Below are 72,089 nucleotides of genomic sequence, written 5' to 3'. Positions count from 1 at the left end.
TGGATCTCATGCTTCAACCTCTCACAGTTTTCAATGGTGTGTCCATAGTTACTATGGAACTCACAATACCCCTTAGTCATCATCCGTGGTGTGGGTCCTATCTTGTTCTTGGGAGTAAGAGCTTTCAGCAACTCCTTTTTCTGCAATCGTTCGAAAAGTTTTGCATAAGTCTGATCCAACTGGGTGAACTGCCTTTTCTTGATAGTATTGAGTTCAAGCACCTTTACTGCGGTAGGTTCTATATTAGTACTTGGCCCTCCGGTACTATACTCCGACTTCGTCCATTTAGTATAAGCTCTTTTCGGCTCTCCATTCCCCTCAACTGTCAAAGTGTAGCTATACATCTGATTAAAATCGGTGAAAGGCATACACCACAGCTCATTCCTAACATATGGCAAAGTATTGCCGATTACCACCCGGATCTTCTCATGTTCCGACGACGTTTGTTTCATAACTGCCGCCTTAGCTCTCCACCTACTCACGAAGTCGGACAAGGATTCCCCCGCCTGCTGCTTAGTACTCTCTAGCTCCTTCAGAGTAACTTCGAGCATAGTGTTGAAGCCGTACTGGGCGATGAATGACTTCGCTAACTCTTTCCAATCCCTCTTTGTCACCAGCGGCAATGCATGAAACCACACGAGGGCACCCCCCTCCAGATAAGCACTGAACAGCCCTAAGATCTGTTCCTCAGTCAGAATTATGTGCTTCATTGCTGCCATATATTGGTTCACATAGGCAGTAGGATACCCAGTTCCATCAAACTTCTTCATGTCAGGAAGCCAGAACTTCAAAGGCAAAGCATTTGCCGACAAATAGTTCTTCAAATTATAAAAGTCCTGACTCCCGGAACTTCCCCCACGCAGATCCTGCACCTCCTGAGCAATGTGTTGCTTCCATTCCTCTTCCTTAGCTTTCTCCTTCTCAAGCTATTTCTGGATGTAATCTTGATAGTCATCCTCGTTCCCGAAGCGGGGACCAGTGTTCACCTCATTCTCAGCGCGCTTACTACCACTCTTGTTATCCTTTAACGCTAGCTCAGCTAGCTGGGCCAAAATTGCGGCCAACTAATCATTAATGTTGTTCACAGAGTTTTCCAATTCGGCCACCTTTTCATCGGTCGCAGATATACTGGCAGAAGACTGAGTATACTCGGACGAAGATGATTCAGAAGCCACAACTGCCGATTCAGAACTGTCAATCTGTAGTTGATCAAACTGCCTGACTAGCCGGTTACTCTCGCGAAACCACAACCGCTTAATGATGAAGTCTACGTGGACGACATCCATTAGTATGTATGCATGATTTTATATGCATGATTCGTGGTGTGTGCGTTTATTTATTTACGGATATATAAGATAAGAAGAACAAACGTCAGTCTAATAACACGTATCACAACATCTCTCTTCCACCCTTATTCCTCCACACACTCGACGGTCCAAGTCTCTTTCCTAGGATTTTGGTTTGGGGCTCACATTGCGGTCCTGGGGACACGTGATGCCGACGATTATTGCGGAAAAAAGTAAATCATCCATCAGACAATACAGTTTGTTTTGACGTATCAACGTTCAGTGACTAAGACATCGACCAAAGGGATTGTCCTTTCGAATAACTCGTCTTTTGTTATTTCGCGAGACGCATTCGTTCGGGTTTTGATTCCCTTTTAAGCGTATCTCGGATTTAGACGCGGTACGAGTTATTCTTCTGGTTCAATCGTTCGTTATTGACAATGACTCATTCCCTTTTATTCGCATGGGTTCGTGTCTCGATTTTTGGATTACAGCGGGATCTTTTTGGATCTATCGAGAGACGTAACCACATGTTTATTTAGTGATGAAATCACTTTTTTTATTTTAAGGAACGGACTCATCGTGTAACGTGTTTGTTTTTAGCGTTAAGAATTCGTTTGCTCATTTTGGCTACGTAAAAAGACGGCGAGTCTTATTTGAGTGCACGATAATCTTTTGGCTATCAACAAGTTTTATTTCCTTCCAATTTATGGGATATATCACCCTAGCGTGGTTATAGAAAATCAATGTTTCGTTGAATCGCATGCTTATTCGAAGCGAGGATATTACCATTCTTTTCACTTTGGCACGAGTTAAGAAAACATGCAGATCGAGCCATATTTCTTGTAGTTTTGGTAATGGTCGAAATGATCAAGCCATTAGTCAAACCCACAGTCTTGTCCATATGGCACAATTATGCGGTTTAGCTTAATTCGGCTTCGTGATTTTAAGCGGCGTATATACTCGTTTGAGGCACGTATTCAACGGCATTAGTTCATTTTCTTTAACTACTCTCGGGATTGACATATATCGTAGATACGGAATGATTTTGGTCGTTTGTTTATTTTTGCTTTTCTTTTATTTTCTTAGTCACTTTTGCGGATACGTCCATTTCTCCTTAGAACAACGCAAGGCATAACGTAAGAGCTCGTCTTTTATTCAGAAGGGACGGGCCACGTTTGCAAAACTCTTTACGTTACAACGGGGTCGTTCAAAACAGAAATGTTCTTCGTTTTCGTTTCGTCATAATCTCGCTTTATCCCAACGTATTTAAAGAATGTGAATAACGGCTATCGCTAATATAGTCTTTTGAATCGAGATATAACCATCCTTAATACCAAACCGATTTGTACTAATACGTTGATAACTAGTGGAGAATTTCCGATTGTCTTCCGTCCCTGTGGGGGCGTCGTTGGGTTCGACGGGGGGAAGCTCCGATGCCAAAGTCAGTAAGGAAGAACAAGAGAGCAAACTGAATTGACAAAGGGTAAGTAAAAGTGTACCTTGATAGCCTAGGGATGTAGGCTATATATAGCTAGGAAGTCGTAACCTTCAGCAACTAGAAGGTCTCCATTAATGCTCCATTAATGGCGGTTACTGGTTACCTTTAAGCTGGCGGTTACTGGTTACCTTTAACCTGGCGGTTAGCTAATTGATAGCTCATTAATGGTCTTTATGGCCGAGTCGGCGGTTAGCCGTTACTATGATGAATCAGGTGAAAGAGGAGATTCGCCTCATAGGTTCGCCAGTGGATCTCACTGAGCTGAACCGTGGAGATCCGCCATCCGGTTCTTCTTGCGGCGTTCTCAAGGTGAATATCCCTTTTGGTCCTTGGGATAATATTCTGTCAGTAAGATGAATATCCCTTTTCGTATTCTTTTATCTGTCAAGGTGTATGTACGCTCTCCTTGAGAGCTATGGCGGGTCTCCGCTACTCGCTCTCATTGGGCGTATCTCGTTATGGCGTATCTCGCCATGGTCCACGTGACGTGGCATAATGCTAGAGACTCCTTCCTTTTCCTTATTATTTGCATATTCTCCCCTACATTAATTATCATTAATTCCACATTAATCATGTATAAATATCTCTTTTAGAAGGAATAATGGTTTGCCATTATTTCTATTAATTTTCCCTTATTCTTTATTCAAGAATAATTTGGGTTGTTATCATACGTGCTTATGTCATAACGCATTTCCTGAACATGTGCCTTCTTCGGGACACGGAAAGGGACCAGGCGGGTCGCACAAGTTCATTCACACGAGATGACTAAGTCGTCTTTAGTTCGAATCGTTTCGATGTTTTGGGGTAGTTTATATATCGGTTCAAGAGTATATATTAACGTATCGTTTCATTTTCTTTACATAGTTTAGGATTAGACACGTATCATGGCAATTTGAAAACACGAACTGATTCATTCATCACGTCAAAAATAGTAACGGGTAATCCTATGGAAACTTCTAAGGCTACTATATGCTGACACGGCTGATCGCGGGACCTCACAGGACCGCACAAATTCGCCCCTAATGAATGGATGGGGACCCTTTGGCGCCTTACTGCAAGGGGGAACTTACACTAGCCTCTCGCTAGAGGTTTCGCGGAAATTACCCAAAAGGTTTGCAATAATGCTTATGAATGCATACGAAAAGAAATAATACGATCCGTCCCCGTTAAGGGCTTAATACACGCCTTCCGAAATCAAATTTCTCGCTTCCCCAACAGAGTCGCCACTTGTTAGACAAGGTGCCGAATGGCCTCGTCCGGGCGGACCAGGGGGTGGACACCTCATGGCGATGTAAGCGGTGATTGGCGCCGAAAGCAACCAATCGTGGAATCAAGCTGCTCGGCAGGACCGGAGCTCGGAGTATGGAAGAGTCGCCACCCACGAATGGGAAAATGAACATCGATCCCTTGCGGGAGACCGGTGAGGGTTCGGGAAACTTAGGTACGAGCCGAGAAGGCTAGTTCCTTTCCAGAGAAAGGCTACTAGGCACCCCGACATCGCCCGGTTATGAACCACCGGCCTCCTACTCAGCGTGTTAGGTGATAACGGACTAATCGCATATTTCTTTAAGTTTAAAATTCATTTGAAACCTTTTCTTTCTCGCTTTGAAAACCGTTTTGAGCATGTTATTGAAAGACATTTTAGTAAAGAATCACCCATTTTGCATAAATTTAAAGTATACAGGAGAGAGAGGGGGAGAAGAGAGAATTGATTTTTTACAGTGTGATTTATACTTCATATTATACACTAACTCTAAGCTAAGCTCATTCCACAAAACGAGTTTATTTACATGGTTCGTACCTTAATCACCGTTGGAACGATTTAGGTACGTTTCAAAACCCCGTTAATTTACATGATATCGACTCGAATCGCCGTTGGAACGATTCGAGTGTTTGAAAGTGTGAGATAAAAAGCTTTAACAAGAAAATGTGATTAAGCATACAAGTCCATTTATTTTTGTACAAAATCATTTGGATAAGAAAACGATTCAAAACTCCATTATGTACAATTTAAGAAACGGTTTTAATTACAAGGTTCACTTAATCCGTCGTTGGAACGAATTAAGGTTTTAAAATGTGATGTTTTAGGAAATCGTTTGAAATGATGAAAAGCCTTTTATTTACACTTTAAGAATATCTAGAAAAACTTTAGTTTGAATAACCAAATTGAAATCTCTTTTTGTGGTTTATTTTCCCCTTTTTTCACTCAATTGAATCTTTACTTATCATAATCACAACAAATTAAATCACAATTACCAAACAAAACCCATTTAAAATATACATATAAATGTCTAAAGAATAAAAAAGGAATATATACATATATATACCTTTTTAGTAAAAGATGGTGATTACACCTATAGATTAAAAATAAGGTAAAAACATAATATGTACTATAGTTATTGATATATGCTAATAAAAAGGAAAATAACACTAAGTATAGTATACTTTTTATCCTAATTCAAAATATGTAAAAATAATGAATAAAGTTCATGAATGAGAAAATAACATTTAACCCCAAATTAGTTTTTACACAATAGCTATACGGAAATTAACCCACCTAAAAGTACATCCCAATATCAATACCCAAAATAATATCTAATAACCCAAAAGCATTTATAAATCATCTCAAATGGACCAAGCAAATGATCCACAAAAATAATAATTAGATATAGCTTGAATGGGTTTAAAGAAAACCTATATATACATATATATTTTTTTACAAAATTAGATTAATATAAATAATACCCAAACACAAAATGAGTAAATATATAATAGATAATTATTAGTTATATACCCCAAAATGATTTTAATAAAATAATTACATAATTATATATACATATATTAGGGACCAAATATCAAAAAGTTAAGAAAAAAGGTTAAAAAGGCATTTTTTCCGAATTCCAGCAGCTTTACCGACGGAAAATCCGTCGGTAAACCCCTTTACCGACAGAAAAAGTGAAATTACAGAAATAGCTCTTAACAGTTTCCAGATTTATTCAAAAGCTTTAGATCTAATCTATTCTATCATTTTTGGCCTCCGAACTACCCGAATCGGGTCATAGTCTATAACGAAAACTCCCAAAACGATGTTTTATTTTAAAACGTTAATTAAAACATTTTCTAAATCTAGATCTACAACGTTTTAGTCCCGAACTACCCCTAAATGGGGCCACGGTTCGTATTGGGACATAAAACGAGGTTTTATTTTAGATCCAAACTCAAGTGTTTGTAGAATGAAAGAAGAAAATTAATTTGACAAGTTTAAGCAATAAAAGTGCAAATAAAAGAGTAAAGGAGTAGATCTAAACAATAAAAACATAATAAAGAATGAAATGAAAGAGTAAACGGGTCTAGTTCCTCGGATTATTACCTCTCAATCGGTAATGGAGATGCCAAATCAAGTCGATTGATAGTGTTTTGAGTCGGTTTTTTGGGTTTTTGGGCGAATTCGGATCTCGTCGAATTTCTCCAGGGGTTCGGATTTTTTTCTTCCTCCCTAATACCTTGGGACTCCATCCTATTTATAGGCATATGGAGCCCCAAACATAATTTATTTTTGGCTCCAAGCCAACTTGGAGCCAAAGGTAAGCTAGATGGCTTTATTGTTATGATTATTATTATTATTATCCTTATCATTATTATTTGTTATTTTATTTTTTTTATTTTTTATTTTTGATTATTTTTTTTTTAAATAAAAGCTAACAAATGCACTTGGCATTCGGCCAAGTGCATTTGCTGCACTTGGCCGAATGCCAAGTGCAGGGAGGGCTGGGCCTGGGCGGCCCAGCCCTCGTCACGGGCCGTCCAACGGCCCGTGACGTAAATACCGGCCCCGACGGGGCCGCGTTTATATATACTAAAAATAATAAATAAGTTTAACTAAATAAAATACATCTAAAAACAACCAAAATCAATAACGATTGATTTTCGTCAAAACCGAATTTATTAGCTTTTATAAAATTGATCTTTTTACAAAACCATATATATATATATATATATTCTTTGGATTGCTCGAATACCAAAATAAAACCCTCTATCATCCCGAGATTTTATTAATAATAAAATTAGTAAGAAAAGGGTGTGAAATACCCCGAACTCGGCGAGATGATTTAAGATTTCACTCGCGAAACCGATTCGCCCGTCATCTAGATTCGATTTCTGAATTCGATCAAACCGGTCTCCACGGTTCATTCGAACAACGTTTTTTTTCATTATTATTTTTATTGACTCATCATTTATTTCAATCGACTGATTTGGATCCCTTTTTATAATTTTTCTTCATTGATCCTCCGACCCTGGTGTCTACACCCGTGTTCTCGTTTATGAGAGTATGGGGTTGTTCAGCGTATGTCAAACGCATTGCGTCCGACAAACTAGATTCTAAATCTGATAAATGTTTCTTCATTGGATATCCCAAGGAAACTGTAGGGTATTACTTCTATCATCCAGATGATCAGAAAGTAATAGTATCCAAGCACGCAACCTTCTTAGAGAAAGAGTTTCTCGAAGAAACACAAAAGGGAAGCATGATTGAACTCGACGAAGTTCAAGAAGAAGAAACACCGACTGAAACAACAGAAGCGGTTGAGGTACCCGAAGTAGTCCCATTAGATGAGACTCCAGTGACACCTATTCGTAGATCACGAAGAGTTCGTGAACTCCCAGTTAGATATGGTTTTCTAGTGGGAGATGATAACGAGGTTCCCGTGTTAGACGACGAACCCGAAAACTACGAAGAGGCTCTTGCTAGTCGAGATTCTAAAGCATGGCTTGAGGCCATGGATTCTGAAATGGATTCCATGTATACTAACCAAGTGTGGACTTTGGTTGATCCACCCGAAGGGATAATTCCCATTGGGTGCAGGTGGATCTTCAAAAAGAAGACAGACATGGATGGAAAGGTTAGCACCTACAAAGCTAGGTTAGTAGCGAAAGGATATCGTCAGAAGCAAGGAATTGATTATGACGAAACTTTCTCTCATGTGGCTATGTCCAAATCAATCAGAATCATGCTTGCAATTGCCGCTCATTTTGATTATGAGATTTGGCAAATGGATGTGAAAACAGCTTTCTTGAACGGAAACCTACTTGAGGATGTATATATGATGCAGCCTGAATGTTTCATATCGAAGGATGCAAATAATGTTTACAAACTTCAGAGATCCATTTATGGACTCAAGCAAGCATCTAGAAGCTGGAATAAGCGTTTTGACGAAACCATAAAACAATTTGGTTTCGAACAAAATTACGAAGAAGCTTGCATTTACAAGAAAGCAAGTGGGAGCTCTATAGCATTTCTCATACTATATGTGGACGATATACTGTTAATGGGAAATGACATTGCTCTATTACAGTCGGTAAAAGTATGGTTATCCGGTAACTTCTCAATGAAAGACCTTGGTGAAGCAGCTTATATACTTGGTATAAAGATCTATAGAGATAGATCGAGAAGACTGCTTGGTCTTTCACAGGCTACATACATTGAAAAGCTGCTAAATCGGTTTAGCATGCTTGAATCGAAACGATGTAACTTACCCATACTACATGGAGTAAAGTTAAACAATCATCAATGTCCTAAAACTGATGATGACAAACGACGCATGGCTGTAGTCCCGTACGCCAGCGCGATCAGTTCGATTATGTATGCTATGCTATGCACTAGACCTGACGTAGCGTTCGCGTTATCTGTAACGAGTCGTTACCAAGGGAATCCGGGAGACGAGCATTGGATTGCCGTCAAGAACATTCTTAAGTACTTGAGAAGGACTAAAGATATGTTCCTAGTGTACGGAGAATGAGATCTGAAAATTGAAGGATTTTCAGACGCTAGTTATCTCACAGATGAGAATGATTTTAAATCTCAATCAGGATACCTGTTTATCTTGAATGGGGGCGCGGTAAGTTGGAAGAGTTCCAAGCAGGGAAGCGTAGCTTTCTCTACGACCGAGTCAGAGTACATCGCTGCTGCGGAAGCAGCAAAGGAAGCAGTTTGGATTAGAAAGTTCATTACAGAACTAGGTGTGGTGCCTGACATTGTCAATCCCATTACTCTGCACTGTGATAACAATGGAGCCATTGCGCAAGCAAAGGAACCACGGTCTCATAATGCATCCAAGCACTACCTAAAGCGATATCATATCATAAGAGAGATTGTGGCTAGAGGAGATGTGAGAATAGAAAGAGTACCTACAGAGGACAACGTTGCAGATCCGTTGACAAAGCCTTTAACCCAGAAAGTACATGATCGTCATTTAACTTCTACTGGGATAAGTTTTAGAAACAATTGGCTTTAGTCCAAGTGGGAGTATGTTGGGGTTTTGGTGTCCTATAGACAATTGTTCTAGGATACAAACTTAATGTAAATGAATTGTTCTTTATATCATTTGTTTTAATGAGATATATGTTTTATAACTATATAAAGGCAATCCCTTTTTTAGGCACTAAATAAAGTCTAATAAAAGGAAATCCGTAAGTTTGTTTAAAGTGATTATAAAGTGTTCATACAAGCATGAAGTGAGACAAAACTTTATAATAAACTAATAAACTTAAAACCACCCCAAGTCAAGTGATATGTTTAGGATTGATATATCACTGTTGAGACTTGTATGTAACAATGTCTTCTGTCCGACAGAAAGCTGATCTCACAAGCTTCATATATACAAATATCTGGACAGTTACATAGATCCGATGAAACGTTGTTCATTAGGATTGGGGATCAGATTTGAGATAACAGGATGGGTAGATTCATCATTGTCACCTGTTCATCTAATTGGTATTAATAGGTATAACTAATCCTCAGACTCAAAGGAATGTTAATTGGTCATCCTGAATTACTGAATGTGAGACTTTGATCCTGCTGTCCCACGATCCTTAACAGAGATGACTCTGGGGTGTGAACGGCAAAGGTTGGGTGTCACAGGAGGTAATGTCAGGGTAGTTATACATTGGATTGAGCATTTATCACTCCCGATTAATGGGAGATACATCCAAGGATCGCTTGTGGAAGACTCGACTCTAAATCCTTGCAAGGTGATAGCTTAAGAGTAAGAAATACAGATTTCACTTAACCTATCTATTTGAGTTGACTCGGCCTGTACAAGTAAAACGAACGTCTCGCTATATGTGACTTGACATCACCCATAGTCATAAGATTCAGTTCAAGGATGTAGTTGATAAAGGATCGAATTATACTGTAACTAATACGGAAAGGTTAACGACAGAATCAACCTGTCTTCTTAACGGACTCTCACTACTAGAAAAAGTCTAATTGCTGACGGAATTTTCTGACGGAACGGATTCCGTCAGTAAAATTTGACGGAATTCCATCAATATGCCTACCGTCAATAGGGCTGACGGATTTTTTGACGGAATAAAATTTCTATCAAATTATTTTGGCGGGAACATTCCCGCCACTGATCCTGACGTTATATTTTGACGGAAAATATTCCGTCAAAATTATTGACGAAAATGTTGACGAAATACTATTCCGTCAACACTTTCTGACGGAATGACTGACAAAGTTCCGTCAGAATTAATATATTTCACATTTTTAAACCAAAAATTCTATTATTCTAACTTTAATGTTTAATTTTATTTTGGATATAGATAGATTCATGAAAATAATATTTTTCTTTAAATTTATTTTTTAGTTTTAAGTTATTTAATAAGTTTTTATTTATCAAAATTATCTTCAATATATATAAAATATCTTGTTAAGTTTAAATTTTTTTATATGAATTTTTTAAATTCATATGCATATTAATATTTTACTTCATCCTAATAATATAATTTCTATCTAAATATATAGTGAAGTATATAAAAAAACATATACAATGAATAAAATATGGATTTTTAATAAAGACTATTTTCTATATTATCAAATTTTTAAATGATATTTTCATGTCAAATTAAATTAATTTGAGTTTTATGGACTAGAAGTTACATCTCAATTTGATTTAATTACTTTTTATTTGAGTTAATTAGGTTAATTGATTCGTGATAATGTCTCGAATTGATTTACTTTTGAGTTTGGAACTGCTTGTATAATACACATGTAATTCATACTTTATCGAATTTAAAATTCAAGAGCCATTGCCGATTTATTTTGGTTTTCAGAATTGTGTATATCACAAATAAAATTCAAGAGCCATTGCCGATTTATTTTAGTTTTGGTTTTACAAATTAACGGATTATATATGTATGTGAATTTATAAAATAAAAACTAATCCTAGTCTCATAAAAAAATATATATATACACATATATGTTACATGAAACTAGATGAGTTAAATTATCAAGATAGATAGAGCTAAATTACAATGCAAGGGACCTAATTAAAATAAATAAAAATGATTTGGGTTCAATTTAGAATTTAAATGAAATAAAGGAGGTAGTTGTGATGTGGAGGGGTTTAATCGAAGTAATTAATATAATGGGGGGCCGAATTAACAAGTTAATAAGATGAGAGGGAGTGATATGTGATTCATGGGGGTAGTTTCGGAACAATGACCAAAATGGAGCATAAATCTGGGTATTAGGGCTTGAGACTCATTATACACAGCCGCCCCTTTCATCTCTCTCCCTTTCTCTCAAGATCGCAAATCGGAGCTTCCATGCCACCATTCATGGCTTCCGGTGGTTCCCTGCATCTCTCCGGACACCTCTCTCTCTCCCGTCTCTCTCTCTCTCTCTCTCTCAGGAACGGAGACCAATCTTCTCCTTCCATTGTCGGTGTTTTTGCTCCGGTCCTCTTTACGACTCCAGTACGGTCCTCTTTCCTCTTCTTCGTCGATTTTCTTGACCCCAAGTTTTCGATTCATGCGATAGCTATTTCCTGCTCGATGGCGGTGATTCCCTCTGAATAGTGGTATGTTGTTTCAAACATAAGAAAGCAGACAGATCTTGGCAAAGGTTTGATTTTCTTCCTTCCTTCTGTTCTTCCATTTTTTTTAATGTTTTGTGTTTTTCTTTTACTAATTTGAGATTTTTTTGCTTAAGATTCCAATGATTGGAAATGCGAGGAGATGAAGGGAAAGGTTGAGTGGTGACGGATTTGGAAGGGTGAAACATGAAAAGTAAGTTTATTGTGTATATGCATATGTTTAGATTTTTTCTGAGTTAAATATGAATAGAAGTAGAGATTGTATGTAAAATGATACATGAAATAAATGTCTGGAATTGGATTTGCAGGATATAAATGGGTCAAAATAAAAGGATTGTAATAAGAAAATGAGGAGCTCAACTGTGTAGATGATAAAGAAGGAACATTTGTATTGATGTGCTTGATTAATACATTGCAGATCCTTGTTGATATGGTGTTGGAGTGGCCTAACCTTAGAAATAGGAACATTGATGGAAATATTTTTTTGGCTTTGGCATATGATATAAAGCCTTTTTCCTCAATGGAGTGAGAGGCTTGGATATGAAAAAAGGGGTTTGTAGTCCAATGGCTTTAGATATGCTCTAGTACTAAGCAGTTTATTTATACCTTGAGGAGAATGAGTGAAAGATAAGACCTAACTATTCATTTATTTGAGTGCATTTGTCAACTTTTAAGAATTGTCATTGTCCACTTAATTTTCAGTTCACTTGTTACTTGCAATTCATTTTCTAGCACTAGTTTGTAAATTGCCATGTGTGTAATTGTTTGTTGAAATATTAATGTGAATATTGTCAAATTGGATTTTGTTTTAAAATTGTGCAGGCATTGATTTCAAAATCAAGCGGGTCAATATTTGTGGAAAAAGACTAGAACTTACACTTTAGGACACAGGTAACTCAAAACAAACTATATTCTCACTTATCCAACACTTGTTAGGAAGTGATCTACATTGGGCTCTTTTCATCAATTTCACTTTTTGATGCCTAGTTCAGTATGCGAGCTATTATCAGCATGATTTATTGGAAATTTCAAAATAGCCTAAGCTATTTGTATCAGCATCATTTGATTGCACTTTGGTTGATTGGTTCTGTCAAGTTTGCTTTCTCAACATGCATTGTTTTAGTTCATTTCGATGGCATGTGGTAATATTTGTGTATAGGAAAAACTTCATGAGATACATATATGTCATTTAATTGACATTTTCCCTAATTTTGAAAACTACATATATTTTAGAATCTTCTTACATGTTCCTTAATTATGATTTCTTAACATGGTGTAGAGACTCAATTATCTAGGACTATTCAACTGTAGTTTCCTCTCTAATTAATCAAACTTGGCCTTATTTTGCTTTTTCACAATTAATACCTTTATTTCTATCAAAATTTCAAACTTGGCCGATTCTGCTGCACTCACTTGTAGAGAGCTCTCCATATATTCAACCCTCTTCTGAATTTTCCAGTAACCAATTTACTGTTGTGTTATTTTACAGGTAGCTTTTTACCGTTACGAAACCGTTATGAAGACGCGCCATCAAATTATATCAATATATCAATGTATTTTGGTAGTTGATATAGATCCTCAACCCTTTTAGGTTATTATGGCGCAATGTGCATTTTTTTGGACATTTTGTATAGAATCTAACACTTTTTAGATTAATATAAATCTTGTTAACTTGGTTACTTTGTAACTATACAAGTATTTTTTGAATTATAATTATTGATATATTCTGATTAATTCTGTGTGTATATATTTTGTATTTATCAATATTAATTATAATAAACCTAAATATGGTTTTAATATTTATAAAATCAACTTGTATTTATCAATGTTAATTATAATAATCTAAAAAAAATTATAATAATCTGAATAATTATGAAACATGTAGAAATAGACGTATTTGACAGAAATACAATGCTGGTGGAAAAATGTAAATTAAAGCTTGTTAGCATATTTCGTCAGAAAAAACGTTGGTATAAACGTTGGAAGGTTTCAACGGTTTAAACGTCAAAATAAAACGTCAGAATATTTTGATGGATTAAATCTGTCAAAATTTTTGACGGAATTATTCCGTCAACAAAGTGTCAACAACATATTCCATCAATATTCTGTCAAAATATATTACCCACGCATGTATTGCTGACGGAATTCGTTCTGTCAATGTTCCGTCAGGAAAGCACTTTACTGACGGAAATTAGATGTTTACTGACGGAAAATTCCGTCAGTAAATCACTATTTTCTTGTAGTGTCTGGGGGAATGATTACAGACTTGCCAATAACATACTCAGTACATCATTCCATTATGCAAAGATTAAATATAATTCTTGAAGAAATTAATTTAATAGTTGCATACGGCCAGAAGTAGTAAGAACCTAATGGATCACACATAAGACTTGGAACCAAAAGAGAGATGGATGTTATTAATTGATGGAAGCCCAATTGAGCCCAGTAAGGCCCATTTAATTAGAGGGGGCCGTAATTTATATATAATAAATAAGGAATTATTTTAATTCTATTAATCCTAATTTGATTAGGAATATGAATTAAATTAATTAAGAGATAATTAAGTTAGGAGTTTTAATTAGATTAATATACTCCTATTATTATCCAATTAGGTTATTTATTATTATCCTAGATATATTAGATATATAGTGAGATAATAATTGGGAATTCTATTCCGAATTGAATTCCTATTAAGTAACCTATTCCTATCTAACTAGGGTTTAGATACAAGTGATTATATATACCCCCTACTACATGAATTTCGACTAAGCTCCCTAATCCCCCTTTTGTGATTTTCGAAATTTGCAAGTTAGAGAGAGAAAGAGAATTCGACTCCCCTAGTTCGTGGACAAGAATTCATACGGCTTCCATCGATCGATTAATTTCATCTATCTCCTTTTTCTTTGATCTTGTGTTGGTTAATTAGAGGTAATATATTTTGGTTGCATCTCATACGGTTGATTCTAACTTAACCTCACCGTGTTTTACTTCGTGCTTGGGAACTCGGAGAAGAGTTGTGGACGCTTCATTAACAACGGTAGATTGTTCTTCAAAAGGTATTTCTTCTTATCCCTCTTTATATGAAATAACGATTAACGGATCCTATGGTTAAAAGGAAGTAGGCTAAAATTTTTATATTTCCGCTGCTATACCTTAGCCTAATATCCTTCAGAATGAAGGAACAAAACTCAGGAGGACTGGTGATCATGAAGGAACTGGGTACTCTGCCACCTTCTGCAAGCCCGATGGCCATTCTGGAGAAATCTCCAGTTCCTCAATGGGCCAGCACCAAAAGATGGCACACTACCTGCTGACCACTTATATCTTCCTAAAGATAAATTGCACCAGCTCAGCAACAAACTTTGAGCAATGCTTCATATGGCATATGCTGACCTACAAGCCTATCAACATGCCAATATTCTTAATTGTCGGCTTCCAAAGGAGCACTAGAACTCTAAGGTTGGGCTCACTCATTACCAGAATCCTCATAGACCATCAGATTGACCTATCCGAGGAAACTGAGGCCCAAGGCTCTGAGATCACAGCTGCTGCGCTGCGTGCCTTGAAGTTTGACCAACCGATTAAGAAAGCCAAAGGTGCTGATCAGTCTGCTGAGGAGACTGCCCCAAAGAAGGGCAAACGAACAAAGGCTCCAGCTGCCCGCAAAAGGAAAGCTGTTGGGACTCCTTCAAAAGATGCTGAGTCTCCGGCCAAGAAACTGAAGTCAGTTGCTCAAAAAGGTCAGGAGAGACCTAAGTCAGCTGAGAAGAGAAGCAGGCAAGATAAGCATGATACAGAAGAAACAATGGATGCTGATGAGCAACCTCTGAAGAAGAAGAAGTCTTCAGAGCTGACCCCTATTGATGCTATCCCCACTGACTTCATTGTTCCTGGTGATTCTCACTTCACACAATGTCAGGGAACTGAAGCTGAGCATCAAGAAGACAATGTGCAACTGGATGATCAGTTCATCACACAGCTTGAAGAAGAGCTAGAAGAAGACGAAGGGAATGATCAACAGGAGGAAGAAGAAAGTGGTCAAGATGACACTAAGGAGACAGCCAGTGAAGAGGAAACTGCTGACCCAACTAATATTGAGTTGGCTGCAGATGAAGAACAAGAACAAACTGACCAGCTCAATGCTGATCAAGAAGAGACTTCTCCTCCTCACTCAGTAGATTCTATCCCAACTGACACTACACCTCCTCGAAGAAGAAGACTAGTAAAGGCAAGTCAGACAACTGTCATTGACCTTCCTGTCTAGAAGCCGACCAAAGACCCTTCTACACTTAAGCTAAAAATTTTCAGCAAACAAACTTCTTCTCTGCCAGCTTCTCTTGAAAAGCAAGCCTCTGTTTCTTCACTACAGGAACAAGCTGACTTGAATGCTTCTGCCAACCCTACAAGCCAAACCGAGCAAGTTCTCAATAATGTTGCTGCTCCAAGCACTGTGCTGACTCAGGAAATTCCTGCCACTGTCAGCACTGAACCCAGTCAGCTTACTTCTGTTGGGGTTTGGTGTCCTATAGACAATTGTTCTAGGATACAAACTTAATGTAAATAAATTGTTCTTTATATCATTTGTTTTAATAAGATATATGTTTTATAACTATATAAAGGCAATCCCTTTTAAGCACTAAATAAAGTCTAATAAAAGGAAATCCGTAAGTTTGTTTAAAGTGATTATAAAGTGTTCATACAAGCATGAAGTGAGACAAAACTTTATAATAAACTAATAAACTTAAAACCACCCCAAGTCAAGTGATATGTTTAGGATTGATATATCACTGTTGAGACTTATATGTAACAATGTCTTCTGTCCGACAGAAAGCTGATCTCACAAGCTTCATATATATAGATATCTAGACAGTTACATAGATCCGATGAAACGTCGTTCATTAGGATTGGGGATCCGATTTGAGATAACAGGATGGGTAGATTCATCATTGTCACCTGTTCATCTAATTGGTATTAATAGGTATAACTAATCCTCAGACTCAAAGGAATGTTAATTGGTCATCCTGACATACTGAATGTGAGACTTTGATCATGCGGTCCCACGATCCTTAACAGAGATGACTCTGGGGTGTGAACTGCAAAGGTTGGGTGTCACAGGAGGTAATGTCAGGGTAGTTATACATTGGATTGAACATTTATCACTCCCGATTAATGGGAGATACATCCAAGGATCGCTTGTGGAAGACTCGACTCTAAATCCTTGCAAGGTGATAGCTTAAGAGTAAGAAATACAGATTTCACTTAACCTATCTATTTGAGTTGACTCGGCCTATACAAGTAAAACGAACGTCTCGCTATATGTGACTTGACATCACCCATAGTCATAAGATTCAGTTCAAGGATGTAGTTGATAAAGGATCGAATTATACTGTAACTAATACGGAAGGGTTAACGACAGAATCAACCTGTCTTCTTAACGGACTCTGGGGGAATGATTACAGACTTGCCAATAACATACTCAGTACATCATTCCGTTATGCAAGGATTAAATATAAGTAGTAAGAACCTAATGGATCACACATAAGACTTGGAACCAAAAGAGAGATGGATGTCATTAATAGATGGAAGCCCAAATGAGCCCAATAAGGCCCATTTAATTAGGGGAGGCCGAAATTTATATATAATAAGTTAGGAAATATTTTAATTCCATTAATCCTAATTTGATTAGGTTTGTGAATTAAATTAATTAAGAGATAATTAAGTTAGAAGTTTTAATTAGATTAATATACTCCTATTATTATCCAATTAGGTTATTTATTATTATCCTAGATATATTAGATATATTATAAGATAATAATTGGGAATCCTATTCCGAATTGAATTCCTATTAAGTAACCTATTCCTATCTAACTAGGGTTTAGATACAAGTTATTATATATACCCCCTACTAAGTGAATTTCGACTAAGCCTAACCCCTCCCCTTATTGTGATTTTCGAAATAGACAATTAGAGTGAGAAAGAGAATTCGACTCCCCAGTTCGTGGACAAGAATTCATACGGCTTCCATCGATCGATTAATTTCATCTATCTTTCTTTCTCTTTGATCTTGTATTGGTTAATTAGAGGCAATCTATTTTGGTTGCATCTCATACGATTGATTCTAACTTAATCTCACTGTGTTCATGAAAGAAGGAAAAACAAACAAAAGGGAGAAATTCGTTTTTCTTCACCTACATCAGGTCAGTTCACTATGTCGCGGATTTCTGGAGATTGAACCGTCGGATCGTCGCGTGTTTTGGACAGTAGCTTCTAGACATATTCTTCCACGTTTCCACTGAAGGGATTGTCGTTCGGAGGTCTGGAAGGGCTGTTTCGGATAGGGGCAGATTGGTAAACAGTTTCCATCTCTTTTGAAGTTGTGGGCACTTCGTTTGCAACGGTAGATTGATCATCGAAAGGTAGTTCTTCTTATCCCTCTTTATATGAAATAACGATTAACGGATCCTATGGTTAAAAGGAAGTAGGCTAAAAAATTTATATTTCCGCTGCTATACCTTAGCCTAATATCCTTCAGTGGTATCAGAGCCATCGTTAAATCCGTTATTTCATATATGAAAATTTAGAATTTTTTCAATAGGATTGAATAAATATTTATGGTTAGGATTAATTAACAAATAGTTTTGATTAATTAATCCTAAGGATAAATAATTTTTAATTAATTGTTAATTAAAATTGATTATGCGTATGTTCCTAATTATTTCGGTTGATAATCATTATAACAAAATCTATTAGTTTTATAGTTAGGTTAATAAAATCAGTTTTATTAATACTAAAGATAAAACGGAAACCTATTGTAGTTTTTCCTATTTCTAAAAATCGTTTTTAAAACCGTTTTAAAAACCTGATATATATATATATATATTTATATATATAAAAAAATAACGCGACAGCAGCCCAAGTCGCGCCTCGCGGCGCGACTGGCCGCTGTCGCGCGCGGCTGCTGCCTCGCAGCAGCAGCTGCGTGCAGCGCTGCTGCCGCAAGGCAGCGGCGTCCCGCGCGCCCTAAGGGCCGCTGCCAATCGGCAGCGGCCCACTCTCGGGCCCGGCCCGATACCCACTTGATTTTAAATGGTTTAAAATCGTTTTATATTTGAATATATATATATTTCAGAAATTGATAGTTTTCTGTTCTTGATTATCGAATGAAAATTTGTTTAAAAGTTTGTTTTACCAATTTGTAAATCAAAATGTTAAATGAATTAAAATCTAAATAATTGGAACATGCATAATTAAAGTTTTGTATAGTTATATTAACCTAAAAGTTTAATATAAAAGGATACGAAACTATTAGAAGTAAAATTGGATGAAAGTTAATTTGTTAAGTTAATGTGATTAACATAAATATTACATAAGATAGTTATGTAATCAACCAATTAAATTTATTTAATTGAGTCTATGCATGTTAGGAGTTATGGACATATTTCGACCCTCTTTTAGTCTTTTGGTATATTTGAAATAGGGCCTGCGAGTCCTGCCTATCTACTATCTATTGTAATTTCTCCTCTCATCTAATTCCCTTCAATTCAATTGAAGTTTTCTTTAGTAGTAAAGAAATTAATATGTAATTTCAAGGCGCCATGGAGAAGACGGAGGACCTAAAGAGAAATATGTAATAGTTAGTATTTCCTTAGGTTTGCCCTTTTATTCCGTCTCTGGCTCGACGGAATAATTTAGATGATATGTCCATAACGCTAATGTATGTGAATGTATGTATCTGATGTATGCTAAAGCAAATCAAGACTAAGTTAGATTATGAGACCTAAAATAAAATCCCTCATTAAAAAGTTAAGTAAATAAGCAAGTTATTAAAATCGGTTGCCCCTCCCTAATATTATAATTTAGCCGACAGTACTGGGGGCCTTTGGGTTGTTGAGTAAACTCAAGCTCGGGGTCTTATGGTAACACCTGAATTATCGAAAATCGTTCTTTCATGAATATGAGGTAATATTTAAATTAGATTATGATAATTGGATGAGTAAACTCATGTTGTCAAAAACTAATGGGCAAGATGGTTGGGATTAATATGAATAGCATATTAGTTACTAATGTGGTTAGTAACCCAATAACCTAGGAATCACATTAGAGATGTGATTGATCATATGAATCTACCTAATGAATGAGACTAGCTTGTTGAGTAAACTCAAGGCGAAATCCCAGGAGTTAGGATCCTAGCTCACTAAAGGATTTGTGAAATTCTTCGAATTAATATGGAGGGCTATTAATTTGGCAAAATAGTGGGAGCAATCTGAAATAAATTAAAAGGCCTATAATTTTAGATTGTTATACTTTAAAGAAAATGAATGACATACGTTTACTCTTTCTCACTCTCAGGTTTAATTAAACACATACTCTTAAAATCATGACTAACACCAATCTGCGAAACATTCTTACCGATAACAAATTGAATGGTTCAAACTTCACCGACTGGTTTCGCAACCTCAAAATTGTTTTGAAGTTCGAGAGGAAAGGGTATGTACTTGATACACTGATACCCCCTTACCCTGAGGATGATGCTCCCATCGAGGAAATCGATGCTTACCAGAAGCACAAGGCTGATGACGATCATGCCGGATGCATCATACTTGCATCGATGACATCGGAATTAAAAAAAAAGGCAACTATGCCTGTTCCATCATCGTGCACCTAAAGGAACTGTTTGGGAAACAGACCAGGTGCGAACGCTACGAGATATCCAAGTTGCTATATCGTTGCAAGATGCAAGAGGGCACATCTATAATGACACATTGTGTCAAGATGATTGGCTACATTACCAAACTTTCTAGTATTGGATTCGCGATGGATAACGAACTAAGTGTAGACTTAATTCTTCAATCCCTCCCAAAGAGTTATTCATAGTTCATCATGAACTATCAGATGAATGACTTGCAAACCTCTCTTGAAGAGCTTGCAAATATGCTCAAGTCAGTTGAGCCCAATATTCAGAAAGACAAGGCTATACCGGCTCTTGTCATAGAGGGATCAAAGAAGAGGAAAGGGAATTCTCCCAATCCTAAACATCCCAAGAAAGGTAAGAAAGCCATGCCCACTAAAGTTAAGGGAAAGGAAGTGAAGAAGCCCAAAAGAAAGTGCCACTATTATGGTTACGTGGGGCGTTGGAAGAGAAATTGTTCTTTGTACCGAGCTACCCTCCAGAAGGGAAAAGCCGGTACTCCAACATATGGTATGTTCTATAAAGAACAAACATTGCAATTTTTATAGAGATTCGATTTTCTATTTCTCTGGAATATCACAAAATGGGATTTATGTGTTGATTTCTGTTTTCGCAATTGATACCAAAAGACATAAGCTAGATAATTCAACTTACTTGTGGCATTGTCATATAAACAAGAGACGCATGCTAAAGCTACATTCAGATGGGCTTATAGATCCAATTGATCCTGAATCATTGGAAACATGCGAATCATGTTTCAAAATTAAAATGACAAAGACACCCTTTAGCAATAAAGGTGAGCGTGTATCAGACACTCTAGGACTCATTCATTCAGATGTATGTGGTCCTATGTCAGTCCAAGCAAGAGGAGGATTCAGATACTTCATTAGCTTCATAGATGACCATACTCGATATGGTTACATCTACTTGATGAGGCACAAATCAGAAGCTTTTGACAAGTTCAAATGCTTCAAGAATGAAGTAGAAAATCAATTAGGAAAGAAAATAAAGACGCTTCGATCCGATCGAGGTGGCGAATATCTTTCTGATGTTTTTCTGAATTATCTAACTGAATGTGGGATATGCTCACAATGGACACCTCCCTATACACCACAACACAATGGTGTATCCGAGAGGAGAAACCGTACCCTATTAGATATGGTACGATCCATGATGAGCATGGCCTTACTTCCAAAGACGTTCTGGGGCTGTGCCTTAGAAACTGCCCTCTTCACCATGAACCGAGTACCAACTAAATCCGCTAGTTCCACACTATATGAATTGTTCGTTGGTAGGAAACCCGTGTTCTCATTTATGAGAGTATGGGGTTGTTCAGCGTATGTCAAACGCATAGCGTCCGACAAACTAGATTCTAAATCTGATAAATGTTTCTTCATTGGATATCCCAGGGAAACCATAGGGTATTACTTCTATCATCCAGATGATCAGAAAGTAATAGTATCCAAGCACGCAACCTTCTTAGAGAAAGAGTTTCTCGAAGAAACACAAAAGGGAAGCGTGATTGAACTCGATGAAGTTCAAGAGGAAGAAACACCGACTGAAACAACAGAAGCGGTTGAGGTACCCGAAGAAGTCCCATTAGATGAGACTCCAGTGGCACCTATTCGTAGATCACGAAGAGTTCGTGAACTCCCAGTTAGATATGGTTTTCTAGTGGGAGATGATAACGAGGTTTCCGTGTTAGACGACGAACCCGAAAACTACGAAGAGGCTCTTACTAGTCCAGATTCTAAAGCATGGCTTGAGGCCATGGATTCTGAAATGGATTCCATGTATACTAACCAAGTGTGGACTTTGGTTGATCCACCCGAAGGGATAATACCCATTGGGTGCAGGTGGATCTTCAAAAAGAAGACAGACATGGATGGAAAGGTTAGCACCTACAAAGCTAGGTTAGTAGCGAAAGGATATCGTCAGAAGCAAGGAATTGATTATGACGAAACTTTCTCTCCTGTGGCTATATCCAAATCAATCAGAATCATGCTTGCAATTGCCGCTCATTTTGATTATGAGATTTGGCAAATGGATGTGAAAACAGCTTTCCTGAACGGAAACCTACTTGAGGATGTATATATGATGCAGCCTCAAGGTTTCATATCGAAGGATGCAAATAAAGTTTGCAAACTTCAGAGATCCATTTATGGACTCAAGCAAGCATCTAGAAGCTGGAATAAGCGTTTTGACGAAACCATAAAACAATTTGGTTTCGAATAAAATTGCGAAGAAGCTTGCATTTACAAGAAAGCAAGTGGGAGCTCTATAGCATTTCTCATACTATATGTGGACGATATACTATTAATGGGAAATGACATTGCTCTATTACAGTCGGTAAAAGTATGGTTATCCGGTAACTTCTCAATGAAAGACCTTGGTGAAGCAGCTTATATACTTGGTATAAAGATCTATAGAGATAGATCGAGAAGACTACTTGGTCTTTCACACGCTACATACATTGAAAAGGTGCTAAATTGGTTTAGCATGCTTGAATCGAAACGAGGTAACTTACCCATGCTACATGGAGTAAAGTTAAACAATCATCAATGTCCTAAAACTGATGATGACAAACGACGCATGGCTGTAGTCCCGTACGCCAGCGTGATCGGTTTGATTATGTATGCTATGCTATGCACTAGACCTGACGTAGCGTTGGCGTTATCTGTAACGAGTCGTTACCAAGGTAATCCGGGAGACGAGCATTGGATTACTGTCAAGAACATTCTTAAGTACTTGAGAAGAACTAAATATATGTTCCTAGTGTACGGAGAAAGAGATCTGAAAATACAAGGATTACGCTAGTCATCTCACAGATGAGAATGATTTTAAATCCCAATCAGGATACCTGTTTATCTTGAATGGGGGCGCGGTCAGTTGGAAGAGTTCCAAACAGGGAAGCGTAGCTTTCTCTACGACCGAGTCAGAGTACATCGCTGCTGCGGAAGCAGCAAAGGAAGCAGTTTGGATTAGAAAGTTCATTACAGAACTAGGTGTGGTGCCTGACATTGTCAATCCCATTACTCTGTACTGTGATAACAATGGAGCCATTGCGCAAGCAAAGGAACCACGGTCTCATAATGCATCCAATCACTACCTAAAGCGATACCACATCATAAGAGAGATTGTGGCTAGAGGAGATGTGAGAATAGAAAGAGTACCTACAGAGGACAACGTTGCAGATCCGTTGACAAAGCCTTTAACCCAGAAAGTACATGATCGTCATTTAACTTCTACTGGGATAAGTTTTAGAAACAATTGGCTTTAGTCCAAGTGGGAGTATGTTGGGGTTTGGTGTCCTATAGACAATTGTTCTAGGATACAAACTTAATGTAAATGAATTGTTCTTTATATCATTTGTTTTAATAAGATATATGTTTTATAACTATATAAAGGCAATCCCTTTTAAGCACTAAATAAAGTCTAATAAAAGGAAATCCGTAAGTTTGTTTAAAGTGATTATAAAGTGTTCATACAAGCATGAAGTGAGACAAAACTTTATAATAAACTAATAAACTTAAAACCACCCCAAGTCAAGTGATATGTTTAGGATTGATATATCACTGTTGAGACTTGTATGTAACAATGTCTTCTGTCCGACAGAAAGCTGATCTCACAAGCTTCATATATATAGATATCTAGACAGTTACATAGATCCGATGAAACGTCGTTCATTAGGATTGGGGATCCGATTTGAGATAACAGGATGGGTAGATTCATCCTTGTCACCTGTTCATCTCATTGGTATTAATAGGTATAACTAATCCTCAGACTCAAAGGGATGTTAATTGGTCATCCTGAATTACTGAATGTGAGACTTTGATCCTGCGGTCCCACGATCCTTAACAGAGATGACTCTGGGGTGTGAACTGCAAAGGTTGGGTGTCACATGAGGTAATGTCAGGGTAGTTATACCTTGGATTGAACATTTATCACTCCCGATTAATGGGAGATACATCCAAGGATCGCTTGTGGAAGACTCGACTCTAAATCCTTGCAAGGTGATAGCTTAAGAGTAAGAAATATAGATTTCACTTAACCTATCTATTTGAGTTGACTCGGCCTATACAAGTAAAACGAACGTCTCGCTATATGTGAATTGACATCACCCATAGTCATAAGATTCAGTTCAAGGATGTAGTTGATAAAGGATCGAATTATACTGTAACTAATACGGAAGGGTTAACGACAGAATCAACATGTCTTCTTAACGGACTCTAGGGGAATGATTACAGACTTGCCAATAACATACTCAGTACATCATTCCGTTATGCAAGGATTAAATATAATTCTTGAAGAAATTAATTTAATAGTTGCATACGGCCAGAAGTAGTAAGAACCTAATGGATCACACATAAGACTTGGAACCAAAAGAGAGATGGATGTCATTAATAGATGGAAGCCCAAATGAGCCCAGTAAGACCCATTTAATTAGGGGAGGCCGAAATTTATATATAATAAGTTAGGAAATATTTTAATTCCATTAATCCTAATTTGATTAGGTTTGTGAATTAAATTAATTAAGAGATAATTAAGTTAGGAGTTTTAATTAGATTAATATACTCCTATTATTATCCAATTAGATTATTTATTATTATCCTAGATATATTAGATATATTATAAGATAATAATTGGGAATCCTATTCCGAATTGAATTCCTATTAAGTAACCTATTCCTATCTAACTAGGGTTTAGATACAAGTTATTATATATACCCCCCTACTAAGTGAATTTCGACTAAGCCTAACCCCTCCCCTTATTGTGATTTTCGAAATAGACAATTAGAGAGAGAAAGAGAATTCGACTCCCCAGTTCGTGGACAAGAATTCATACGGCTTCCATCGATCGATTAATTTCATCTATCTTTCTTTCTCTTTGATCTTGTGTTGGTTAATTAGAGGCAATCTATTTTGATTGCATCTCATACGATTGATTCTAACTTAATCTCACTGTGTTCATGAAAGAAGGAAAAACAAACAAAAGGGAGAAATTCGTGTTTCTTCACCTACATCAGGTCAGTTCACTATTTCGCGGATTCCCGGAGATTGAACCGTCGGATCGTCGCGTGTTTTGGACAGTAGCTTCTAGACATATGCTTCCACGTTTCCACCGAAGGGATTGTCGTTTAGAGGTCTGGAAGGTCTGTTTCGGATAGGGGCAGATTGGTAAACAGTTTCCATCTCTTTTGAAGTTGTGGGCACTTCGTTTGCAACGGTAGATTGATCATCGAAAGGTATTTCTTCTTATCCCTCTTTATATGAAATAACGATTAACGGATCCTATGGTTAAAAGGAAGTAGGCTAAAAATTTTATATTTCCGCTGCTATATCTTAGCCTAATATCCTTCAACTTCTGCACCAACAATCATTCCTGCCAATCAATCATCTCTACAAGAGAACCAAGTGCAGATTGTAAATCCCCTTCCAGTCACTGACCATGTCGTCACTGAGAAAAATTCAACTCCTCCATCAACTGATCACACTGAGGAAACTAGGCAACCTGATGAAGGATCACTCAACTATCTGCATGCCACCGAGTCTGGTAGACAAATAATCAACTCGGTGCAGTCATTAATCAAAAATCTTCATCAAAATGCTGAACCTACTGCTGGGTCTACCAATAATGAGTCAACTTAGCTGTCCCAAGCCACTCAGTTTTTAAATGAAGTTAAAGGACTAAAGGATCTGCTAAGTGTTATGATCTCAATTCAATCACAACAGCCCAAGCAGGACTCAATAACGAAGTTGGCTGAGCTCCAACTGACAACGGTTCAACATCTCAACACTCTTCAGGGACAATTCCAGACCTTGTCAACTGCGAACACTCAATATGCAACTTCTGCTGAAGTTAAGATGCTCTTTGCTCAGCTTCACACTGAGCAAAACAAGACCAACCATCAGCTGGCTTCCTACTCTCAATGCTCGGTGGAGCAAATTAGCGAAGCCGTTCGTTTGCTGAACTTGAATAAGCAAGGGATGGACACTGACCAAATGAAGCAGAATGAGATACTGGTCACTACCCAAAAGACTTTCACCCATGTACGTCACTACAATATCCAGCGTCAATATTATGACTCAGCCTTGCTGAAGACATTTCATCAAGTTTTTGCTGCACTGTCAGATACAATTACTTGGGTGGGTAAGTCTCAAGCCTACATACTGAGCATGCTCAGCGCAGCTGAACTCAGTATACCTAAAGAGGTCTTGGATGATGGCGTTGCTGTCTTCGACGGCATCAATGAAAGTGCCGACAAGCTTAAGGAGTTGTCTGCCTTACTGACCAACGCAGCCTTAACTGACTCCTTTAGAATTCCTCCTCCTCCCGATGCTGACAAAACGGGGGAGAAAGAACAAGCTAGAACTCAGCAGGAGGCTGCTAGAAGTAGTCAGTCTAAGTATAAGAAGAAGAAATAGAATTAGGCTAACTCAGTTTGTTTATTACTTTGTAGTTTCTATGTTTCTTTTTGCTTATCTTTTTGCTGTATATGCTGACTACTTTATTTCAATACAATACTTGCATCTTTTATCCAAACTTGAGTTATTTTATATGATGTTGAGTATTATGTTACTATGTATCTTCAAATGCATCAACTGTGTTTACTGTTTATAATATACTTGTTGATTGTATGCTATACTGATAAAATGTTTGACATTATCTTGTATGTTTATTAAACACTGTCTCATAAGACCCATTGAACAATATGATTACTCAGCGCTCTCTGAATGTTAAATCTTCCGCTTAATACTGAGTAAAATAGAATATGTTCCATGAGCTGACCTATATCTGAAAACTGACCTTAGACTTACTCGATTAAACCTTAAAATGTTTAGAGTAAAACTAAGTCAGTAGCTCAACCCTGACGGGGGAGTTTGCTAAGTAATATTAGGACAACTATCATGGGGGAGCTCAACACTGAGTTCTTGGCTGAATAGTTTTGCCAACATCAAAATGGGGGAGTTTGTTGAAACACCTTTCCACATGATTTTGATTTGACAAAATTATTTAAGTAAAATTAAATATATTCTAAACACACTAAGTTTAAATGCTTTGATTTATTACACTAATGTGTTTGTTCAATGTTGAGTTAAATTGTTTATAAGACATAAAGACTAAAAGGCTTAAAGCCCAATACGGAAGTCAAAGCCCAAGTCAAACAGATCAAGACCACTCGACCCGCGTGTGCAAAACGATGTCGTTGTGTACAAAACGCAGCTCAGCGAAAGAAGGATCGAGGAGACCTTCGTTGAACAACTTCGGAACGAAGCTGCTGAGTTGTATCAACAAAGAGTACAAGACAGCAGTTGAGCAAGAACAACTTCCAGACAAACTATTTCTACTTTGGGTAAAGTTCAGAAGACACAGAAAGCTATCTAGTTGACCTTACCATAAATGGAGAGACATTCTACCGGACTGACTAAAAGCTACTCAGTACTGACCGAAGACAGAAGATACTTGAATCTGATTGGCCAAGAGCACTGAGCAGGACTGAGTGACAACGACATGAAGCTGTTTCCCTCCAATGGTTATTTCAAAATTCGAAATGACTGATGCCTCAGACGTCTCTATAAATAGGGCCTTTTCAGTTGCTTCATGACACATAGATCTTCATCAAGCCATTACGCTGACCAAAATTCTACTCGAAGTTCTGTGAGAAAAAGCAAAGCAAATACTTACACCAAATTCTATATCTTTCGTGTAAAAGTCTAGAGTGATTATTCAATCATCTAAGGTGTCTTAGCAATTGTTGTTTAAGACAAATCTTTATCATTTCTAGAGATTAAAAGGAGAGGCTGAGTACTCGGTTATAGTACTCAGCGAGAGATTAGGAGTGAGTAGAGGTATAGAGGAAGGTACTCTTGTTATACTCAGCTTCTAAGTTGTAAAAGGTTTGATGCTCTACCGTTAAAGAGCTCAGTAGAGAATTCGAAAGCTCGGAACGTGTTCCGGGGACAGGACGTAGGCTTAGAGGCCGAACCTGGATAAATCTGCTGAGTAACATCTTTCTAACCTTAAACTCCTTAATATATATATTGCTTGCTTAAACAAAACTGACCAAGTAAAGAGGTCACGCTGAGTTGTGTGTATTGAGTATCTGAGTTCAGGAATAGACTCAAGTGCTATCTCCTGACTCAAAGAAAGAAGCTGACTTAGTCACCAGTTGACTAAGCTAGTGTCTTAATTTACTCAGCGCGCTGTGTAATCCTTTTTCAAAGAAAAAGAAGTCAGCCTTAACGTACTAAAATTTTAAATAGTTCCTATCCCCCCCCTTGGAACTAACTTGTTACGTTATAAGGGACCAACAAAAACAACTTAAGACTTTAATTCTTACTGAAAATGTGTTTATATACATATGGTCCATATTAATTGCTTGAGCTAAAACTGAAAAAAAAGTAGTCCAAGTCGAACCAATTTTTTCAAATTTTTGATAACGTATAGGTAAAACTAATCTTGACTGAAAATGTTAAAGATAAATTTATCCCATTCCATAATCTCAATTGTTTTTTCATTTTCTTTCATGTTTAAGTTGCGATTTAGAATTTTTGAGAAAATAAAGAAAAAATTGGTGAAGATGGAGCTCAGCCCCATCATCTTCTTCGTTTAGCCATAGCTGGAGGGGCTCCTAGCGATGGCCAACACAGGGGCGAAGCTCACTGGCCAACTCCTCCTAAGGGTTTTCAGGTGGGCTGGAGGGTTAGCTGACCCTCCCTGATCCCTCTAGCTCTTCCCCTAGATATAATGAAATGTTTTATGAATTCATTCACCATTTGGTTGAATGACCGAATGGAACCTGGAAGAAGATGATCATACCAATATGCAACAGACTTTTTTAAGGTAGTAGAAAAGAGTTTGTACATCGGAGCATCAATTGCTATAGTTGTTTCTAAAGCCTTGTGAACTTTTTTTAACATGAGTAGTATGATCGCCATACCATTATAATATTTTAATAAGAGATATTTAAATCCTCGGCATCATCTTATCAATGATTCCCACACACAAAGGAGTATCAACATCTGTAATCTCTTGTATTCATGAATCCTTTCTAGCATCAACCATTGCATGTCGAAGCTCCTTTCAAATAAGGTTGTATACATCATCCTTAAGAGAAGATTATTCGTCCGCCTTGAGTTTTGTATCAGATCTAGGGTTCCATCGATCCATGGATTTTAGCCTCAAAGGTTTTTTATGACTCGCTTCATATCGCCGAAGTAGAGATTGGTAGAATCATGACGAAGACTCCTATGTGTGTTTGAAGATCTAAAATTCTTAAGATGATAAGATTGTTTTGGAGGTGTTTGCAGGTAATGACGTCTTCGACGTATAAGACTGGAAGTCCTCCCTTTTTATATCGTCCCCCTGCCAATACCGTGCTGAGGTTCTTCTAACACATTTCTTTTTCGAAGGCAAGTACGGACGATGTGATGTCCGATAGAACAAGTAATAGAATCATGTTTGTCAACATCTTTGTTTGCCTCTTTACATCCTTAAGCTCCCCTTGGACCACCTCTATCTGCAGGGCATGCTCAGCTCGAAGAATAATCTTGAACAGAGCCTATATTATATATAAGCTTCTTCATAATTTCATCCACGAATCGACGATGCTCATGATCAAGGGGTACTAAGCATGCCTCAATCTTGTGATCTAATGCTAGAGTGATGTTCAATGGTTCTAGTAGATTATCACTTGCATCAACAATGCCTCAATTTCTTACTGGAACAGTTGAAGAAGTAGGAATGTCTGAGACTGATTGAATGACTGACTGGATCATAAAACTACTCATCTGAGTCATAACGTGTGGTTCGTTCCACGCTCACTATACCACTTGATGTCTTCCAACTATAATGTGAGTTTGGTAGAGTGCTTAGAGGACATTTTAGATGATATCAACAAACTGCCAGAGATGGACTGGAGTATGATGTCCCTACTCTGATGCTTAAGTCTGTGATGATACTAAGATCAAGTATAATGATTAGAAATTATGGTCTTTGAGATGTTTATTTATAGAGATAATAAAAGGGTGCCCTATGTTTAGGTACATTTCTACGTGGCAATTTGACCTACGTGTTTATGCTCTTTTACACATGGCTTCCCATTATGCAAGCTACATGGTGTTTTGGGAGAACATGAGCATATATTTTAGATATGTCCTTGTAATTGGATCACATGACCTTAACAGTTATGCATTTTGAAGACTCACTTATTAATTGTCGGCTTCTTTTTATGATGTGATATCATTTTCACACCTATCTTTTTTATTATTTGAATCTCAACTAGCTTGTTAAGCTTTCCTTTTATCACATTCCATTAACCTATAATTACTTTGTAACTTCTTTCTAATTCATTTTTATATTTACTTTCTTGACTTATTGACTTATGATTACTCTTAACTTCTTTCCAATTCATCTTTACATTTCCTTTCTTGACTTATTAAACTATTATTACCTTGTTTTTTTTTTTCTAATTCATCTTTATATTTCATTTATTAACTTATCACGGTCAATGAACTAAATAACCAATATTCTAATTCAGATATTTGATTCTATATTTTATTTCTTGACTTATCATGATCAATGAACTGAATAACTTGTATTCACAATTTTTTCTACGTATAACAATGTGTTGAACTACTTTAACATACGTGTAAGATATCCAGACATTTGACTCTACTACGCTCCCATTCTTTTGTATTGTTGTATTATGAATGTATTTTTTTTAAATGAAATAGGGTTTGTTTTTTATTTTTTAAAAGTGTCTATCTCCTAACTGAATATAAATATTACTTAAATAATAGTAAAAGAAGGTTACAAAAGGAATATATATTATATATACTGTCTTAATTATTTTAAATACAATATTATGATCTGTATACAAATAAAATAAAATAATTTGTTAACGTCATGCATCTTTGGTAACCAAACACAAGGAACATCCAAATACTAATCTTAAAGGGTTAGCTTCTTCTTATTACTATTATCCATATTCAGTTATTATTAAAAGGTTAAAAAGGGGTTTACTTTTGGAAAATGATCGAATAATTTCAAACCTCGTAACAATCAATTAGTTTTATTTTCTTCTTAATTACTATAATTATAGAAACAAAAGAATGTCATTAATCACTTAATTAATAACTCAACTTCCCAACTAACACATGCCAACAAACTACTCGACATCCCTTAAATGCTTTCTATTAACTTTCACCTAATTACTCTTCTCATCATTTAATATCAACCTTCTAGTAGTTAACCAACACCAATTTAACATCATTCCCCTGTACGTTCCTCACCGATCTTACCCTTCTCTTTTCCGTTTCATAACATCGTCTCCCCAACGACGTGTAAATCACAGTTATCCATGGCGGTCACTGACTGGCAAAAATCTAATATAGATAAGAAGATCTTTAGTATATGTCCGTTCTGGAATAGCAGGACCAATTCTTCTTTTTCCTCTTCCACCATGCAGACGCAGAACCTTAGCTATAATTTTAACGCCAACAGCAGTAACCGACATGTAGAGGTAAAGGATAACTCCAAATCTTCATCATCTCCTACAACAGTGTCGTCTGTTGCCAGATCTCTTCTCCCTGCTCGGCGAAGACTCCACCTGGACCCTGCAAATAACCTTTATTTCCCTTGTATGTTGTCATCATTTTTCTTAATTTCTTCTTCTTCATGCGTTGACTTTTTTCCTAAGTCAACTCCAATTATTCTAGTGATCATTTCGCTGATACAGATTTTTATATGAATTAGGAATTCGAAAGTTCAACGTTATGTTTATTTTTTTAAATCAACATATATCAAGGAATTATTAGTTATCCAGTGACATTTTTACTTTATTATGTCAATTTGAAGTTGTAAAATGGTTGAAGTTTATTTTTTTATCGGCGGTGTTGCAGATGAACCAGGGAAATAGGTAAGTAGCGCAATCAGGTTGAAGAACACTAGCAGGTCTCACGTTGCTTTCAAGGTAATTCCTTTTGAATTAAGAAATTATTTAGTGTGATAATTACATTTGCACACGGTTAGTGGATTGCACAGTAGTTTCACTGGTTTGTACTTTGTGTTTTGGTTAAAGGAAGGATAAAGGCAACGCGTTTCATTGCATCACTTCTGTTCTTATCTGTTTATTGATGCTTTAAATAATGTAGACGCTGGAAGGTCCTATGTGATAAAATCTAATTAGACTTTAATTATTAAGTTTTTTTATGTTCTATTATTGTTTTAAAAAATTAGCACCAATTCCCTCGGTTGCGGGAAAATTAGTATTTTTTTTCTTACGCTGTTATTTTCCTTCCATAAAAAATGTTAGTGACGTATAATATGGTGTGATCAATAATGATGCTTGTTTCTTATATCTGATAAATCTGTAACCTGATAATTTATATTATCTGATGGTTTGATACTTATTTTTAATTGTTTCCTTTATCACATTGCAGTTAACAACTGCGTCAAAAAGTTGTTTCATGCGACCTCCAGGTGGCATCCTTGCTCCAGAGGAGAGCCTTATTGCTACTGGTAACATTCCCTTTTGTATAAAATCTCTTAGAAGTTTCAGTTTTATTCAATAGAGAACATGTTGTTGGTCCCGTGTGATTAGTTCCAGGGGGGTAGGAACTAATTTAACTTTTTCTTTAAATTATGCTGACTTAAGATAATTCTTTAATTAACTTAACTTAGTTTAGGTCAGCACGACCGAGAAGTGTAAGACAGCTTTAGTCAGATGCTGACTAGAACTGTTTTACTTGTGAGTTGGGAATTAACACTTGAGGTCAGCTTCCAACTCAGCACCAAGATTACTCAGTGTCAGCTTTTATAATTTATATCCTGAGCAATTTAATCAAGCAACACATATATAGATATATTGAGAGAGAGTTAGAAATTACTCAGCACGACTTATCCTGGTTCGGCCTCTCCGCCTACGTCCAGTCCCTAGAGTCCCTCCGGGCTTTTTCAATCCAATACTGAGCTCTTTAAAGGTAGAGCACAAACCGTTTACAAGGCAGTTGAATATGCAAGAGTACCTTCCTCTATTCGTCTACTCAACTCCTACTAAGTGCTATAACCGAACACCTAGATTTCTCTACCACTGAGTAGTTAAAACCGAGTACTCAGCACCACTCTCTTAATTTTACAATTGATACAAACTTGTTCTTTCTAGATGAAGAACACTTTAGATGATTACAAAATCAATCTAGCTTTTACATAGAAATGGAAGCTTGGTGTAAGATCTTTTTCTTGTTTGAATGTGCTTTGTATCTTTTCTCTTTTTCTCTTGTATTTTTCTTGGCAAAATCGGCAAAGGATCCAAGAATGAACTTGTCCTTTTATAGTTGAAATCTAAAGACATAATCATTTGAATCCGAAATTATCCGTTGGATTCAAACGACTCTTTCTTACGACATTGTTCTGGTCAGCTTCAGATTTGCAGGCCAATCCTGTCGTTTGAATTCCACAGGCGTCAGGCTTGTCTTCTTCCCGCAGGTGTGTCTTCTAGTTCCAGTTTGTCTTTTAGCTAACGGACAGTTGACCCATGCATCTCGAAATTGACTCTATGCGTAATTCCAAGGTTTCTATTATTGGTGTAGACAGTTGTCGGATCTTGTCTTCTAGCAAACGAATCATTCGTGCTGTCCTGACGAACACTCAGCTTGACTGTATTGACGTTGCTTTTGTTCTTTGTTTCTGAGTCGTATTCTTACTCAGCTTCTGTGGTCAGCTTCGTCTGCAAGCTTTAGAGAAAGACTTCTCTTCTTTGATACTGAGTTGCGTTCTACTCAACTTCTTTGATCAGCTTCATCTTCAAGTATTTGTTCTGAAGATGACTTTTCTTCTATTATGCTGAGTTGCACTCCACTCAGCTTGTGCTGTGTTCTCATGCTGACTTCGTCCTGTCTTACTTTTTATCTCTGTTTTCATGTATACTTATACTCAACATTGAACAAACATATTAGTACAATTAAATCAAAGCACTTAAATTTAATTGCCTCTTAATCATAGATTAACTTAAATAATTTTGTCAAATCAAAATCATGTGGAAAGGTGTTTCAACACATGAAAGTTTAGGTTGTTTGGATATGGTAATTTATTTGTCTTGTCTATTTGTTGTTTAAATTATTTTTTCACATTTATTTTATTTTTGAATTTGTCAGTGTTCAAGTTTATAGAGCTTCCAGAGTACAATGAAAAAGTTTTAGACCAGAAGAGCAAGGTCAAGTTTAAGATCATGAGTTTGAAGGTGAAAGAAGATATCGAATAAATGCCTGAGTTGGTGAGTCCTCTGCTGTGTGTTATTTTTTAATGTTAAAATGTTTGAAATCCTGATATTTTCTTGGTTTTGTTTATTGTTTGCTTTCCATAAACTTAAATGCAACTTTCAAACTTTGCATGGGCTGCTTGACATTTTCTTACTTAAGTTCTGTTTCTGCTTACTTGGAAGCTTAATAGAATGAGCTTACTAAATATGAGAATAACTTTTTTGCAATTAAAACCTTTTATTGGAAAATGTGATTGCGTATTTATTTCAATGATCTTGAATTGCCTGCAAATGCACCACTAATGTCCATATACACTTGAGGATGCTGAACATAGGAGAAAGCAATTGCTATATCTCTTGCCACATGATCTTGTAGACACAATCTATGAACCTTTTTTGTTGCTCAAGCATGCTAGACAGGTAGTAGGACTTCTTATTAGCATATATTTCCTGTTACTTGATGATTTTTTGAAATTTATGTTTTAGAGTAATCCATAGCTGCATCTTGATTCCTGATGGTTATGATAGAACCCAAATTATAGATACTCTCTCTTTTTTCTTTTATATTTCCTCCTACAAAAGGAAATATGGTCTTGTATTTTGTTTTGAAGTTTCTCAGGAATTGTGATATGCATTGTTGGGTGAATTCATCAATTAGAGGTTGGTTTGTCTGATTCTGGATTGTTCATGTTTTAGCTCACTCTGTTTTGGTAGAAACATTTGCCTCTGTATGGCTCTATTTTTGAAGTTTGGTAAGAGTCTTTGTACTTGATATATATTGTTAGCCATTGTCCTATACTTCTGCTTTAATGGTCAATGATTTGATGGAAATTGTTGTCAATATTTCTTGGATTTTGTCATAATACTGCTTATGAAAAATGGGAAAAATGTCGAACCATTTCAATTTAGGACTAACTTGGACTGCTGAAAACGGCTTTTCTTTTTCTTTTTCTTATAGTTGTTGAATACATTTTTGTTACCCTTTCCTTATATAGACGCATGTATAATAATTCTTGTTCATGGGAGACAACTTTTTGTGATAATAATTGTTATGTTTCTTTATAGAGCGTAGGCATTGGTAACCAGAATTGAGTTTTTGTCTTACAGTTTGATGAACAAAAGGATCAGGTAACAGTTGAACGAATACTAAGGGTTACCTTTTTGGATGTGCAGCAACCTAGTCATGTGAGTTACTTTTCTTTTTCCATTTTTTTGTAGTATGCACAATATATCCAAGATAATGACCTTCGAGTTTTTGATTCTTTGAAGTCATTGGAAAAACTTAAGCGCCAGTTGGCTGAAGCTGAGGCTGCTATAGAAGCCCAAAAGAAACCTCCACCTGAAACTGGGCCATGTGTGGTCGAAGAAGGGCTTGTAATAGATGAATGGGTACGTGTTCATCCCATTTTAGTCAAATACTAAGTTCATAATGGCTCTTACCTTGTACTGATTTTCCATGCTAAAATTTCTTCTTCAGAAGGAGCGGTGAGAAAAGTATTTAGCTCGACAAAATGTTGAAGCAATAGACTCTACGTGAGATGGGTAATGCTGCTATAAAATAAAATATTAGATGAATGAGACACCTCAGTTTTTGAATTTGGAAATTTTAGATGGGTGTTAGGTTCCCTTTGGAGAGCATTTGTGTGGGGACTCAAATCCTCGTTGTAGATATGTATTTTGTTTTACAAGGAAAATATAAATAAACACTACCTTTATTTTGTATATGGTAGGGGAGTTCTGTTAGCCTTTACATATTTTTAAAACAGTGAGTCTTTTATATTATGGTGTATATTTTGTAATTTTATAATGCTAAATTCCTAGAGATTAGCATTATTTTGTGAGACAGATTGAGTTGCATAAAAAGCAAGGAAGGACCCATGTTTCCATGTGTTAATTAGATATTATATGATTGCACGTGGTTCGCTGTATTTTATGGGATTAGGCAAATGATTTATGCTTAAAGTATGGGCTAGTTTTTCTTTTGGTGTTGGATGTGGGCATCAAATACAACTGTCATATGCAGGTCTATCTGGGAAGAACAATAAAATCCCCGTAGGTGTTGTTTGGCACCTTCATTGCTGCAAGCCTTGCGAAGCAAATTCTTTTGTTTTGTTGGTCGATTTCTTGAGGATTTATTCTCTACTTTAGCAGATTTATATGTCTTCAGATAGGAATGCTTGAATATAAATTAGTTTATTAATTTTTTAGTTTTTTACAGATGATAGAATCTTTGTTTTTTAAAGGGAGATTCAACTATTTTAGATTTCGTAGTTTTTTTAATGATGAAAAACAATAATAAGTGTTTGAAAAGATATAGCTGTCAAAGTGACCAGCTTCAAGAGGGAGCTCGAAAACATATCTATTTTTTATATTTCTGAAAAATATATATAGCTGAGCATAAACAACATATTCAAAATCCAAGGCTTTTGAACATGTTCTAGTACTTCGTAACTTCTAAACATAAGTAATAACTAAATAACTTCTCCTGAATAACTACTCTTTTTTATTTATTGGTGTATTGATTCCTTTGCATTCTTCCATGTGAAATATCTTTAAAATTTCTGTTGCAAAATTCTTTTAAAATACAAAGACTTCAACATAACCTTGTTTCAATTCCATACCAAGAAAGTAGTGCAAATCAAGTCTCTCATCTCAAAAACTTTGAATGAACATGCTGGCTTTAAATTCATTCAAAAGCTTCTCATTAACATAAATAGCATTATAATTAAGTTAGCATCTGTTTTTTTTACATATAAGGTGGCTTCACTTGGACTTTTAACAAATCGAAGACTGTATATATCAACTCTACTGCAGCAAGCCCTACAAGTCTACTTAAGGTCAAATAAGGCATTCTCTAATTTGTAAACTTTCTCCTCATGTCTCTTGACAAAAAAAAACTTCTGATTGCTCAACAAAAAATTTCTTCATGAAGATAACCTTTCAAAAAAGTTGATTTATCATCCAATTGGTGAAGCTTCCAACCATTTTGTGCAGACAAGGTCAACAAAATTCTAATGTGTCTAAGTATGCAACAGGAAACTTTCACCCATTTTGTGCATCCAAGGTCAACAACATTCTGATGGTGTCTAAGTGTGCAACAAAAATGAAAGTTTATGAGAAATCCGTGCTGTAAACTTGACTGTACCCTTTCACAACTAGTCTTGTTTTGTGTTTGTTTATAGAACCGCCAACATTGAGTTTGGTTTTGTAAACACATCACCCAAAATAATCTTTCTATTTTGAGGCATGTCAACCAACTCCCAAGTGTCATTCTTCTCAATCATACGAAGCTCCTCTTTCATGGCTTTTATCCATTCTTCACCCTTCTCTGCTTCTTTAAATTAAGGCTCAAAAAGCAACATTACTTCTTTCATAGATATCAGATAAAGTTCTTGTTCCACGAACATGAACATCATCTATATCTTCATCAAGATACTGTGAACTTTTTGGTAATTGCCTTTCAAGTGACTCTTCCCAACTCTATTGTTTATCTTCCATAAATTTGACATCTCGACTTACAATAGTTCTCTTATTTTGTTGTAAAAAAATATGTAAGCTTTAGAAGTGCTGCTATAATCGACAAAAATGCGTAGTTCTACGTTTTTATCAAGTTTGTCATGATTAACCTTGGTACATAAGAAAAAGACAGACAATAAAAGAATTTCAGATTTTGTAAGTATGGTTTATAACTAAACTAGGCTTCAAATCCTTGCCTGTTTAGCACAATTTGGTCTTAGGGATCTCATGATTTTCTTCTTAATGTTTTGTATCTTGATTCTTGTTAATGAAAATTTATCTTTGCTTCAGAAGAAAAAAAAAACTATACTTACATATAAAATGAGACAAGTAAGATTAAAATGAGACAAACTTGCATAAACTGTCCTTAATAGTGATAGTACTAGGGAAAAAAATTGGATTTAGCTATTTTGCCCAGAGAATTCGTGCTCAGTGGACTAAGAAAGGCAAAATCACCATCACTGACTTGGAGAATGACTATTATATGATTAAGTTCACACAGGCTGAGGATTATGAAGCGGTTATTAATGGGGGCCCCTATATCATCTCTAGCCATGTTCTTGCCATAAGACCTTGGGTCCCTAACTTTAATCCAAGGGATTGCTCGGTTAATATAATTCTGACGTGGGTAAGATTCCCAGGGCTCCCGATTGAGTACTATAATGAAATTTTTCTGAAGAAAATTGTTGGGATTGTGGGAAAAGTCCACCATGTGGATAAAACCACTATTGGAGCTGAAAGAGGCAAATTTGCTAGAGTTTGTATTAACATTGACCTAGCAAAACCCCTTTTGTCTAAATTTTGCGTTCAACATACAATATACTGTATTGAGTATGAAGGGATCCACAATATTTGTTATGAATGTGGAATGTTTGGCCACACTTATGAGGGGTGCACTAAAAAGAAGAAGGTAACCGAGAACTTAGTTGAAACTGTTAAGGCTAGGGAAGAGGATATCCAAGGGGAGGTGAGGAATTTTGGCCCTTGGATGGTAGCTAAACGTTCAGGGAGACGAAGAACGCGCATTCTTGTAGCCCACAATCTTCCTCCCGACATTAATAGAGATCAACCCCTGATCCAAAATGATGTTGGGAGGAAGGAGATGCATGTTTCAAAGGAGTGTGTTGTTTCCGGCGGCCCTTTGGAGTCATGTACTGGATCTAGGTTTGGGGTTCTTCCCGTAGAGGAAGACCAAGACCCTGATCCTACTAATGATCTGGTTGAGTTGAGTATGCCAGACTTAGAACCTGTTGATCCGGGAGGAAATAATGTGGAGACGGTCAACCCCTTTTTGAGTCTAAAGATATCTCCCAAGATTGCTCTCAGATTAAAGCTCCTCAAGTATTAGAGATAAATAAAGAGGTTAGTCTTTCTAAAATCTGTGTTGAGGCTAAAAATGGGAAAGCCATGGGGGTCAATAAAATGAGTATGAAAAAACTCAAAGAAAGTCATAAGAATAACCAAAATTCTTTTGGTTCCCTAGAGAAAAGGGGGTCAGCAGGTACCTCGACTAGGCTCTTAGGAGCCCCTAATAAATATCTGGTTTAGTTGGATGGGCCTGTGTTTGTTGTCCTCTCGTTGATGGATATATTTGTATGGAATGTTAGAGGAGCGTCAAGCAAGGCGACCCAGATCCATGTAAAGGATTTGATTAAGCTGTTCAACCCGTCTTGTTTTGCTTTACTGGAAACTAAGGTCAGTGGAGCTAAAGCTGATGAGGTGGTTAAATTATTTAGAAGTTGGAAGTGTATTAGATCTGAGGCGACGGGTCGAGCAGGTGGTATTTGGCTTTTTTGGAAGCCTGAGCTTGTTCATTTTGATATCGTGAAGATGGACAAGCAATTTATTCATAGTAAAGTTACTTACCCTGGTAATAAACCCCTTTTTATCACGATTGTGTATGCTGATCCTATTCTTGCTAATCGTAAACGTCTATGGGAGGTTCTTTTTACATTAAGTACGAGTATAGTGGATGCCTGATTTGTTGCTGGAGATTTTAATGATATTGCTATTATGAGTGATCAAAGAGGAGGAGGAAGTCACTATATTAATCGTTGTCTTAATCATAAGCAGAATATGGATTTGTGTGGACTGTCGGATCTCGGTGCTGCTGGGTATAAGTTTACTTGGAAACGTAATAGTACCTTTGTTCGGTTGGACAAAGTTTATGCTAATATTGTTGCTCAGAGTAGGTTCCCTGAGGTGGCTGTGTTGAATCTCCCCTTCCGTCATTCTGATCATTGTCCTATCTTGGTCGGGTTGGTGAGAGCTCCGCGTCCTAGAGGGGAAAGGCCTTTTAGATATCTGATGGCCTGGGAATCCCATCCTGAGTTTAAGAATTTTGTTCATGATAATTGGAAACCCCATTCTAATGTGTTAATGGTTGTGGAGGGTTTTAGAAGTAATGTGGTGGGCTGGAATAGAAATGTTTTTGGCCATATTATCAAAAGGAAACAGAAAATTCTGAGTAGGATTGAAGGTATCCAACGTATCTTGGAGATCAGACTTGACCATAGTTTGAGTTGTCTTCTAAGATCCCTCCAGAATGAGTTGGAAGCTGTGCTAAGACAAGAGGAGTTGCTTTGGTTTCAAAAATCAAGGAAAGCTTGGATTAAAGATGGAGATCGTAATACAAGGTATTTCCATCTCTCTACTGTTATCAGAAGGCAGAAAAATCGTATTAATGCTGTCAAAGATCCTAACAGGAATTGGGTTTATGAAGATGAAGAAATCCGTCTCTTAGCCCTTAATTTCTATAAAGAGTTATTTAAAGAGGAGTCGATGGATTTAGATGGTGCTCTGTCTAGGGCTACTTTTCCTACGGTCGGTGAAGATAAGATTATTGAAGCCTTTCACCCTATTGATCAAAAAGAGATTAGTCAGGCTGTGTTTAGCATTGGCGCTACTAAAGCTCCTGGGATTGTTGGGCTTCCGGCCGGTTTTTATCACAAACACTGGGATACTGTGAAGGAAGGTATTTACAGTTTTGTCAAAGGAGTTTTTAATGGAACTGAGGATATTAGGACTATAAATAAAACTCTTATGGTTCTGATTCCTAAAGTGGAGAAACCTTCCTCCTTCTTACAAATGAGACCTATTAGTCTGTGTAATGTGCTTTATAAGGTAGTTACCAAAATTGTGGCTAATAGGCTCCGGTGTATCCTTCCTGATATTATTAGCCAGAATCAAGGCAGTTTTGTCCCGGGAAGACAGATGATGGATAATATTGTTATTGCTCAGGAGATGGTGCATTCAATGAAGGTTAAAAAGGGAAAGCGTGGTATTGTGGCTCTTAAGCTGGATCTGGAGAAGGCTTATGATCGGATTAACTGGAGTTTTCTTCTTAATAGTCTGGAGAGAGCTGGGATCCCAGAGAATTGGAGGACATTGATTGAGGTTTGTATTTCTTCCCCTGTCTTCCAAGTTTTAATTAACGGAGATATGTCTGAGAATTTTTCTCCTTCCCGGGGCATCCGGCAAGGGGATCCTATGAGCCCGTTCCTTTTTGTTATTGCTATGGATATGTTAACTCATCTTATCCAAGATGTTGTTAACACCGGGAGCCTTCATCCGGTTTCTATTAATAAATTCTGTCCCCCGGTCACTCATCTGTTCTTTGTTGATGATGTTATGATCTTTGTGGAGGGAAGTGAGGAGAAAATATGAGTGATTATGGATATCCTCGGTAATTTTTACAATGCTTCAAGTCAAAAACTTAATGTCCATAAATCGAGGATGTTGTGCTCTAAAAATATGGACCAAAAGATTTGTAAAAGGATGAGTGAGATCTCTGGTATTCCTCTTACCAAGGCTTTTGGTAACTATCTGGGGTCTCGCTCCATAGCGATAGAGTTTCTAAAGCGTCTTTTAAAGAGATCTTCGATAGATCTAATAGTAAGTGTGCTAGTTGGAAAGCTAAGTCCCTTTCGCTTGCTGGCCGTCTAACCTTAGTCCAGTCGGTGAACTGTGCGGTTCCTAATCACATTATGCAAGCTTGTAAATTGCCAGAGCCTGTTCTTAATGGTCTCAATAAAATCAATTGTCGTTTCCTGTGGGGGGACTCAGATGAGGAGAAAAAGATCCATCTTGTTCCTTGGAAGGAGGTTTGCCAACCTAAAAATATGGGAGGTTTGGGGATCAGACAAGCCAGGGACAACAATAAGGTGTTGTTAATGAAGCTTCTTTGGAGGATGTGGCAATCCCTATTTGCTCTTTGGGTGAGGTTATCATGCGGGAAATATAGAAAAGATAATGTTTTTAGGGGGCCTAAAGAGAGGGTTCTTAATTGTTCTTTCTTATGGAAAGGGGTTAATGCTGTGTTTGCCGAGTTTTGCTCTGGAATTGGTTGGTCTGTGGGAAATGGCAGGTCTATTAGTTTTTGGAATGACTCTTGGCTTGGGAAGAAGCCTTTATTAGAGATTTGTAATTCTTTGCCGCCTCTGGAGATTCATAATTGGAACATTGCAGATGTTGTGGATTCATAATTTGAGGCTTACTTTAGTCTGGAAACGCTCTTGAAAATTCGGGGAGTTAAAGTTAGTAGTAAGGAGGAAGATGGAGATATTCACTGTTGGTCCCTTACTAACAACGATGCTTATTCTTACAAATCTGCTTTTGAGGCTTTTAATCTGGATTTGGATTCTCCCCCTTCAGTCGACTGGAAGAATATTTAGGCCTTAAAAGTTCATTTTCGCATTAGAAGCTTCCTGTGGCTTGGAGCGAAGGATAGGTTGCTGACAAATGTTGAAAGAAAAAGACGCCATTTAGTGGATTCTGATACTTGTGGTAGGTGCAGAGCCTAGGCAGAAACCACCTGCCACGTTCTAAGAGATTGTGCTAAAAGTAAAAATGTGTGGAGGCAAGTTCTTCCGGTTTAGTTGCTTTCGAATTTCTTTGCCTATTCTGACCGGGATTGGTTTGTTGATGATGTTAATGGATTGTTATTGCCTGAGCTGGAGCATGGTGCTATCCTTTTTGCCGTCGTCTGTAACCAGCTTTGGCAATGGAGGAATGCTGATATCTTTGGTGATGGAGCTATTATTTTTCCTAATTTACTTGTCTTCTTCTATAAAAAAAATTAATACTATTATTGATAGTTTCAAGGAGGATATTTTATCCAATACTATCCAGAAAACTATTGTTAATCTATTTGTATGGAGTAGACCTGGGGAACGGATAGTTAAATTAAATACTGACGGCTCTTGTCTCAGTGATGGTAGGATTGCGGCTGGAGGTGTTTTGAGAGATGCTGGTGGTACTTGGGTGTCTGGCTCTGCTCAGAACCTGGGAATGGGATCTTCCTTCATTGCTGAGCTCTGGGGGATTTTCTCTGGTCTTAGGATCGCCAATAATCTGGGCTTGAAAAGACTGTTCGTGGAATCAGACAACCTCGAAGCAGTCAAATTGATCTCAGATAACAAAGCTATGAGTCTGGGTTGCCAAAACGTAGTTAAAGAGATCAAAAGATTGAGCACCTCTTTCGATTCCATCAGGTTTGGCCACGTTTTCAGGGAACAAAATCGGGTGGCAAACTGCCTTGCTGCTGAAGGCCATTTGAGGACCTTGGGTGTAACAACCTTCTCTTCTCCTCCGGACTTCCTCTCTTCCTTACTTTCGAACGATCAAGTGGGGGTTAGCTTCCCTAGGCTAATCTCGGGTTAGTTTTTTGGGGCTTTCGCTGTTTTCTTTCCTTTCCTACTAAAAAAAATAAAAATAAATAATAGAGTATAAAGACACAAAGAGTTTGTGGGTCATAAATTTTTTTATCTCTTGTCATTGTCCCAAACGGTGATACGTCTTTTTTAACTTAATTTTTGGGATTATATATATATATATATATAAGAGAGGGCTCTTGTGGGAACCTTTTTTAGGTGGGGACACTTCCTTATGGTGAGAACACTCAAAACTACGTCGTTTTGAGTAGGAAAATTAAAAAAAACATTGCTACTAATGAGATTCGAACCTTGGACTCCTTATCTACACTGCACATTGCTTACCACTAAACTAATTGCTTTTTTTATGTATTATTTCGCGCGCTGCTTAATAAACTACTACCTTTTTAGCTTCTATTATTTAATATTTGATGCATACACTTATTAATATCGATTAAATGTGCATAATAATGAATTATTAATAGAAAAAATAAATCTGCATAATCATGAATTATTAATAAAAAAAATCCAAGAACATGCTCTAATTTCTTATTTATTTAATTCCTCTATATTTTTGTAATTTATGTTTTAAAATGTTAAGGACGATGTTCTAAATATTTACATATGTTCTAAACTTTATAATTTGTGTTCTAAAAATTAAGTATAATGTTTTAAAAAAATTAGTAAATATATGGACCATTTTTGCATTTGTTCTATAATATAATTTATAACTCATATTCTAAATAACATAACGTATGTTCTAAAAAACATAATGTATGTTCTAAAGTTTATATTTTGTGTTTCAAAAATTAAGTATAATGTTCTAAAAAAATCAGTAGATATATGGATCATTGTTTCATTTGTTCTATAATATAATTTATAACTCATATTCGAAAAAACATAACACATGTTCTAAAAAACATAACGTATGTTCTAAAAAATATGTCGTACGTTCTAAACTTCATAGTTCGTGTTTTAAAAGTTAAAATATATGTTCTAACGTATGTTTTAAAAAATATATAGTTTGTGTTCCAAAAATTAAGTATAATGTTCTAAAAAAAGCAGTAGATATCTGGATCGTTTTTTTCATTTGTTCTATAATATAATTTATAACTCATGTTCGAAAAAACATAACACATATTCTAAAAAACATAACGTATGTTCTAAAAAATATGTTGTACGTTCTAAACTTCATAGTTCGTGTTTTAAAAGTTAAAATATATGTTCTAACGTATGTTTAAAAAAATATATTTTCTTATATAACATAAATTACGAAAATATAAAGGAATTAAATAAATAAGAAATTAGAACATGTTCTTGGATTTTTTTTCTATTAATAATTCATTATTATGCGCATTTCTTTTTTCTATTAATAATTCGTTATTATGCACATTTCTTTTTTTATATTAATAATTTATTATTATTTATATTTAATCGATATTAATAAGTGCATGCGTCAAATATTAAACAATAGAAGCTACTAGCTCAATTGTATATTAAGCAGCGCGCGTGATATAATACACAAGAGAAGCAATTGTCTTAGTGATAAGTAGAGTGGAGTGTAAATGGAAGTGCCTAGGGTCAACTCCCACTATTAGCATATAGTGTTTTTTTTATTGATTTTTATACTCAAAATGACGTAGTTTTGAGTGTTCTCACCATAAGAAAGTGTCCTCACCTAAGAGGAGGTTCTCACTTGATCCCTCCCCTATATATATATACTAATCATCGAGAAAGTTTAACACTAACCACTTAGGTTGCTAATAGGAGCAGGAATTATCCCATCACATATCATCGAGAAAACATAGGACCATTTAAGGGAATGCATTGGTGATTAACGATAGAGTTTTTCATAAGTAAACCGTTGGTATTTCAGATAAAACAAATTTTATTGATCGATTCCATTAGTGAGAAAATGCAACCTGGAGTTGTACATCTTTTACCAATCTTCATAAAGCAGTAGTTACCAAACTTGTTAACTGATGCGTGCCGTCTAGTGTAGTGTTTTCTACGACAAAATGTATATTATGAAAAGTGCGTTACGACTATGGATGTGATCTTTCTAAATGCTCTATCTTTACTAGACGTCACTACTTAGGGGCAAGTGTACCCCGTCGTATCAAGTAATAATCCGGTTAAGACCGGGTATCGAATCCACGGGATTTATAACTGCAAGTATTAAACGACTCGGTTTTATACGTTATTTAAGCGGTGAATACTTTGAGGTTGATATGGGGACCAACTACAAACTACTCCTAACTACGGGTGAGGCGAATTTATATAACAAAACTCTATGAAATGATGTGGATGTGATAAGTTATAAATATGACAAATAACGACTTCTAATGTTTATACGGTTGATGGTTTGCTCTTGCAATGACGACTACGTGTAGTGTGACCGACCCGTGAAGTACTTAGACCACGTGGTTCCTAGTCAAGGCGTGTCTAATGCTGGGGACCAGAAATTAGGGCCCGTAAGTTCCGTGGCTTGTCAATTCCTACGGTTTCCGGAGCGTCACTTCCGGTAAGGCAACACCTATATGAATCCCTAAAGATAGCCCGAATGGCGTCGGAAATCGCGTTCTCCTACACAATAATCAATTACGAATATCAAAACAAGTAACAAACATCAACACATATATAGAAAAGAAGATTATGAATCATAAATTATAAATATGGAGAATGTAAATATGAATTACAACCAAGCCTAGTACATAGGATGAGTACAAGCTAATTAGCAAGTGTAAAGGGAAGAATCCACCCTCAGAACTAGCTAACCGGACTCAAAGTCATCCCTTAGGACTTGGATGGTGGAGCTTTCGAGCTTGGTGCACGGAGATGGAGCTGAACTTTGATGGAATGCCGGAATCAACGAACAAGCTCTCAAGGTGAAAGAGTTTGGCTATATAAAGCCTAAAAACAAAATCTAAAACTATAATGACAAGAGTTTAATCTTAAGAAGGTATATGTTACAAGGTGTGTTCAAATGAGTGCTAGTCACTCTTATTTATACATATCAAGCTAAGGGTAAATTTGTAATTTCACAAGGTGCAAGCATGGAGGAACATGATTTTATGCAGAAATCCCATGATACGCCTCGCGTATGGTGGTATATGCCCTGCGTGTTTGCCCATTCCGTCAGAAATCTCCTGCATGTGGACAAATCCAGATCTTGTTGTCTCAACCACGCCCCGCGTAGACTGGGATGCGCCTCGCGTGGTTGAGTCTCTGACTTTTTATTGCTTGAATTGGTCCTTTTACGCCGCGCGTAGCTGAAGCACGTCCCGCGTAAATGAGTCTCTGAACTTTTTGTATTGAGGAACTTCCTTACACGCCCCGCGTGTAAGGTGGTACATCCCGCGTATGGATAGTTGACTCAGGGAGACCGTGCAGTCTGACTTTCAGGATTAGGCTAATCATTTCTGACATATGTCGTACGCCTCGCGTAGGGTGGTATACGCCTCGTGTATGCTGTGTAGATCCCACATGGTGTCTGTGGATAGGGCAATTATTTCTGACTTGGTGTTTCACGCCCCGCGTAAGGAATGAGATGCCCCGCGTATTGTGGTGGATTTTCACTCCTTGTTCGTACCTGAAATACAATTCTCGAGAGCCGAGTTAGCTTGACGTTTTATTTTCTAAATTAATCAAAAACAAGGAAAATTAACCGAAAGTGCGGAATTTATTTTTATTTCGTTATTTTATTAAAACACTCTATTTTTGCAATTAAATTTATTCATTTCTTTTAAAATTAATCCGTAAATCACGCTAAAAGATAGGGGTAAAATACCCCTATCATTAACTAAACCATTAGTTGAAAATTTATTTGAGTTAATGATCAAGCAATTATGGTTACTAAGCTTACAACATGCAGCTTGAGTGGGGCTAATAAACAACACGTGTGAAGCATGTGATTGTTAGTTTGTTACTTAGTTATAAATAGACCTAACATATAGTAGTTTGACACACTAACTAACTGATTTTACTCTTTCATCTACCTTCCTTCTGTAATTTCTTTTCTTCCTCTCTTTCTTTCTTCCCAATAACGTGAATAAGGGGGTGTTTGGTTGCTCATTTTCATGCTCATGTTTGCCTTTTCATGTCAAAAAGTAAAGTTTTAGGTGTTTGGTTAGTGACCTCCTGTTTGCCTTTTACACCTGAAAAGCAGCATTTTACAAAAGCAGAGAATCTCTGCTTTTTGGAAAAACAGTTTTTTCCAACAGCAAACAGCAACAACAAATAGCAAACCGTAACAACAAACAGTAGATAAAAGATAAAACAAACGGGCCCTAAGTCTGATTGTCATACATGTTCCATCATTAAATAATTTTAAACCATTGGTAATTCCTCAATCTTAATATTATTTGTTATACATATTATATTTATTATTTAATAAATTTTGATTCCATTTCATTTCGATTCAATTCCGGAATTTGACCCAAACACCTTTTAAGTTATTAGATTTTGATTCAGAATTAAACAAAAAAAAAGAACATCATTATGAAATTGATTCCATAAAATTTTGATCCCAATTATGATTCTGAAATTTAAACATTGCTTAAGTTTTCTTGTTTACATAAATTGTTTATTTACTCCAAAAAAAATTATTTAATTTTTTGTTAGTTAAAGATTTTTTTTTTACAACTAAAAGCTAACACATAGCTATTTTATTATTGTAAATAAGGCGAAGCCTGGTCGAGAGGATTAATAGCGAAATTCGTTACGCGACAGAACTAGCTGGGGCGACGAACATCTGTCAGAACAATAGCCTGGCTACTCCGTTTCTTGTTGATCGTTTGGTTCAGTGGACGCCCCCTGCAGATGATTGGATCAAAATAAACAGCGATGGTGCGTGCAGTATCAATACGGGCTGGGCGGCCTGCAGGGGTTTAGCTCGGGATAGCCAAGGAAGTTGGTTAGGAGGTTTTTGCTGTAATTTAGGCATTTGCACAGCAGAATTAGCGAAAGCTTGGGGCCTTTATTACAGAATTGAACTAGCTTGGAGAATGGGTTGGAGGAAAGTCATCTTTAAGATGGATTCTCAACTAATTGTAGAGCTAATTAAGAAGAAAGGACATAGTTCCTATCGGTATGACTGGTTGATCGAGGAGTGTCGGAAACGGATTGGTTCGGAGTGGGAAGTCAAAGTTGTTCATATCCTTCGCGAAGGGAATAGAGCAGCGGATTTTTTGGCAAATTTCGCAGGCGTTATGAGTTTAGGGTATCACGGGTATGATAATCCCCCTACAGGCCTAATGGGCATCATCAATTCGGACAAGTCTGGTTCGGGCACCATCAGGAGAGCGCGGACCGTAGATTGATTTTTGTGTTTTGTTTCCGGGGCCTTGACCCCTCCTTCTGCTAAAAAAAAGCTATTTTATTATTGTAATATAAGATATTTAATAATTCATTAGTCTCTCAATTTAGATAGTGGGTTACTAAACCCAGCCCCATTTTCACACTTCCAGCCCCCAAAAAAGACGTAACCACCCTTTAACCAAAAACTGAAAATTTGAATCCCTCCCAAACTCTCTCAAAGTCTCCCAAATACATTTTCATCCGAATCAAAGACAACACGTTTGATGGAAGGCAATCCGTTATCACCGAGAGTAGACGGGAGTGATGCTGTGTCTGAATTTGAGGTATTTTTCCGATTGAACTTTCTTGCATTTCTGTAATTTGAATTAAAAAAATCTGGTTCGGCACTCGGGCGTGTGAGCATCACGCCTCACCATGTGGTGGGGTGTATGAGTATCATGCCCCACCACATGGTGGGGCATGATAGCCACACGCCCCACCATGAGGTGGGGCGTGATGTTCATACGCCCCACCATGTGGTGGGGCGTGATACTCATACGCCCCACCACATGGTGAGGCGTGATGCTCACACCCCCGAGCATATTTGTGGCTGTTTTTCGGGTTTAGACACCGAAACGCTGTGGAAATGTCATGTTTTGGAATGTAATGTTCGTTCTTTATCATTTACAGGAGGTTTCATGGGAAGAATTTGACGGAAACGACATAGATTACAGCTCCCAGTTTTTTCCCAAACAAACGTTTCAAACATATCATGAAGCTGTTAACTGGGCAAAACAGACGGCAATTGGGATCGGGTTCGAGTTAACCACAACGTCGCACAAGACGGGATGCAAGTCAAAGTGGATATTGGTTAAATGTGCTCGTGGTGTTAAGAATTATAAAAGGAAAAAGGATATGGATATGGATGTTATACTACGGAAGAATACAAAAACAAAGTACTGTGGTTGCAAATTCTAGATAAAGGTTATGGAAATCGCTGAATTGGGCGGTTGGGTGGTGAATGGGATTCCTGGAGATAGAGGACAACACTGTCATCAGTTGGTTGTATATCGTCAGGGCTACAGACAGATGAGCGGACTAAGCCCGGCTTCCAAAAAACTTGTTCGTGAAATGAGTTCAACTCAAGCTAAGCCTTGTGCTATTTTTGCTGCAATCAAAGAAAAACATCCGGAGGATTGCCCGACACAAAGACATATCTATAATTACAGGGAGAAAATCAGGACTGAGAGCTTTGAGGGTCGGGATGTAATAGGTCAGTTTTATCGGCTTGCTATAGATAAGGACTACATACATTGGACGCAAGCGGTGCCGGGCAGCAATGTCGTGACTCACTTATTTATGGCACATCCAACATCGATCACACTGTTCCGATCTTATTACTTGTTTGTTGGTACGGATTCAACATATAAAACAAACAAGTATAAGATGTCATTCTTTGAAATCATTGGAATGACGCCTTCAAACAAAAACTTCTTGATCGCCTATGCAATCATAAAGGATGAAACTGAGGGTAGTTATATGTGGGTGTTACAAAAATTAAAGCTTTTGCTCCAACCTGATGTGCATCCGACAGCCATTGCTACAGACCGGGAGTTAGGACTGATGCGGCCGGTTCGTGAGGTATTTCCTCATAGTCATCATTTATTGTGCACATGACATATTAATAAAGATGTGGAGGATAGAGTATGCAAGTTGAGTGGAATGAAGAGGTTTGGTGAAATTTTTAAGAATTTCAAATGGAAACGTATAATTGAAGCACCGACAGTAGCCGAATATGAGGCGGCAGTGGTAACCATGAAGAATACTACTGGCAACTGGCCTCATGTGATAGATTACGTGGAGACCACATGGCTAGTGCATAAAGAGAAGTTTTGTCGAGCATGGACGAACAAGGTGTTGCACTTAGGAAACACCACAACCTGTCGAGTGGAGAGTTCACATGCACAGTTGAAACAGTGGTTGAATTCATCTACTGGTGCACTCGATACAGTGTGGGCGAAGGTGTACAAGGACATTGAGGCTCAGATCGAGACGATCAAGTAAGACATTTATTTTGTTATTTGCTTTAATCTTTTAAAATTTAATACATTAGTTTTGTAATCCTTCACTGTATATAATCAGATACTCACTCGAGGACTCGAGAAGAAGATCTGCGGTGAATCACTGTGGAGCACCTATCGCGTATCTCGACTTACACGTTTCACATTACTACTTGGCTGCACTAAATGATGAGCTCAAGCGTATGCACGGATTGAGTATGGATGTGGTAAGTGAATGCGGATGCGTGTTGCCCATGACTCATGGCATTCCGTGTTCATGTGAGCTTAAAACATATATTGACACAGATGAATCGGTCCGTGTTGACCGCATCCATCCTTTTTGGAGATCTCTTGCGTTTGAAGGGTTGAGTGACATACCAGTTACTGCTCCAGTATATGCTGACGGGTCTGAGGATCACCGATTTTTTCAATCTCTTGTGGAAAAGGTTGAAAAATTAGATCCTTCAATGGTGCATAGCATATCGATGATGATTCATGATCAGATAAACCCGGAACAAAGTGGCTTCAAAGAACCTGAGGTCAAAGACACTGTTAGGGGTAGACCAAAGGGAAATTCATCAACAAAACGAAATCCGAGTGCATGGGAGTACAGTCAGGCACCACACGGTCGAGCACAGTCCTCAGGTTCGAGGAGTAGTCGTAGTCGAGGTCGTTCCTCATCCTCATCTGTGCATAACAGCCAGATGCCGGGTATATTTTATTTCATTTATATATATGTTAAAGTTAAAGTAAATATATTTTTATTGATAACTTTCATATATTAATATTTTCAGTCGGATTTGATGCGGATATCGCTGGTTACCACCATTTACATCAGGTTCAAGGTCTCATCGTACCATTTATTACTGGATTCCATGATGTTGTAGCAGATGGTAACTGTGGATTTCGTGTTTTAGCCGATGCCATCATTTATAACCAAGAGGAGTGGAAGCTGATGAGAGTGCTCATAGAGAATGAGATGCGGGCAAACCGTGATCTGTATGCGCCAGTGTATGGGAACGGATTTGATGCTGCCCTCACACGTATTAAATGGGCAGGAGCGGGTTGTGGTGAGTCCCACTGGATGGTGAGTCCAGATGACTTATATGCTGCTGCATCTGTATTGAACGCAGTAATTTTCCTCTTTACTACACAACAGTTAGGATATTGCACTATACTGCCGATGCGTTCGGACGATGGAAGACCACCAGAGCGAGAGATTGTAATTTGTCATTTGGGGAGTTATCGTCACTACATACGTCTTTATTTACATCCTACGTTTCCAGTGCCTCCCATTGCCACCCAATGGCGTTTATTTTGTCATCCGAGTGTTCGTCACTTGGAGAATCTATACGCTGAAAGGAGAGAGGCTTGGACTAGATTATATTAGTTTTATATGTTGTGATTAATAATATTTATTAATTAACTTATATTATTTTTACTGATTTTAGGACTCAATTGTATGATATTTTTAGGTTTTAAGTACAATTATGTAGTTACGGGTTTAACGGCCTATTTACGGGTTTAACGGACTATTTACGGGTTTAACGAACTATTTACGGGGTTAAAAAGCTTTTTTTTTTGCCAATTCGACATGTGGGCGTGTGGCTATCACGCCTCACCGCGTGGTCGGACGTGATAGACACACTCCTTACCGCGTGGTCGGACGTGATAGCCACTTGCCCGACCTTGCGGTGAGACGTGGGGCTATCATGCCCAACCACACGGTGAGGCGTGATATCTATACGCCCGACCGCACGGTGAGACGTGATGGCCACACGCCCGCGTGTCGGATTGGCAAAAAAACAGAAATTCCCCTCCCCAAAACCCATGAAAGGGCAATTTCGTCCTTTCAAGGGACTAGGGGTGGGAATTAGGGGCTGGGTTTAACAACACCCTTTAGATATTACTATCTTGACAATGACCTTCTAGGAGAAATTCTTACTAACATAAATAAATAAAAAATTTCTTAAATAATAATCCATGAAGTATTATTTATTTCTACCATATCCAACAATCAAAAGAATTCCAATAAGCATGTATTTATTTTCCATTATCCCGTTTATCCATTATAGTCGTCACTTGAAACAATAACGTCATAAACGGAGTACTTTCATCTTTCCGTTGTAGTCTAGTCGGTCAGGATACTCGGCTCTCACCCGAGAGACCCGGGTTCAATTCCCGGCAACGGAATATGTGTACATTATTTTTTTTCTTTTATATATTACAAACGATATCTATATTATCTTTAGTTTTGGATAGTACATTATTTTTTTATTCATTTATATATTACAAACAATGTCTATATTATTCCTTTAGTTTTGGATTTTGGGTAAATTACACCATGACAACTGAATTTTAACCATTTAAACCATATTGGCCATTGAATTCCAATTCTTAATGGTATGATTATTGAATTTTATATGTTTTTAATATCGGTGGCCACTCAACGCCTCAAAACGAACGTTGTCGACCTAAAAAAAAATTCGAAGACTTAATGATATTCTAAGAAACTTTAATTCTTGGTAATTTTCGTTTTGAGGTTATTTAAGTGTTGTTTGATTAGGAGAAAGTTAATTTTTAGAGAGAAAACGCTCAAAAAAAGATAATTTTGGAAAATAAAAATGTGGTTTCATAGTAAATGTCATTCTGAACAACTTTAATTCTTGAATATTTTAATTTTGAAGTCGTTAACGATCATTTTGAGGAATTAGTTAAAGTTGAGTGACCACCAATATTAAAAAGTGTAAAGTCCAGTGGGTATACTGTTAAAAATTAAAGTTGAATGGTTATAATATTAAAATAAAATAACTGATTTTTTTAGGGTAATTAATTTATTAGTCCCTATATTTTGACAAAACACACTGTTTAGTCCATGTATTTTCAAAAACACATGGTAAGGTCCCTAACCTTTTTCTCAGTGAACTGCTTAGTCCTTCCGTCTGTTTGTTAGATTTTTTTACCGTTTATGACTTCGGAAATGACTAATTTACCCTTTACTATTTACCTTCAAACTTCAGAAGAGGAAATCCAATTTAGAAGAAGAAGCTATTTGTATGGAGAACAAGAAAAAGAACAGACCCAATGCTTACGAATTTGAACGATTAAGAAGAAAATAAAAAAGAAGAACATTCAAAGTTAATTTCAGATGCATTAGAGTTTGAAGGAAAGGAAAATAAAGGAAAATAAGAACGCAAATCCAAATTGACTAACAGAATCTTCATGAGAGTCTAACGACAGGGACTAAACAGTTCACCGAAAAAAACGTTAGGGACTAAACAGTTCACCGAGAAAAACGTTAGGGACTTCACCGTGTGTTTTTTAAAATATAGGGACTAAACAGTGTGTTTTGTCAAAATATAGGGACTAATAAATTAATTACCCTTTTTTTTATATACATATAGAGAATATTTGATATTTTTAGCCCTAATACATCACCAGCTCTCTGAACTTATCCATAATAGTAGATTGGCTTTATGAACTTTGCAAGTGTCTCACCAGCTCCCTGAACTTGCTTATTTCGTAGCACCAGCTCCTTAAACTTGTCCATAAAAAATTATTAGCTCCATGAACTTTACAAGTGTCTCACCAGCTCATTTTTTTTTATTCACGTAAAAAATGAGAGTTTTAGGTCTTTGCTTAGTGACCTCATGTTTGCCTTTTACATCTGAAAAACAACATTAGATGTTTGGTTAGTGATCTCCTGTTTGCTTTTTACACCCGAAAACCGCCTTTTACAAAAGCAGAGAACCTCTGCTTTTTGGAAAAACAGTTTTTTTCCAACAGGAACAACAAATAGCAATAACAATAACAAATAGCAAACTGTAACAGCAAATAGCAAACAGTAATAAAACAAATGGACCCTAAGTCTGATTGTCATACATGTTCCATCATTAAATAATTTTATTGGTTTATATGCGTAAACAATTGGTAATTCCTCAATCTTAATATTATCTGTTATACATATTATATTTATTAGTTAATAAATTTTGATTCCATTTCATTTCGATTCAATTCTGGAATTTGAACCAAACCCCTTTAAATTATTAGATTTTGATTCAGAATTAAACAAAAAAAACATCATTATGATTTTGATTCTATGAAATTTTGATTTCAATTCTGATTCCGAAATTTGAACTAAACAACGCTTAAGTTTTCTTGTTTACATAAATTGTTTATTTACTCAAAAAAAATTATTTAATTTTTTGTTAGTTAAAGATTTTTTTTGCAACTAAAAGCTAACACATAGCTATTTTATTATTGTAAGATATTTAATAACTCATTAGTCTCTCAATTTAGATATTACTATATTGACAATGACTTTCTAGGAGAAATTCTTTACTAACATAAATAAATAAAAAAATTCTTAAATAATCATCCATCAAGTATTATTTCTACCATATCCAATAATAAAAAGAATTCCAATAAGCATGTATTTATTTTCCATTATCCCGTTTATTCATTATAGTCGCCACTAGAAACAAACAAAGTTTGAACATTACAATAAAATCATAAACGGAGCACTTTCACCTTTCCGTTGTAGTCTAGTCGGTCAGGATACTCGGCTCTCACCCGAGAGACCCGGGTTCAATTCCCGGCAACGGAATATATGTACATTATTTCTTTTTCTTTTATATATATTACAAACGATATCTATATTATCTTTAGTTTTGGGGGTTAGTTACTTTGTTTTGGATAGTACATTATCTTTTTATTCTTTTATATATTACAAACGATGTCTATATTATTCCTTTAGTTTTGGATTTTGGGTAACTTACACTCGTGGCAACTGAATTTTATGGTTACCGAATTTTACAATTTTCTTTTACATCGGTGGCCACTCAATACCTCAAAATGAACGTTGTCGGCCTAAAATAAAAATTTCGAAGAGTTGATATTCTAAGGAATTTTAATTCTTAAAAAATTTCGTTTTGAGGTTATTTAAGTGTTGTTTGGTTAGGAGAAAGTTAATTTATAGAGAGAGCGCTCCAAAAAAATATGATTTTAGAAAATAAAAATGTGGTTTCATAGTAAATGTCGTTATGAACAACTTTAATTTTTGAATATTTTCATTTTGAGGTCGTTAACGATGATTTTGAGGAGTTAGTTAAAATTGAGCGACCACCAATATTAAAAAATGTAAAGTTCAATGGGTATACCGTTAAAAATTAAAGGTCAATGGTTACAATATTAAAATGAAATAACAGATTTTTTTTATACATATAGAGAATCTTTGATATTTTTAGGCCTAATACATCACCAGCTCCCTAAACTTGTACATGATAGTAGATTGGCTCCCTAAACTTTGCAAGTGTCTCACCAGCTCCCTGAACTTGCTTAATTCGTATCACCAGCTCCCTGAACTTGTCCATAAAAACTTATTAGCTCCATGAACTTTACAAGTATCTCACCAGCTCCCTAAATTTGCTTATTCTGTAACAACTAAATACAAAAACCATAATACTAACTCGGGTTAAGGTACAAAAAAACCCCTAACATTTTGGGTCAGGAGTAATTTTACCCCTAACGTCAAAATGATGCAATTTTACCTCTAATATTGATAAATTGGGTTAATTTGAGAAATAATTCATCAAACTGTTTTCTCGATCATGACTCTTGTCATCTACACTTCATATGTGCGTCATTTTATCAGTAACAAATCACAAACATATGTCGGGATCTGAAAAAAAAAATAAAAAAATATATATTGTCTTTTGTACAAATGGGATAAAAAAATTCAAAAAATTTACCAAATTTATAAATATCAATCTTCAATTCTATTATTAAATTATAAAAAACATGAAATCGTTTTTTAGAATGAATCGATATGCAATTGGTGCAAAATAAGGAACAAAAAAATATTTGTGTTTCACCCAAATTATCAACGTTAGGGGTAAATTTGCTCTTGGCTACTAACGTTAGGGGTAAAACGACACCATTTTAAACGTTAGGGGTAAAATTACTCTTGACCCAAACATTAGGGGTGTTTTTGCACCTTAACCTTACTAACTCTCGATCCTCATAATTTCGATCTCTCAATCCTGCAACACTAACTCTTATAATAGGTTGAAAGTTAGGGAAAGAGAAAAAATTACCTCACAAATAGATGAAGATTTATTTTTAGAATTTAAGTTTAATAAGTTTTTGTATTTAGTTGTTACGGAATAAGCAAGTTTAGGGACCTAGTGAGACATTTTCAAAGTTCAGAGAGCTAATAAATTTTTATGGACAACTTTAGGTAGCTGGAGATACGAAATAAGCAAGTTTAAGAAGCTAGTGAGACACTTACAAAATTCAGGGAACCAATCTACTATTATGGATAAGTTCAAGAAGCTGGTAATGTATTTGTCCATATTATTATACATATAGAAAATCTCATGTTAATATACCATGCTAATATATTCGATATAATGATAAACTATATATAAAGATGTAAACGGGACAGAACGGGACGGAGAATGCATTTCTCATTTCTGTTTTCTGACTAGTTGAGGATTCTCCGTATCCGTTTTCGTTTAAATATGTAAAATGAAGTTTATTTTGGAACATCCGTAAATAAGACATGGGAATCCCGCAGGATAGGAATGGAGACAAATAAGCATGTATTCATTTTGCACATGTCGTTTATCCATTATAGTTACCACTAGAAACAAACAAGACTTCAACATTACAATAAGATTTGGGAGGACCAGATTCATCCTTCCGTTGTAGTCTAGTCGGTCAGGATACTCGGCTCTCACCCGAGAGACCCGGGTTCAATTCCCGGCAACGGAATATCTTTTTTCTTTTTTTTTCTTTTTTTTTTTTTTGAGGAACTTTTTGCCTTTTTTATACTACAAACAAACGATGTCTATATTATTCTTTTAGTTTTGGATTTTGTGAAACAAACATTCGAATGCATAATGAGTGGGAAGTAAAAGCCCAACCAGATAAAAAGAAAACAAAATTTTTGAACAATCAAAATTTATAAATAAACTTATTGATAAACTGAAGTTTTATATTTAGTAGATAATTATAAATATTTTATATAATATTTTATAATTACTTATACCTGTTAAATTTAATTATTGATATTTTGGTAAAGAGTTTATAACCGTGTTAATAATGCAGTAAATATTTTAAATACAACTGATGTTTGGAAAATTGATATAATAATTAAATAACATGTCAAATAACGGTACGGTAAGTTAATATGTTTAAATTTTCTGTTACATAAAAGTAAATTTTATGTTTAGTTTTTGTAAATGTTAAAAATAAATTTTATTATTTCATATGTTAGGAATAAATCTGCACTTCTTAAATTCAATAGAGAAAAAGCATATTCAAGGCTCTAGCTTTTTCAATATTCCTTGATTAAATTATGATTTTAAATATTAAGCATTTTATTTTTAATTTTCACTGGTTAGAGTTGATGATTTTAATATTTGTGAAAATTAAAGATCATGTACTTAATCTTTAAAATTATAAAATTCAGAAGGTTAATGTGAAAAAATAAATCACTAAAGATTGCCAATGAGGGTTGGTCTGAGTGGTAAGACGTTGAGTTTCTATTTGAGAGGTTTGAGGTTTGATTTGCACTACTAATTAGTGAACTAATTGCAAATAGTTAACTGCAGTAAAAAAAAAAAAAAAAAAAAGGCCAACTACAACATCAAACATATGGATGGATATAAGATGGTGGTGGTACAAGAACCAATGAAGAAATATGCAGAGCATTTATTCCACATCCCATTTAAACAGAAAACATAATCTTGTTGGGCCACCTTTTGTGATTTTTTGGCATTTCTAATTTGTACGTACGTATGCTAATTGCCACTTGAGACCCAACTTGTCCATTCCTTTTCAATATATATAAACAGGCACTTTGGAAAAAACTTACATTACAACCCCAAAAATGGGTTATACAAATAAGGGTGGCATTCTTTTTATTATTGGGGCTGCATTTTGGGTGAAAGATCATACGATCATGACACCTACATATGGTAACAAGAGTGGTGAAAGTGAAGCAGGGTCATCAAAACTGTTTCCAAATGCAATAAAAACAAGTGATAAAGCTTGGAAGATGGTGTTCTACTTGAGTTGTTGGGGACCCAAATGATCTCCTTTTTCCAATTTCAACTTCAATATTCTACATTGCTTGTTTTGCATTTTTAATCCAATACATTCTGTGTAATTCAGGTTAAGAATCACTCTTTTATTATGTCACTACAAAAAACAGAGCCTTTACCGACGGAAATTAGCTTCTGTAGCGACGGCTTTGTCTTAGACTTTAACGACGGTTTTCAAAACCGTCGCACAACCGCTGCTACAACAGGCGTTGCTACTCTACCGACGGTTTTTTTAAGGCGTCGGGGTAAGTTTTTGTAGGAACGGTTTGGTTGTGACGGTTTTGCGACAGTTCTCTGACGATATTGCGACAGTTTTGAATTCTTTTACCAACCTTTTACCGACGGTTTTAAAACGTTTTACCGACAGTTTTAAAACGTTTTACCGACGGTTTTGCAACTGGAGACTTTTTAAACCACTTTTGAACCATTTTTTTTTAATTATTTTTATTTTATATAAATATTTCAATACTTTTTATAATAAAATATATAATTACTTAATGAATCAAATCAACTAAATTTTTTATCCAAAGATTAAGAATATATTATTTTCATATATTATGTAATGGAGTCAATATTCATTTCTCATACAATATATCCAAAATTGTCAAATTGATATAACTACTACAACAATTATCAAAACTAGTCAATACAAAGACGTTTCCTCTACCGAGAGCCCATGGACATACTCTCCAAATATCTTCAAAGCAAGTGCAGAACCCGCAAGGGAAAAAATATAACCATGAAATTGAAGTCGTGACTAACCTATTATGATGCTGAATTTGACATATCATATGTTACAGATAAATTGAAGTCAATTATATCACTTGATGTTTCCTGTAATTTCTATTTCCATATAACTATCATTGTTTCTGTTTTTAGTTTCCATACCTATTTTATTTCCATATAATATACACTAAACACATTCCCAATTTGCAAACTATAGTGAACTTCCACTATCACATTATAAGAAAATGTCCTGAAATAGAGAATTGTGTTTGCAGATAAATCTGAGTAGCAAATAAACAGAATAAACTATTATAGGTTCAGTTCCCTGACTTACCATGGTAATTAAGTTAAGAATATCGGACCAAAATTCCGATGATAAGCTAGGGACCTACTCACTCTGTTTTTAGACACACGATCCGCCTAAGTATTAGAAGTAGCTTTGGTAGATTCCTTGTCAGCTCAGACCCGTTGAACAATTGGATCAATCATCGCCGTTACAAATTAAGCTCAGTGAAACCACAAGAGGCCTAGATTTTGCATAAATCTCATCTATTAACCACAACTATAGAACTATGCCTATGATTAGATGTAAAGAAGCTTACATACTTTGGGCATAAACATTGTTAAAACCCCAGAAACAAATTTTAAAGCTTCATAAGATGAGTACCTAGGATCTACATAAACTTCTGCAAGAAAAAGAAAGATGAGATTCTGCCACGAGATTGCAATAAGAAGAAAGCCAACTATTTAGAAAGGAAAAGTTCCTTTTGCAATTTGCCAAGGTATGCATCCTTCACCTTGTAACAAATTTAACTATTAACTACTATAAAATGACATACGTAAGCTCAATCTCTATAAGCAGCTGGAGGTACCTGCACATATATTGCAAAGGAGTGGAATTATATACAATCTTAGTAACATCTGAAGATTATAGAAATCAGAAGAATTCACAGTGATGTAATCACCTGATTCATAACAAAAGCCTACTTTTGCTTCAACTCGGAATTCATATGACCAATCTTGTGGAGAAATAGAAGAACACCAAACACTATAAGAAAATATCAGTTTACATACGACATTTTACCAATGACACACATGTCGTTGTTATTAGCAATGAAATACAAACAACTTACTTACAAAATTAATCAGCCAACATTTATGAATAAAATACCTATAAAATACAATCGACATACCAACGACAGAAATACCAATGGCACATGTCGTTGGCAATTGCAACGACAAATAGATGTTAATGCTATGTCGTCGGAAATAAAGACGACATACAAACAAGTTTCATACAATTTTTTTAATGGCTAAATTACAAACAACAAGCACCAACTACATACCAACAACTAAAAAATAAAGCACCAAAAAATTTGCCGCTTGCTTCCCTAAAATTTTCCCTCTAAATTTTACTTTCCCGTGTTTCCCTTTTTTCTAAATCGTGTACATTTCTCTGTCAGTTCCCCAACCCCAACCCTAAACCTCTAATTTCTCAATTCCGCCTCTCTCTCTCTCTCTCTCAATTCCCAAACATGAACCCTAAGCCCTGCATAACCCTCCTCACATCCTCCTACTCCTCCTCTGTCAAGCCGCTTTACCCTAACCCTAACTCTAACAACCCTTTCTCTATTGCCGGTGTTTCTTGCTGTTGATAAAGATTTAGAGCCGCAAAAAGTTCAGCGCCTCCAGGACTCTCCTCAATTTTGTTTCTATGTTCATAGGTTATCCTCTCGTTCAACTGAATTGAGAATGTAACGGCTTGTTGTAGTACCATTTAAATATGTTTCCTGTTTTGGCAGCAACTCTCATTTCTTAGTAAACTGAGTAGCTTCTCGCAGTGACCAATATCCCAAGGTATGGTACCATTCAACGAATTATCATGTAATTCAATCTTGTATAAGATGCTGAAGCCGATAAAATTGGGGATTTCGCCGGTGATTTTACTTGAACTCGCTATAAAAATCTGTAAATTCGGCGATTTCCATATGTTGCTAGGCAATTTGCTGTAGAATGAGTTCGCTGATATATTCAGGTACTGCAGCTGTTGTATTGCCAAGATCCTCAGGAATTTCACCTGTGAAGTTGTTCTTGCTAAGGTACATGAAGGTTAAATTCTCCAAACGCCCAAAGCCATTTGGAATTGACCGTTGATTTGATTGTCTTGAATTCTGAACCTGTACAGAGAGGTACATTTTGCTAGAGAACCTGGTAGACTTCCAATGAATTTGTTGGAGAAGAGTAAGAGCTTAAAGAGCTTGTTTCCATGGCAGAGATTTGGTGGAATTGGACCACTGAGAGAGTTATTGGATACATCAAGCCATAGTAACTTGCCATTAGAGCCTAGCTTCTGCGGCAACTCACCAATTCCTTCAGGTATTTCACGGGTGAGCTGATTTTCCATCAAGCTCAGCCTGGTTAGCTCTTTCAAAGAAGATAATCCCACCGGAATCGTACCGGTCAGATGATTATCAGACAAATCAAGCACCTTCAGAGACTTCAATTTCGTAAAACTCAACGGAATTTCACCAGTAAAATTGTTCTGCAACAGTAACAGCATTTCAAGTTTCTTTAGCTTTCCAAGTTGAGGAGGGAGATGACCAGTGAGTGAACAACTTGAGACATCAAGATACCGGAGATTAGTTAACAATGCAAACTCCTCCGGTATTCCTCCATTAATAAGCTTATTGTATCCCATCTCCATCCGCTCAAGCTGGCTCAGAAATCCTAATTGAGGTGGTATAGTGCGATTGAACAATATTGCTCATAATCCTTGTCTATATAGTATATTTTGTACAGTGCGATTGAACAATATTGCTCATTTATCTAATTATTTACGAAGGAAATTTCTGTTTTGTCACAATGCAGATGTCCATATATTACAGAGTATTATGGTTCTTATCTTAACCAGACTAAACTTTGGATAATAATGGAATTCATGGCTGGTGGCTCAGTTGCTGTCCTAGTAGATTACTTCATTGACTTGTTTCTTTATGGTTCATGAATTTTGAACTCTTACGTATAAGATTCTTAATAATAAATGTTGCTTTTGTTTTTCATGTCTTGATTGTGTATATTCAACCATTAACTTTTTATGCTTACATTCAGAGTTGAACTGCTATTATTCAATTTTTAATTTGCTAGTGATGGTGAAATAATTTTGGAAATAACAACCATGTCCAAAAGCTAATGCAGTTTTTTCTCTTACAGCTCCAATTGGGTAATCCACTTGATGAAACCTCAATCGCTTGCATTCTACGTGACTTGATGCATGCAATTGACTATTTACACGTTGAAGGAAAAATTCACAGAGATATTAAAGGTTCTTAACATATCACATCCCATCGAAATTCCGTAGAATATTTTTGTTAGACAGAATTGTGAAAAAATATATTTTTATTTCATATAATTTGTATGTTTTTATCTCATTCTAATTTCTTTTAGTTTGCCTGCTTTGCTTTATCGGTTTCATGTAACCTTTATGCTTAACTCTGGCAGCGGCAAACATTTTGTTGAGCGAGAATGGTGATGTTAAGGTATATAGGGGATTCGGGTCTTAAAGATGGGAGCGCAGAGAAATTGGACCTTTCAAAAGGGTTGTATGATGCAGGGGATCATATGAAATTTGGTTTTCCGATGGCTTTTACTGCCATAGTTTTGTCTTGGGCTATCCTTGAATATGGAGATCAGATGGATGCAGTTAATCAGTTGGAACCTGCTCAGGATTCGCTCAAGTGGATTACTGATTTCCTTATTACTGCCCATATTTCAGAAAATGTGTTAATTGTTCAGGTTACTCTTCTATTCCCAGTATTTTACTTCCTAAAAGTTGTAGCTTTCTTCAATTTTGTTTCTATGTTCATACGTTATCCTCTCGTTCAACTGAATTGAGAATGTAACGGCTTGTTGTAGTACCATTTAAATATGTTTCCCGTTTTGGCCGTAAGTCTCATTTCTTAGCTTTCACGACTTTATAATGCATCTATATTCATTGGAAATCCATCTTGCAAATATAGCGTAGTTAGTCTCTCATTTCAGACCTTCTACCTAGACGTCGTCCCCGCATGACCAGGTTTGTCCTTGAAACAACACATGTACATAGAGAGTCAACTATCATACCAACCGTGAGAGCATGGTCTAATAACATATAGATATTGTCCTCTCTGGTTTCAGTCCCATTCATTGAGCCTCATGACTTTAAAACATGTTTACATGTGATTAGAAATCCATCTTACTAATAGAGCCTGGTCACTCTCTTCTCATATTTTGATGTTGGATTCAGTTTATTACTAGCCTCCTCGTCATACTATAGAGTCATTCCTTGCTCACACCTTCTGTCCCGACACCACACCCTCAGGACGGATCTTTAAGGAGACGCTTACATCTTCCTAAGTTGTGTGATGAATCCTAAAATATCAAATGCATTCAAAATCTTTTTGTTATTTTGCATTTTAGTTTTCTGTTGTTAGTGTGAAATCTATTCATTGTAATGAGTGAAGCAAATGAGAATTGATTTTCTTTCACTCTGAGTCAGGTTGGTGATCCAAAAACAGACCATGGTTGTTGGGACAGACCATAGTATAATTTTACAATTGTCGTTTAAATGTTCCCTGCCATATTTCATGAACCTAAATGCATGCTGTCAATGTATTTGGAGGAAGGATGCAACAAATTTGCTTGTTCTATATTCTGAAGTCATTACATGCTGTCAATGTATTTGCAAATTTTGTATAGAATAATACCACATGATGTAATTTGTCTTTATTATGAAATTGACATATTTCAATGTAGATATTTGTAAGACTATAACATAAATGGAATATACTTAGAATCTTTTTAGTGGATTCCATTGATTCATTAAAACAAGCAAGAATTGCATATGCATAGAAGAAATATCAAGTAGAATGTAAGCTCACAATTAACATAATTGGTGTTTGTTGTCCTGTTTATTCAATTGGTGATAATGACACATGAAATTATTCTATGAACTACTTACAAAATTGTATACATCATCACCAGGGCCCAAATTCCACCATGTGAAGACAAAAGAAGAAATATTTCAATTAATTTTAGGTAAAAAGCATCCGAAGCCCACAATTATTCATTTTTGCCGCAATAGATGCTCATAAGGGTATTGCTTGTTCTATATCGTGAAGTCATAAAGCATGATAGAATTTCATATTTGGAGTCCGATATTACGGTAAACTGTAGTCAAATTGAGATGTTTATGTATTGGGAAATATCTTCATTGCAAATAGGCCTTTTCTTTTGATGAACTCAAGATAAATTGATAATTTGTTTCTCTTCTAGTTGAATAAGTTGTCTGGACTGTATTCTTCAGGCATGTAGAGGGAAGTCAATCAGCTGTTATGGATGAAATCATTAAGTATGTCAAGTACCTGCAACTGCAGTTGAAGGAATTAAGTAGGGCCAAATTGGGGGTTGACTTCCCTTCTTGTCCTCCAATTTTCAATGAGACAATGAACGAACCTGTGGAGGAGACATTAGCAAAGTTGCTGAAAGTGGATAAATGTGCTGCAAGTTTTTGGAGAGCAAGGGGCTTTATGTAATGCCCATGGATTTCGCTGACAGTTTACAGTAGTAAACCATATACAAGTTCAACAGGTTTTATCATCTTCCTTTTTTCTGTTTTTGTTCCTACTGGATATACACTATCAATGCTTCTGTTTATCCGGACAATATCAACTTTGAAAATGCCAGTTTTGATTGGTATGATTTTCATTATAAACTTTGGAGTTTGGAACATTGGAGACCAGCCTGTTAATTTCTTGATCACTATATTATATTATTAATCAAAATTCAGCATTTGTAATAATAAAAAAAAAGTTTAGGTTTATATAGAACTTCCTGGCACTTTGCACAAACACTCTTGTCATCATATTTCCATCTATCTGTTTAACAGTCATGCTGCTTCTTATCAAACTAAATTGTCAAATCTGTGTAGATTAGGACCGAACCGCACTTGGATACTTGTACAAGATCATATATTGCTTTGAGTATGAATTCAGGAATGCTCAAATGTAATTAACATTGTCCTCTTTCTTGGTTTCAGGTGGCCTTATATGGGTGAGTGAATGGAATGCTTTACAACACATCCTATTGCTTCTGCATTTTTAGCTTCTCTATATAGTGACTACATGCGTACATCAAGGACCACATCAATATCATGTAGCGGACAATCATTTAAACCATCTGATCTTCGTTAGCTCGCCAAATCCCAAGTAAACCTCTCATGTTCAACTTGCTTATTGTACACTGTTGCTTCTCAGAGTTTGCTAAATTACTTAGTGAAAAACTCACCTGATAAGTTCATTTTCCAGGCTGATTATGTGTTGGGAGACAATCCTATGAAAATGAGCTATCTCGTGGGATATGGTTCTAAGTTCCCACAGTATGTGCACCACAGGGGAGCAGCATCAATCCCAATTGATGCAACAACCAGATGCAAAGATATGGTTTACTAATAAATCAATATCACTCCCTCTCCATTTTTTTTTATTTTTTTATGTGGGGTTCAATTCATTCTTATCCCCATTGTCGGTCCTTAAGGTCAAATGTTTACTCAAGCCTTTTGTCCCGGTATGATCCACTTCGAACCGGATTGTGATTTTGGAATATTTTTCTTGCTAGTTTGATTGTCCCATCTTTTTGCTACATTAGGACTGTGATTTTGGAATAGTTCATATCACTAAAGCTCCAAAAACTAGAATATTGGAGTAATTTTGGATATATTGTGTGATTATTTTGGATATATTATCTTATTGGTTTGATGCCTAGTATTTTTATTATTCTGTTGTATGAGATATTATTTATTTGTTTTAGAATTAATATAATATGAAATTTAATGATTTATCAGGTACAATATATATATACATATATAGAGAGAGAGTTTGTAGTTTTACCAACAACATTATTATAAATTTAAGATACATATTACCAACGACAGTATTACAAACGACTTCCATATGATTGAATTTAGAAACCACATACAAACGACTTTTTGATAACACATGTTTAGCAACGCTAGAATTACCGACGACTTACAAACGATACATATATTCTAAATTAACATCAAAAATTATTTACCGACCGTTCACTAACGACAAAGTTGACGCTATTTTTCGCGCCAAATTCACCGTGAATATTACCAACGACATGCTGACGACATATATATTAACGACGATTTACCGACGACATATGTGGTGTCCAATAACGACACCGATTGATTCTTATAGTTGGTCACTTACAAATTACCAACGACTATGTCGTTGTTAATGCAAACGACAATGATTTTGTCGTCGGTAATTATTTTCCCAACAAGCAATCTGACTACGACACAAATTTCGTCTGTATGTCATTGGTAACCTATATTACCGACGAAAATCTTATTATTACCAACGACATTACGTCGTAGGTAAACTGTTTTTTTCTTGTAGTGAAACTTTATAGTTAAATCTAACAACAAAGTGTGTGCATGCATCCTCCCATGAGGCAACTGCACTTGGTTCAGCAACATTCCTTGGACTTGAGTGGAATGTAAAAATAAAATTCATAAAAAAAATGAGAATCAAAGCAGAAAATTATCGCTTAAACACTAGTCTATTCAAGCTTACAACACTCACTTGATTGCATAAGAAAGATTCTCTTTGCTTTTAACTCGGAATTCATAGGACCAACTTGTGGAGAAACAGAGCCACAATAATGAAAAACTTGTCCAGTTCAGCTAATTTGATATCGAAAAGAAGCAAAAGAACTCTTCAGACCTTTATACCTTTCACGAAGAATACTCCCATTTTTACCCGCAAAGTCCAGTTCATTGGATTCTGAGATGATTCAGCCACAGAGAAATCGACTAGGCTTTTTGGGAGAAGATTTGGCAGTTTCTGGAATTGACACTCTTTCACTTCAATCATCTAAGGAAACACCTTCCGCAATCTTTCAGCAGAAAGAGCTGTTATTTGGCTCAAGTACGAGGGCATATTGGAAATCTGAAAACCAACAAGTATTAGTCAACTGAAACACTTCGGAAAAGTTCCTCCATAAGGACAGATAAAATTAGAAAAAGAAAAGGAGAGAAATATTGCATGTGATTGAGCATAAATATATTTTTCATAATCTAAACAGCTAATCTCTTAATTAAGATCAAGAACAGCTAGTCTAAGCATTCTCCAATTTTCCATTTAGCAAGTGCCAGAAACAGAAAAAAGACAAATATATGAAATAAGGGTATCTTTACAAGCTCAAAATATACAGCTCACAATACTAAGAGGTAGCAACTCACCTTCGATTGCCTCCTTATAATAGCCAAGCATCACTAGTGTTGTGCCCCTACGTAAGTAGGCCTTTACATTCTGGAATGAAAGCAACAGAGGAGATTAGAGCCAAATTGAAGACAATGGAGATTTAAAATTGAAAATTGATTTACCTGAGTAAGAACTAAACACCTCAATGATTTGAAAACAACAGAACTTAGATTAGATCTAAGAGGACGAAATCAGATGATGGAAACCGCTTGAATATGAGAGAGAGAGATAACTTGAGGCGATATTTTCCACCTCAGACGCAGATGGCCTTTGTTGCCCGGAGAGAGAGAGCGAGCGAGCGCGAGAGAGAACCTGGGGAGCGACAAGGAAGAAGCTGATTTAGCGTTTTTACTCTGATTTTTGAACGAGAGAACTTGGGGAGCGAGATTTAGGGTTTTTACACTACACAGGAGATCATCGATACTGTCGTTGTAAGGTAGGGTTAGATAATAAAAAATTAATAACAGGGGTTGGAGTTAAAAATTTCAAATAACAGTAAATATTTAAGTTTTCTGTAGTGACGGTTTTGAAAAGTGCTTTTAGAAAAGTGTTGTTATAGAGGGGTTTTTTTGTAGTGTGTATTTGTAAAGGTTAAGAATCACTCTTTTATTATGTATTTGTAAAGTCAGGAAGAAGATGAATGAAATTTGAGAGAATAGTATTGAAGAAGAATGAAGTTACACGAGTTAATGTAACTGAAAAATACAGAGATACAAAATACCAATTGAATTCCTAGCTTTATAGTCTGTTAACTAACTAGATTAACATCTAACAAACTTATTTAACAGCTAACAAACTTATTTAACAGCTAATGACAGAATTGTAGATTCTGTTAACTTCAGTTGACAGATTTCTTCAACATTCCCCCCTCAAATTTGGTATACTTGCAATACCAAGTTTGTCAATGAAGCTGTCAATCTGAGTTCCAGTTAAAACCTTGGTAAACAGGTCTGCCAACTGATCTGTAGTAGAAACATGTGGCGTTGCTATGAAACCTTGCTCTACATAGTCCCTGACAAAGTGAATATCTATTTCAAAATGCTTTGTCTTTTCATGATCAATAGGATTTGCTGCAATCGCAATTGCAGATGTGTTGTCACAGAACACTTGAATTGGTAATTCAGCTTTGATCTGAAATTCCTTGAGCAAAAAGGATAACCATTTGACCTCACAAGCTGTTGTTGATAAGCTTCTATACTCCGCTTCAGCTGAGGATTTACTCACAATTGATTGCTTCTTGCACTTCCAAGATATCATTGCTTTGCCAATGAAAGTACAATAACCTGTGACTAACCTTCTTGTACCTCTACAAACAGGCCAATCAGCATCACAAAAGGCTTTCAGCCGCAATGAATCCTGTTTAGGATAAAAAATACCTCTGTTGGAAGTGACCTTAAGATACCTCAGTATGTGTAATGCAGTATTCATGTGATGCTCACAAGGGTCTTTCATAAACTGACTGAGTTGTTGTGTGGGAAAACAGATGTCCGGTCTTGTAAAACCGAGATACAAAAGTCTGCCAATTAATCTTCTATATTGGTTAGGCAACTTCAGTTTAGCTGAAACATCTAAAGTTTGAAACCCAGATGGCAATGGTGAATTAGTTGTATTTGCTTCTCCTAGTTTTGCATCTTTAATCAAATCTCTTATGTACTTCACTTGAGAAATGATCATGCCATTGTCTGATCTATCCACTTCTATGCCAAGGAAATACTTGACATATCCTATGTCTTTTATTGTGAATTCCTTGTGCAAATATTGTTTGAGCTTCACGATTTCTCCCTCTGATGTACCTGTGATAAGTGCATCATCCACATACAAAACCAATGCCAAAAACATACCTCCTTCAATCTTTGTATAAAGACAATGATCATGTTTTGACTTATTAAAACCAAATGCAATCAGTTTAGAAGACATTTCTTTGTTCCATTGGCGCCCTGCCTGTTTTAAACCGTATAATGACTTTGTAAGCTTGCATACAAGGCCTGGAGCTCCATTATATCCCTCTGGTGGTTGCATATAAAGTTCTTCTTCAATAAACCCATGCAAATACGCATTGTTTATGTCAACTTGGTGTACTGGCCACTTATATGCCGCTGCAACAGCTAGAAAAAGTCTGACTGTAGTAACTTTGGCCACTAGAGAATATGAGTCTGTATAATCAATTCCATAGACTTGATTGTAGCCTCTTGCCACCAATCTAGCCTTGAATCTATCAACTGTTCCATCTGAATTTCTGTTGATGCGAAAAACCCATTTTGATGTTATAGCCTTCTTATGAGCAGGTAATTTAGTCAATACCCAAGTTTTGTTTTCTTCCAATGTTGCCAACTCCTGATTCATAGCTTGAACACATCTTTCATCTTTAATTGCTTCAGCATAACTCTTGGGCTCAGTTTCTTCATTAAGATGAGCTACAAATCCTGCATGAGAACTTGTGAATACAGGCAGAATACAAGTTGATCTATCAACTGAGGAAGTTTGAACCAAGGCTACAAAATCCTACAACCAAGCAGGTTTTTTTGTTTGTCTGCGAGGCCTTATTTCATAGAGAGGAACTGTCAAGCTCTCTATAACAGATGTATTATCTGTAGGAGGAGGAGAATGAGATGATGTTGCGGGATCATCAAATAAAAAATCATAATTGTCAAGTATCAAACTTGGTGAAGAATTGAGACTTTGCGAAGGTGAGCTTGTGTTGTCAGTTCTGCAAGGGAAGATATGTTCATGAAAAACAATATCTCTAGTTACTTGAATACTTCCTATTGAGAAATTGAACACAACAAAGCCCTTCTGCCCTCCTTTGTAACCTAGAAAAATACCCTTTTGTGCCCTTTCATCAAACTTATCTTTTCTGGGTTGCAGATTTGTGATGTAACATAAACAACCAAACACCTTGAGATTAGTATAAACAGGCTTCCTCTTATGTAGCCTTTCAAATGGTGTCTGCCATTTTAAACTCTCAACTGGTAGTAAATTGATGATGTGAGTTGCTGTCATAATTGCCTCTCCCCAAAACCTGTTTGTTACCCCAGAATGGAACAACAGTGATCTGGCCACCTCCAATAAGTGTCTATGCTTTCTTTCAATGACTCCATTCTGTTGAGGAGTGTAAGTGTAGCTCTTTTGATGTAAAATGCCAAGGCTATGAAAAATCCGTTGACATGCTGAACTTGTAAATTCGGTACCATTGTCACTTCTAATCATTTTAACTTTGGTATCAAACTGATTTTGAACCAAAGTTAAGAATGTTTGTAGTGCTGCACTGACCTCAGTTTTAGCCTTCAGCAATATAGTCCATAAAGCCTTAGAATAATCATCTACTATAGTCAAGATAAATCTAGCACCAGAAGTAGAAAGCTTATGATATGGACCCCAGATATCTGTGTGTAAAAGCTCAAAAATTTTATTTGAAGTAGTGTTGCTTACATGGAAAACTGTCCTGTGCTGTTTTGCTAAAGGACAAATAGCACAATCTTTGATAGATTCTTTACATTTCAAGCCATGAATATGTCTTATTTTCTGCCAAGAAGTATGGCCTAACCTATAATGCCACAGTGTATCTTTATCAACATCATTACACTGAGCTGCATTGGCCACTACATTATTAACTGAATGGGAAAATTTCTGTAAAGTAAACACTGCAAATGAACTTTTGTTGAGTAAGTAAAGTCCATTCTCTAGAAATCCCACTGCTAGTATTTCCTTAGTCTTCTGGTCCTGTAATACACAATTTCCAGGTTGGAAGTTAATGACAATGTTTGTCTCCTTCAACAATTGCCCCACAGAAA

General features: G+C 36.3%; 1 protein-coding gene, 2 long non-coding RNA genes, 3 other non-coding genes and 1 pseudogene across 8 annotated transcripts; 6 read left to right on the top strand and 1 right to left on the bottom strand.

Annotated features, from left to right (window-relative positions):
* Positions 1-11,334: 11,334 nt before the first annotated feature.
* Positions 11,335-13,400, top strand: LOC136218939 (uncharacterized). Its single transcript, XR_010683983.1, has 4 exons — positions 11,335-11,695; positions 11,783-11,859; positions 12,489-12,557; positions 13,156-13,400. It is a non-coding gene; the product is annotated as an uncharacterized lncRNA (long non-coding RNA).
* An 18,209-nt stretch (positions 13,401-31,609) lies between these two features.
* On the top strand, positions 31,610-36,810 carry LOC136220691 (vesicle-associated protein 4-1-like; annotated as a pseudogene).
* Positions 36,811-53,260: 16,450 nt separating this feature from the next.
* TRNAE-CUC (transfer RNA glutamic acid (anticodon CUC)) lies at positions 53,261-53,333 on the top strand. The gene has a single exon. It is a non-coding gene; the product is annotated as a tRNA-Glu (tRNA).
* A 2,340-nt stretch (positions 53,334-55,673) lies between these two features.
* Positions 55,674-55,746, top strand: TRNAE-CUC (transfer RNA glutamic acid (anticodon CUC)). Its single transcript has one exon. It is a non-coding gene; the product is annotated as a tRNA-Glu (tRNA).
* Positions 55,747-57,841: 2,095 nt separating this feature from the next.
* Positions 57,842-57,914, top strand: TRNAE-CUC (transfer RNA glutamic acid (anticodon CUC)). The gene has a single exon. It is a non-coding gene; the product is annotated as a tRNA-Glu (tRNA).
* Positions 57,915-61,447: 3,533 nt separating this feature from the next.
* Positions 61,448-66,734, top strand: LOC136220689 (endoglucanase 10-like). Of its 3 annotated transcripts, XM_066008481.1 has the most exons (7): positions 61,448-62,073; positions 62,160-62,939; positions 63,185-63,296; positions 63,473-63,766; positions 65,316-65,599; positions 66,048-66,216; positions 66,316-66,734. In XM_066008481.1, the coding sequence occupies exons 4-5, from the start codon at positions 63,497-63,499 to the stop codon at positions 65,349-65,351; spliced, it is 306 nt and encodes a 101-aa protein (XP_065864553.1). In that variant the 5' UTR covers positions 61,448-62,073; positions 62,160-62,939; positions 63,185-63,296; positions 63,473-63,496; the 3' UTR covers positions 65,352-65,599; positions 66,048-66,216; positions 66,316-66,734. The 3 variants fall into 3 exon arrangements, with proteins under 3 accessions (XP_065864553.1, XP_065864554.1, XP_065864552.1); XM_066008482.1 differs by having other exon boundaries at positions 61,448-62,710; XM_066008480.1 differs by having other exon boundaries at positions 61,448-62,939.
* A 299-nt stretch (positions 66,735-67,033) lies between these two features.
* On the bottom strand, positions 67,034-68,861 carry LOC136220688 (uncharacterized). Its single transcript, XR_010684669.1, has 3 exons — positions 68,421-68,861; positions 68,277-68,346; positions 67,034-67,983 (listed from the first exon to the last, which is right to left on the bottom strand). It is a non-coding gene; the product is annotated as an uncharacterized lncRNA (long non-coding RNA).
* Positions 68,862-72,089: the final 3,228 nt, after the last annotated feature.

The sequence above is a fragment of the Euphorbia lathyris genome, chromosome 2, assembly GCF_963576675.1.
Source record: "Euphorbia lathyris chromosome 2, ddEupLath1.1, whole genome shotgun sequence".
NCBI classification, from domain to species: domain Eukaryota; kingdom Viridiplantae; phylum Streptophyta; class Magnoliopsida; order Malpighiales; family Euphorbiaceae; genus Euphorbia; species Euphorbia lathyris.
The sequence above is the reverse complement of the archived record's forward strand: the minus strand, read 5'-3'. Positions and strand labels throughout refer to the sequence as shown.

Coding starts and splice junctions, on each gene's coding strand:
- LOC136220689 (XM_066008481.1), top strand. CDS start 63,497: ATGGTGATGTTAAGGTATATAGGGGATTCGGGTCTTAAAGATGGGAGC. Junction 63,767..65,315: donor AAAATGTGTTAATTGTTCAG/GTTACTCTTCTA, acceptor TGTATTCTTCAG/GCATGTAGAGGGAAGTCAAT.